This window comes from Polypterus senegalus, chromosome 8 (genome assembly GCF_016835505.1).
Source record: "Polypterus senegalus isolate Bchr_013 chromosome 8, ASM1683550v1, whole genome shotgun sequence".
Taxonomy (NCBI): Eukaryota; Metazoa; Chordata; class Cladistia; order Polypteriformes; family Polypteridae; genus Polypterus; species Polypterus senegalus.
The window spans coordinates 151,154,191-151,226,279 of NC_053161.1; the positions used below are offsets into that span (position 1 = coordinate 151,154,191).

The following is a 72,089-nucleotide window of genomic DNA, read 5'->3' on the forward strand; positions in this document are numbered from 1 at the left end:
TGTTGTAAAAGCACTCAGGTATGCTGGACAAAGGAGCAGGGTTCACATAGTTAGCAATCAGTCTGTAAAATATGATTGTGTGTTGCCTTTGTAAAATTAACATGTATTCAGTTACAGTTGGTGTAGTTCTAATGTATTCCTGTTTTCTTTTTTAGAGAGAAGCTTCTACCCTTCACATTAAGGATGTCACACAATACACTTTGTAGTTGCCCATAGGTCTGGGACAGAGCTGTGGATATTTAACAGGATTTTCCAAGTGAGTTTCAAGTGATGAGGCTATCCCACTGAAAATGGTCTCACTCAGAGATGATACCATGGAGCAAAGGGTGTCTTGCATCAAGAAAGAGGACTGTGAGTGTGATCCCATCCAGCTACTATCCGGGGTTCACTCCGTGAAGGTGATGGACTGTCCAGAGGTGATGTGTGATTTTAAAGAGGAGGAATCTGGCAAGAGTTTCATTCAAATGAAAACAGAGGATTCTGAGTGCATTTCAGGTGGCTTTGATGGGCAGAGCTATGAAACCTTAAACAGTTTCAAACAAGAAGTGTCTTCAGAGAGTGAGATTAATTCACAAGTGTGTCCATCATCATTAAATGTGAAGACTTACTTAGAATACAATGAGGGCATGCAGTGGTTTTCTCAAGGTCATTCTAGCACACAGTTTCCTGAGTCTGAACTTGCTGAAGAGATATATTACAGTCGAGAAATGGAAGAAAAGTCATGTCCAACACAGCATGAGACAAGTAAGGGATGCAGTTTTTAAAATGACCATAGTTTGAAACTCCTGAGGGTTAGTCGAGAGTAAAAACTTTGTGCATGATTTAAGACTGGTCAAAATATATTTTCACTTGAATATAGTTTTCTACTTGGCATCATTTCTTGTAAAACAAAACAGAATGATTGCAGTTTCCAAATTTTACTCCTATTTTATTTGCAAGATAGATTGGCTTTTTGAAGCTGAGCTACTTGTCTCAGATATTTCAGTATATCCTTTATCATTGTTGCTTTTTCTTTTTGTGACCATTTTTTAATTTGAATTCAGAAAGATAAGAGAACAATAAAAGATTGTTGTTGTAGATTTTCATAGAGAAACCTGAACGAGAATGTACATGCCAGCAATGTATAGAGGGTTAAGTAAAATTTGAATTTATAACCCACTAGCTATCCCCCGTGGCTCTGCCTGTGTAGCAGTGAAACTGGACAAACTTTAAAAATCCATAAACAAAAAGGTATCGCTAGCTAAGCAGAGGCAAGTTACGCTTCAAAACACAGAGGTAGGCCGACTCCCCACTCCTGACGTCACTCTTCGCCCCTCCCCTCGGCTTGCAGCCTCTCTCTCAGATTAGCGCGAATATATCACACCTGCAAGCGAATTATGATTCTTAGTGTGACGAGAGAAGTCGCAAAATCAACCGGAATGTTCAAACAAATTATAAAAAAAACCCGATCTAAATCCGCAAAGTAGTTCTCTCATTAGCTAGCTAAATGGAGGTAAGGAATACCCCAAGGCTGGCGCGTGAGTGAGGAGGGCCCCCGCCCCCCTCCCCTCGGCCTGCTGTGTGTCTCTCGGATTCACACAAGTAAATTGGTACCACAAACGAACTATGATACATAACGCAATGAGAGAAGTCGCAAAATCAGCTGGAATGTTCAAGCAAATTCTAGAAAAAAACCAGATCTAAATCCGTTATGTAGTTCTCTCATTCACTTGCTAAGCAGAGGTAAGATGCGCCCTGAGGCTGGTGCATGTGTGAGGAGGGTCTTGGCCCACTGCGTCTCTCTCGGAGTTGCACAAATAAATCGGTACCACAAGTGCACTTTGCTACTTAGGGGTTGCAAAATCAACCGGAATGTTCAAGGAAATTATAGAATAAAACCCAATCTAAATATGTTAAGTAGTTCTCTCATGAGAAGCGGACAGACATACAGACATACAGACGTTGGATTTTATATATAGAGAGATGTGGGTCACTGATAGGTCCCGGAGGCCCACATGCCATGCAGAAGAAAGGAAACTACTGAAATTATACCAGATTGTCGCAAGGGTTGACTGTCAACTACGACTTGATCAAGGAGACAGTGTTTTCCCATTTACTAATAGTACATGAAGGTACTCCATTGATCCATGTAGATGACAGTTCTAATAGAACAAGATTGTAAAAAGAAGATTTCCAGACAGAAAAAGAGACAGGTTCAGGATTCTTCCATTGAGAAGCTATGAGACTTTTGGTTGTTATTTTGGCTAGTAAAATAATATGCTGGTGATGAACAGAACGAGAAAGAGCAGAGAAATCTAGCAGATGTAGAGTAATAGGAGAGCATGGTAAAGAGATAGATGAGATGGAAGAAAGCGTGAAAGCAGCTGAAGCACATAGAACAGCAACAGTAGGACATTCCCAGAATGTGTAGAGAAAGGTGCTTTGTGCATTAAGAGGGAGCATTGGTGGCAGAATGGATCAGAAGCTAAACCCTTCAGGAAACACTTTCAAGGCTAATTGTAAGCTCTATGGACAATTTTATACTGCATATGTGGATGGTTAGAATTTCTGGAAGAATATTTTACTGCGGTGGGCTGGCACCCTGCCCGGGGTTTGTTTCCTGCCTTGTGCTCTGTGTTGGCTGGGTTTGGCTCCAGCAGACCCCCGTGACCCTATAGTTAGGATATAGCGGATTGGATAATGGATGGATGTATGGAAGAATGTTTTTGAAAAAGCATAATGGTGTTGTTCAGGATCAGATTGGTGTTCCATTTCTGAGTGGCTGGGAAAGGCATTGTTATGGCATCACAAAGGTGGGCGAACAAAAAAGGAAATGTGTTTAGTGGAAAACGAGGGTAAGAAAAAGTAGTCAGTTAATGGATGGTTGGGAAAAGGCGTGCGCAGAAGAACTTATTCCACACGTCCTGAGAATAAACTTAATCTGTCAGTAGAAAAAGAAAGAGGAGGAAGGTATAGTTTGTCTTTCAGTACCTGGAAGGAGGCGAGCCTGGTTTCATCAAACAAATGACACAGTGTGCTGATACCTTATGAATCCCAAATCGGATAGGAGACAGGGTTGCCCACCAATGTTTAGAGTGCTATTGCAGAAGAGTGGTGTGAGGGAGTACCAGTGCAGAATGGAGGCAAGGTGCTGTTCTACCTTGTGCCAAACACTCAGAATATAAGTTATGAGAGGATTATAATCATCTACTCCCTTTTTTGTCCTAGACTTAACAAATAGCATCTGGGGAGACAAGATTTTTTTCTATCAGTAGCCAGGACTGGGAGAGGAGGGATGGAGGGTTTAAACACAAGGAGATCAGATGCAGGACATATGAGGACGGGACCCAAAAATAAATGAGAATTATTTTCTGGAGACTGGAGGGGCGTTAGTTATGATGTTTTCAGCTAGGTGCATGTACTAGACTGCCCTCTGCATGATTTGGCCAAGTGGCATCCTTGAAGTGGTCAAGCGTTTGCACGATGCAGTGCAGAGAAAACGATTCAAATTGTAGCGATCAGGCGAGTGGCTTCTGCATCACAACAACTCTCCCGCAGCAGTTTCTCACGAAAAACAATATGACAATGGTTTCCCCCGCCACTCCCTGGACCTTGTACCCTGTGATTTTTTCTTATTTCCAAGAATAAAGAGGGACTTAAAGAAAAGCGTTTTCAGGATGTAGAGGAGGTCAAGAAGCAAATGACGGAGGGCTATCACTTTGCAAGAGTTTCAGAACAGTTTTGAACAGGTGTATTGCGACTTGGGTAGAGTATTTTGGGGGTGATTACATTTTGGAAATGTTCTGAGAAATATATGATTTTTTTTAAAAAAAGATTCTCGTTATTTTTGGGTCCCCCCTGGTATGCCCATAGGTACAATTCAAAATTGTACCTCCTGATCTCCTCCTCCTGATCTGGCTAGGATTAAGATGGAGTGTTTAATAGCCTTAATAGTCTTTTACTGCTCGATAAAAACAAGCTGACCTGACAGCAAAGGGAGGAAGGTGGGGAAAGAGGAAGCATTGAAGTAACAAAATTTACATGAGGAACAATATTCATTCTAATGATTGCCAAATGGGTCTGAAAGGAGAGAGAGAGACCATATTACAGGAGAATATTGACTCTTTAACTTCATTGAACAAGGTGTGGAAATTTGACAGTACAGTATTAGCAATGGAAGGTGTAATGGTGATTCCGGCGACCGAGCTGCAGGCTATGGCCGGTATATATGTACATAAGTAGGTTCCAGTTATGACTATTACACGTAGAATTTCGAAATGAAACCTGCCTAACTTTTGTAAGTAAGCTGTAAGGAATGAGCCTGGTAAATTTCAGCCTTCTACCTACACGGGAAGTTGGAGAGTGAGTGAGTGAGTGAGTGAGTAATGGATGGATGGATGGATGGATGGATGGATGGATGGATGGATGGATGGATGGATGTCTACAGGTGGAAATATGTGTGTCTGTCCGGCCCAGAAGTGAGAGGTGAAGTTGGTGTAAGGGCTCCGCCTCTGAGAAAACAGAAACTCGCTTAACTGCTAATAACACAAGCGAGGCGAGCACATCAACAAAAATGAAACCTCAGAAGAAAGATAAAGTCGCTTAGTCACTAACATCGGCAAACCGGTATCCCTTTTACTTTTCCCTCCTGCCGCTAATACACAAACGAGGTGAGCACGTCAACACAACGAAACCTAGCAGAGAGATTCTGACGATTTCAATAGTTTCTAGGATCCCAGGCTTTTTACAGCATGGGCTTATGCAGCTAGTATATATACAGTATATATATATATATATATATATATATATATATATATATATATATATACACCTATATATACCCCTGTATATACACACACACACAGATACAGACCCAGAGTGGCATATGTGCAAGTACAAATTCCAATACGTACAAGAAAGGACAAAATTAATGCAGACAATGTGGATAACCTGTATTGAACAATGTCCTGGAGAACAACTAAACAGTGCTGGAATAGTGTTCAACACAGTCAAAGTGACTGAGTACTAGTAGGCAAGAATGAGTCAAGGGTATTAAGAATTTGTTGAGGGTCAGTAAACCTTTGCTGTCCACCATGGAAGGAAATCCATAGTCTTTGCCAGATAAAGCAGGAAAGCGGAGAGACCAAGTTGTCAGACCTTCTTGATCTCCTGAGAAATGGTATTACGAGCTAAGTAATCACTGAAAAAATAAATCTCACAACATTCATAAGTTATGTTTTAAACTTTGCATGCCTCTTTCAGGATGGTAGCTCAGTCGGAATAATGCAGGAGCTTGACTATAATTGGACATGGCTGTGTACAGTATTCTATGGTTCTCACATCATTTCAGTCCTGAAATTGGGCATAGACGGAAACCACGCAGCCTGTTGTTTTTCCCAAAAAACCAAGGATATTCCCAGTCTCAACATTTTCCAGGACCCAAATAATTCTGATGTTGTCACTCCCAGCTCTGTCTTGTTCATTAAGTATCTCGTGGAGAAATTGGATTTCAGCACATAAGGCACAAATCTCAGCATCGTGTGGCCCCACCTGAGTACAGACCTGCATAAAAATTGTAGCGAGCTTTTGTTGTTCATTTCTAATTACAGCAACGTCGGCATGCGGTTCGGAAAAACTTATCTGTATTGTCCCATTTGTGGTCATACGGAGAACTTCATTTTGCTCTATCACAAAGGCCTTCAGTTGGTCAACAATTGAGACTGCTGCAGTGCTATCGGAACCTGTGCCAGCATTGACTAAAGTTCTCTGGGATTTCTTCACTGAGTTTGAATGTGGAGAAACTAGATGATTCTTTGAACTTAAATGATCTATATCAACCAGTGTATGCATTATGTAATTAATCATTTGAAAATTTGACTTGTTGATGCGCTCTTAGCCTGCACTCTTTGAAGAGTGCAATGCAATAAAAAAAATAAAAAAAAAACCTGAAAGTGACAAAGTTTCCAAATGTCACGTTTTTGTTTTGAACACCATCACGTCATTCAGCACCCAACATTTTACTCTCCATTTATGGACAAGTCAAGGATAATGGGGAATTGGACAGTGCAGGGAGCTTTGGAAGCCATAAACCAGTCCTCAAAATGGCTAAACTGGGGTCACTGGCTCCTTGACATCACCTTGCATGTCTGTGGCAATGAGAAGACATGGCTTTGTGACAATTACAGAGCCTGACACTCACACTGGAACATACAGAGAATAGACAACACAAGAACTAAACTATGGCAATAGCTTGGTTATCAAATCCCCTGAGATTGAAGTCCCTTTATAATGATGTTGGCATAAGACCTGGCACTCCGATAGACATCTGCCATTGATATTGTGTGTGCTGTAGAACGCAAAGTTATTATTCGTGAGTGCTTATTATTTCAGAATATTCAATATAATTTGCCCACTATGTCTTGAAAGAGTGAATCTTTAGAAACAAAATGCCGACTATAAAGAGGGTAGGAAATGGAGAAAAGAAATGCCATGTAGCCCAATCATTGAGGTTAGCAACCGGCCTTGAAAGTAGTTGCTCTAGTGCATGCACGGGGGGCACGGACAGAGAGCACCTACCAGCAAGTACTTAAGAGATACTTAACCACTGGTAAAGCTCTTTAGTCTGAATGTGTGGCTTCCAACCAGTCTCCTTCAGGTTCCTAAAGACCGGATTATACTTCATGCTCAGAACACGTATGTGCACACATCATGGCTGCCATGCTTTTCCAGCATTCATTGGATGCATCCTCTGAGCACATCCTCAGAAATTAATATGATGCATGCGCAAATTGCAATACGAGCAAAATATCGTGGGGTACAGTGTTTTCAGAGTGTGTGTTTACTATCAACATGTTACAGCAAGCCGCTTTGCAGATCCTACAGGATCGATGTGTGTGCTTCGATGTTTGATGAATGCATAGGCAGGACAAGCATTGCATATTCCCCATTGTAGTGATGCGATACATTTTACAGATCTCACATGCCATCTTCTGTGCTGTCTTTTCTTTTTTTTTTTTTTTTTGAACCTTCGCAGCAGCATCAGAATGTATTTGAGCAGTAGAGAAAAAATTAGGGAGATTAAAGTCGGATTTTCCACTTTAATCATTCAATCTCGTACTTTTTTTTGCCATTAAAATCGACTGTCGTAAACGTCATCTTAAAGATTTTAATCGCTACGTGCTTTTGGGCTTCCTTCTGCACTGACAGCAGCGGCAGGCAGCAATTGCCACAGAGAACACATTACATTTATGATATTCCAGCTCTCTGCACATTTAGAATCCTCAGATTTATACTTAATATCACTTTCATAATAAATTGTGTTAAAGCATATATGTTACATTTTACAGATAAATCGTTAGCTTCATTTAAATAATTAATACTGTCAATAATTATACATGGCAAAGTGGTAGCACTGCTGCTTCACAGTAGGAAGTCACATCCTTGATGTCCCCTGCCTGGAGTTTGCATGTTTTCCTGGTGGCGTTCCACAGTGTCCTCTGGTTTCCTTTCAGGGACATACAGGTTTGGAGATCTGGTGATGTTAAAGCGACGCTAGTGTATGTGTGTGCTTGTATTCACCTTGCGATGAATCCAGGGATTGTTTCTGTCTCGTGCCCGATGTTTGCTGAATGGGTGTGTCCCTGGATTTATGGATGTAATCACTAAACATCAATCCTTTTCAGACCCCAGGATGTCCTGGGTATGACGTTAACCTGCATCCAGCCTTGCATGTAGGCCCCCCAACCTGCAGGGAAAATCCTGGGGGTTGGCGGCAGAATTGGCACTCCAGCCACCATAAAAAACCTCACATTGGTTTAATTCCATCTGAACTAGTGTGGTGCTGAGGGGTCACCCATTGCATGGCTGCAATCAGGTCCTAATCTGAGATCCTGAGTTGGTTTGTCATGTAGTGGGTGTGGCAATGTGCTGTATCAGCGCGTGTTCCTAGCCTCTCTCCTCTTTTCAGAGATACTGTGGCAAGGTGTCCTGGGAATTTAGTGGAAGTTTCTGGCAATTCAAAACGCAATGAAGCCGAACGTTGTTTTCTCACCGTGATGATATCTCACACTGCCACCTGGTGGAATCCTCCAGATTTACATAAAGTACGCACGCAAGTATCAACAGAACTCTGCTTGCTTAGAAGTGGCATCTGTAGGCGCATGCATCATGTGAAGTATAAACCCGGCCTTAGGATCATGCCTTGGATTGGCAAACACAATTTGGGAAAATAAGGCATCTGTTGGCTCTGACCTCCAGGGAGGCCAGCAGTGTGAATGCGCAAGAAGTAAATGAGGCAGGGGAGAGAGTGTGGAGCTGTGTGGAAGGAACCATAGAACATCAGTTCAGTAGCAGTTTCAGCCACAGAATAAACAGTGCTCACCCCCTGGTCCTTGTGATATGTATCTATATGCCCCTCATGGTACATCATACCCTCCATAACAAGGAGATGGAAGGTCTGAAATACAGTGACTTCATTAACTGAGGTGCTACTGTATTCCCTCAACCATAAGCAGTTCATAAGACATTTTTTGGGTGGGTTGAGTCCGTCATAAAGATGCTCTACTTAATTTAATTTTTCTTTCACTTGTTTTCCTTTGTGGCCTGATAGCAAGATTCACTGCAAAAGATGTTGTTGATCAGTTATATCCAGAAGAGGACTTTCCAGAGGAGTTAGAAAGCTGTGAGGAAGAAGTGTCTGAGGAGGAGGATTACTACGTGGAGCCATCAAGTGAGCAGCACTCATTGGATGACAAGGAAGAAGAAGAGGAGGAAGATGAAGGAATGACTGAGATCTTTATGTCCTGGAATGGTGAAATGAGCTGGTCTCCAACACCTTATGCACGTGAGGGTGCAGGCGGGTGTGCTGTTGAAGACGTCCTGAGGAGGACTCCCGGGCCAACTAGATTAGCAGTGGCCAATACAGTCGACATTTTGTCAGCCTTCCTGCTTTTTTTTCCAGCTTCCATTGAAAAAATTGTCATTGAGATGAGCAATCTAGAGGGGATACAGCGGTATGGCGAACGATGGAGAGAAATTGATGAGTCTGAGCTACGTGCTTACCTTGGTCTTCTGGTGCTGGCTGGGGTGTACAGATCACAAGGTGAGGCTGCCTCTAGGCTGTGGCATCCAGAAACGGGAAGGCCAGTGTTCTGTGCAACTATGCCCCTCAAGAGGTTCTGTGCCCTTTCAGCAATTCTACAGTTTGATAACCGGGAGTCAAGAGCCGCACGGCGGGCTACGGACAACCTGGCGGCCTTCAGGGAGGTCTGGGACAGATGGGCCGAGAGGCTACCGCTGATGTACCACCCTGGGCCTGACGTCACGCTGGATGAGCGGCTTCTTACATTCAGAGGTAACTTCTACTTTAGCTCTTTTTTATTTAATGTAAGACTCTTTCAGTGTAGTAAATAAAAACTTAAGTGTAATTCTGTTTTTTTGTTCTAAGCTCTGAACCATTTTTAATTTCAAGGTATAGTTAATTTCAAAAATAAAGTGCAAGTTTTCACCCTCTTAGAGGTTTTCCCATTGTTTTCTTATAGGATGTTGAATCACATTGGATTTCATTTGGCTTTTTAGATACTGATTGACAAGAGCAAAACTCTTTAATGTCAAAGTGAACACTGATTTCTTGAAAGTGGTCTTTATTAATTACAAATGTAAAACACAATATGTACTGCTCAAAAAATTAATCCGAGTATAGCATCAAGTCAGTGAAACGTCTATGCTATTGATCTGGTCAGTTAAGTAGCAGAGGGGGTTGTTCATCAGTTTCAGCTTCTTTGGTGCACTAGAGGGGCAACAATGGGACAACCCCCAAAACATGAATGAATGGCTTAACAGCTGGAGGCCACTGAGAGTTTTTCCTCCTCATCTGTTATTTCACCAGTTTTTCATTTGGCTACGGTCAGTGTCACTACTGATAGCATGAGGCGATACCTGGGCCCTACAGAGGCTGCAGGCACATCAATACATGCCATCGCCAGAAGGTTTGCTGTGTCTCCCTGCACAGTCTCAAGGGCATGGAGGAGATTCTAGGAGACAAGCAGTTACTCTATGAGAGCTGGACAGGGCCCCTTGTAGAAGGTCCTTAACCCATCAGCAGGACTGACCACTATCTGCTCCTTTGGGCAAGGAGGAACAGGATGGGCACTGCCAGAACCTATAAAATGACCTCCAGCAGGCCGGCCACTGGTGTGAATGTCTCTGACCAAACAATCAGAAACAAACTTCGTGATGGTGGCCTGAGGGCCCGGCATCCTCTAGTGGTCCCTCTGCTCACTGCCCGCCTGGCACCATGGAGCTCAATTGTGATTTGCCATAGAATACCAGAATTGGCAGGTGCGCCACTGGCGGGCACCCTGTGATTTTCACAGATGAGAGCAGGTTCACCCTGAGCACATGTGACAGACGTGAAAGGGTCTGTAGAAGCCGTGGAGAACATTCTGCTGCCTGTAACACCGTTCAGCATGACCGGTTTGGTGGTGGGTCAGTGATGGTATATCTGGGGAGGCATATGCATGGAGGGACGCGCAGACCTCTTCAGGCTAGACAATGGCACCTTGTCTACCATTAGGTATCGGGATGAAATCCTTGGACACATTGTCAGACCCTATGCTGGTGCAGTGGGTCCTTGGTTCCTCCTGGTACACATCAATGCCCAGCCTCATGTGGCGAGAGGATGAAGGAATCAATACCATTGACTGTCCCCCATGCTCACTCGCCTGACCTCAATCCAATAGAACGCCTCTGGGTGTCACATTATGCTTTGCTCCATCTGACGTCTGCACCTCAGACTGTCCAGGAGCTCAGTGATGCTCTGGTCCAGATCTGGGAGGAGATCCCCCAGGTCACCATCCATCATCTCATTAGGACCATGCCCCCAATGCTGTCAGGAATGCATACAAGCACGTGGGGGCCGAACAAACTACTGAGTACTGAGCAATTAAATCTCGCCTGCCACATCATTTTTTCACTTTGATTTTTGGGGTGTCTTTGAATTCAGCCTTCTGTAGGTTGATGATTTTCATTTCCATCAAACAATGTGGCATCCTTTCGTTCCTAACACATTACCCAATACATATCAGTAGTGGTATCCAGCTGGATTTTTTTTCCCATTGAGATCTGATGTGTTTTCAAAGTGTTTTTTGAGTAGTTTGTGATTCAATATTGTATAACAAAAAATGTGAAATCTTCCAAGCAGTTTAATACTTCTTTAGGCACTGTATATCTTCACATCTATGTAGAAAATAGATAATTAGCTGCAAACCGAATATCATTTACTCTTCCTGTTTGCTACAGGTCGCTGCCCTTTTCGCCAGTACATGCCAAATAAGCCGGGCAAATGTGGAATTAAGTTATGGGTGGTGTGTGATGCACAATCTAGTTATGCCTGGGACATACAAGTCTGTACTGGAAGAGCAGAAGGAAAAGCATCAGCAGCAGCCTCAGAGAAAAAACAAAGCCAGCGCATCATCCTTGATATGACACGGGATCTCAGGGGTCATAATGTCACCTGTGACAATGTCTTTGTCTCATGCGAGCTTGGCCAGGAGCTCCTAAAAAAGCAGGTCACTTTGGTTGGCACCATGCGACGAAACAAGCAGGAACTGCCTGCTGCTTTAACCCTAACTAGACACAGAAAGGTTTTCTCTTCTGTGTTTGCTTTTACTCCCACTACCACTGTGGTTTCTTATATTCCAAAGAAACAGACAAATGTCGTACTGTTGAGCACCTTTCACAAAGATGCCCAAGTGAGTGACCGGGTAGACAAAAAGCCAGTGATGATCCTCGACCACAACAGAAACAAAGGTGGGGTGGACAATCTGGACAAAGTCACAGCCACGTACAGTTGCCAGAGGAAAACTGCACGCTGGCCCCTCGCCCTATTCTTCAAAATTATTGACATATCCACGTTCAATGCTTTTGTAATTTGGAGTGAACTCAACCCAAGCTGGAGGCCAAGCAAAAGGAACTGGAGGAGGCTCTTTTTGGAGGAGCTTGGTAAAGAACTGGTGACGCCTTTCATGCAGAGACGGCGGTGTCTTCCCCACACTCACCTATCGGCATCCCTTGTAAGGGCCGCACAAAATTCAGAGTCCGGCACTCATGATGTCTCACAAGAACCCAGAGCAAGGAGCAGGAAAAGGGGGAGATGCAATTTCTGTCCCAGTAAGAGTGACACTAAAACGAGCAGAACTTGTTGCCAATGTAAAAGATACATTTGCCAAAGCCATACATTGGAAATTCGTAGCTATTGCTTTGCTTGTAGAGAGTACTGCTCCAGATAGACGGATTCAATACGACTGATGTGTGGTTTTGCCCTGATGTTCGAATTGGCTTTGTCCCTTCTTTCAATGTGTGTTTTGTACAATGTTTGAAATTTGGCTTTACACTTCAGCAACAGGCTTTGCTGTGTTACATGCATTAAATAAACTGCTCAAAAAATGAAAGGAATACTTTGAAAACACATCAGATCTCACTGGAAAAACAATCCTGCTGGCTATCTCTACTGATATGGACTGATATGGTAATGTGTTAGGAACGAAAGGATGCCACATCATTTGATGGAAGTAAAAATTATCCACCTACAGAGGGCTGAATTCAAAGACACCCCGAAAATCAAAGTGAAAAAATGATGAAGCAGGCTAGTCTATTTTGCCAAAATTTCATTGCAGCAACACAAAATTGACTCAGTAGTTTGTATGGCCCCCACATGCTTGTATGCATGCCTGACAACGTTGGGGGGGGCATGGTCCTAATGAGATGACGGATGGTGTCCTGGGGGATCTCCTCCCAGATCTGGGCCAGGGCATCACTGAACTCCTGGACAGTCTGAGGTGCAACCTGGCAGCGTCAGATGGAGCGAAACATAATGTGACACCCATAGGTGTTCTATTGGATTGAGGTCAGGCGAGTGAGCGTGGGCGCCAGTCAATGGTATCAATTCCTTCATCCTCTCGCCACATGAGACCAGGTATTGTCGGGCACCAGCAGGAACCCAGGACCCACTGCACCAGCACTGGATCTGACAATAGGTCCAAGGATTTCATCCTGATACCTAATGGCAGTCAAGGTGCCATTGTCTAGCCTGTAGAGGTCTGTAAATCCCTCCAAGGATATGCATGTCCAGACCATCACTGACCCACCACCAAACTGGTCATGCTGAACGATGTTACAGGCAGCATAATGTTCTCCACAGCTTCTCCAGACCCTTTCACGTCTGTCACATGTGCTCAGGGTGAACCTGCTCTCATCTGTGAAAAGCACAGGGCACCAGTATTGGACTTGCCAATTGTGGTATTCTATGGCAAATCCCAGTCGAACCCCACAGTGCTAGGCAGTGAGCACAGGGCCCACTAGAGGATGTCAGGCCCTCAGGCCTCCCTCATGAAGTCTGTTTGATTGTTTGGTCAGAGACATTCACCAGTGGCCGGCCTGCTGAAGGTCATTTTGTAGGCTCTGGCAGTGCTCATTCTGTTCCAACTTGCACAATGGAGCAGATAGCGGTCAGTCCTGCTGATGGTAAGGACCTTCTACGAGGAGCCCTGTCCAGCTCTCCTAGAGTAACTGCCTGTCTCTGGAATCTCCTCCATATCCTTGAGACTGTGCTGGGAGTCACAGAAAACCTTCTGGAAATGGCACGTATTGATATACCTACCATCCTGGAGAAGTTGTGCAGCCTCTGTAGGGTCCAGGTATGGCCTCATGCTACCAGTAGTGACGCTGACCATAGTCAAATGCAAGATGAGTGACAAAACGGATGAGGAGGGAAAAATGTCAGTGGCCTCCACCTGTTAAACCACTCATTCCTGTTTTGGGGGTCGTCTCATTGTTGCCCCTCTAGTGCACCAAAGCAGCTGAAACTGATGAACTACCCCCTCTGCTACCTAACTGACCAGATCAATAGCCCAGAATTTTCATTGACTTGATGCTGTACTCTGATTAAAAAGTGTTACTTTAATTTGTTTGAGCAGTATAGTTGGATGCAATCCGACTGATGTGTGGTTTTGCCCTGATGTTCGAATTGCCTTTGCCGCTTCTTTCAATGTGTGTTTTGTACAATGTTTGGAATGTAGTTTTATACTTCATGCATTAAATATTTTAGATGGTTATGTGCTCATTGCAAATGCTGTGAATCATTTGTCGGTTGCTGTGTGTCCATTTCAAATTTAGGTTATTACTTAATTGTTTCCCTTTGTAAATTGAGCACAATAAGAGAGTTCTAAAGTTATTCTTGATGGCTATGTGCTTATGAACATTTCAACAAATCGTTCATGGTTTCTATGTGTGCATTTAAATATTCGTTAATTCCTCATGGTTTCCATGTGCTGGTCTTTAGAACGGCCATGCTATTCTAAATCTTGTGGAGACTTCAGTCTTACTTCAGTCTTAACTTTTAATCCTAATGCATCAAGTTTATTTCTGATAACCTCATTGAATCCATTATTGCCAATCACTAAAATTTCAGTTTTCTCTTTATTTAGCTTGAGAAAATTACTATTCATCCATTCAGAAATACCAGTAAGACATTGTGTTAGTGAGTCACTAAACACACCAAAGGCTACAATACAAAAGTCTTCAAGTGGAACCTTCTGTTCAAATGTTGGGTCCAGGCTGTTACATCATGGGCAGGAAGAATATCCTCCATGGTGCGTATCCATGAGCAAAATAAATGAAGATGGCTCTGTTGCTTAGTGTGGAATTGCAACATCACCACCCCTTTTTGAAGGTTATGTGCTTTAATAACACCTTCACTTAGTTAAGACTGCACATCTCTGTCGTTAACACAGATACGGTACCTTTGGATGGTTAGTTTAAATACACGTTAATTTATTTAATAATAGATTTGGTTTGTTTTCCACCTCATGAATACAGGTGGCTCAAATGAGTTCCATTCCTGTGAATAAGTCGGAACTTGCAGTGAAAAATATTCGGTCACCTCATTTACATTTACCCCCAGAAAAACAAGTCAAAAAACATTGAATATTTTTCAACAATAAAAATGAAATGTTATTGTGTGTAATATAAACATGTAAATATCAATATGTTAATATAAATATAGTAGGAAACGTTATGTCTAGTGTCCACTGCTGTAGTAATGCAGATTTATTACACGTCCATTTTGTGACGTCCATATATATATATATATGTTTATGTTGCTTGAGCATGAGAAGGTAAAATGTCAGTGCCTGATCTGAATGATCATCACACCCCTTTCTGTTATTTTGGGTACCACAGCGCAAGGTTTAGTGACTTTCACATTTCCCCTGACACGAACATTGACAGTGCATACGGGGGTCTTTCTGTTTTATTGCAATCATTTTGTCTTTTTCACCTGCATCTGCTTGCACCGCGATGAACCTTCAGGTGACCAAATTCAACAGGCATTTCATGGCGGTTCAGTTGTAGAGTGTCAGCGTCTGATCACCAATCCACATGGTCACCACTACATTTGTTCGATTCGAGCAATGGTTCGCATTCAGTTTGCTCTAAAATTGACTGTGCAGCGTCTCATTGACACGCAGTTGTGGTTTTGTTTGACTGGTTCTGCCCACTCACGAATATTGATGAGTTACCACACATTAGCAAAACACAGAAGTATTCAGGACTTTTTGGAGCATAATTTTATTTCATCCACTAGATGGCAGCAGAATACTGTCCAGAGAGCTATTCGGGCTCAACACTGTAAAGTGAATCATATCTACGTAAAGACTATATGCTGCTTTACAGATTGTCACATCGAGCACTGCCTGGAGGTTTTGTCTCGGGAAAGAAATGAGTTTCCATTAATTGCCTGGAAGTATACAGATTGATGGGAAAAATGGCAGATGTATCCATTTTAAATTATATGTACAACACAATAAAGTGTAAAAAAGGTGAGTATAAATACTTAATAAATCCAGTGTAGCTGCATGTGTCGCTTCTAAACATAAATAAATACAATAAATACCAATGGAGTGCAATATATGTAAACACAAGCAATCGCAAGAAACAAAAAATTAAAACTGAAAAACATTGGTCACCCAGGAAGAATAATTACAGCCACCAAATTAACTTATTTAAGAATGATTTTCTGAGCTTCATAGAGTTTGTACTTCACTGTAACACCTCAGTTCCCTGAGCTGATTCCTTTACATGTCCTGACCGATGTACAGTACATGACTATTTTTATTATTATTTTTTTTTAATCATTAGAATATAATAAATTCATTTTTCTGACAGTTAACAGCCTTGGTATGCAGCCACAAGAAGATTTTTGTTTTACCGCTGAACTTAATGTAGTGCTTAGGTCTGTGTATTTCAGATGAAAACTTGCAGACGTGGAAATGTTAAAGTATATACAGTATGGAATATTACAAGTGTTTACATATGGGGTGAAGAGGCTTAGGGGGCAGGGCCTCTCGGCGTTAATCATTGGTCAGGCCAACCTAGCTGTACTGAAAAGACCACAGAAAAAAAGTATGCGGTGCTAAGGCTTCAGCACAGCCAAGGCTTGAATAGCCAGGGCATAAGAAGAGTAAAGCAGCCCATCAGAAGAGAGCAAGAGCAGGCAATATGTACTATATGGAAGACCATAAAATAACAGAAATAGCGACTGAGTTTATGAAATATTATAAGAGAGAGACAGAGAGAGTATATAATGTTAGAGTTATCCTTGATAGCCATCAGAGCACAGCACAAGAAAGGCAAGTGAGGTCTCAGCAGGGACAGTATATCAAAGGTTAAATACAGAGTAAGTGATCCTTCAACTGCATAATTAATTAATAAATAAATAAATAAAATATGAAATGATAGCAAGTTCCTGACTCTATTCACTTTTACCAACAATTCAGTAATTGTACATATATATCACTTTATTGCCAAACGAACTCTCTAAAAAATATTCATCAACAACAACACTGTGTTTAGGTATACAGATTTTAGCGAATCTCTCTATAAGTGAATCGACAACGGCTTGATTTTCAAAAAAGAGTTTGTCGGGACTATGGGTTTGTCAGTGACATTTAGGTTATCAACAAAAAGTAAACCTCTGACAAGTAAGCTGAAATGCATTTCTTTATTCGTGATTTGCTGTCCACTAGGGTGTTTCACATAAGGGTTTTGTTGATGTGCACATCTCATCATCATACTTTTGAATTATGCTTTGACATCTAAGAAGTGTAAAGAAAACCAGCGTTGTACCCCAAATGATGGCACATGCACCCTCAATTGGGCTGTTAGATCAGGTGCCATGCATGTTTGCTGGGCTCAGTCACAGTTACTTCGAACACGCAGTCACTTTTGAACAGATTGAAATCCTAGAAGAGATCCTCAGTTGTACAGTAAAACTTTGAAAATTGCCATAAAACTCTTTTAATAACCATATGTATTCAGAAATGGCATCATAGTTTACCGGTTTATCAAAAAAACCATCACCTCTCTATGCTTCACTGTCATTTTCTGAAGAACTGTCGCACTTTCCTCTTCGTACACGTTCCATTCCAACAGCTCATACTCAGCACTCAATGCTCTTGCCGCAAGCACTTTCCCACCAGCCACTCTCTGTCACTTGCTGGAATTCACTTGGGAATAGCGTTGCACATTTAACTAGTGATGGCCACCACGGGGCGATGGCAAAGGAGATAAATAGGACTCAATTGGTTAGTCTAGTTGAAGGGACATTGCTGTTATAAACAAAGAACAACTATTTATTGGTATATTTTGATTAATTCTGGACCCCTTATGGCCTGTGGGACCCTGTCCTACAGCCAAGGTTAGCCTGTGTAGAAATCTGGCCATCGATGCATACTTGTACATAAGAGAACAGATATCCAAAATGGTATACTCATTTTTACCAAGTAACTACTTGTTCTAAGTTTGCTGTCTATAGCAACTTTAGTGTACTCTTTTCACTGCCTTTCTTAGATGACTAAATGCCATAGCTCCCTGTCCTTCCTATGCCTCCACATAACCAGTAGAGTCTGGTTTTAAGACAGCCAACTTGTTTTGGAAAGTGTTCCCGGCCTGAAATGCAGGAATGGATGGCTATTAACAAATTAAATGAAGCTGACCAGACAAAACATGAACTATCTTGGATTCAAACTGTCTGCAATGAAATAAAAGTCAAAGTCAATTTAAGAATCACTTTTTTGAATTTTGCATACTATCCTTACTTTTTCCGATTTGTTGTAGATCATATTAAAAGGGTTTAACATGAGGAGTGGACCAAATGCATTGTGGTATTGTATACATACATTGTAGGAATAATAGGATACATTATTGCAGTACAAATGACGGACTTCAAATAAGTTCAGCTCTAGCCATTTATCAATTCATCTGTGAAATTCATTTTCTCTATTATATAAAAGGGGCTCCCCATAAAGGTTTACAACACAGTCTTTATATCGCTATGATTTATCTAACAATCAGTATTTGTACCCTACATGATAAAGTGCAGTGTATGCACTTGGCTTATAGTTTTCATCCTCTTTCTCTGTACGTTTAGCATGTTTTTGCTCAGAGGTTGATGCACTTGCTGCTTCCCGAGCAGCTCTTCTTTTCTCCACCCTAGCAGCCCGCTGTTTCTCTTCTTTCGTCGGCATCTTTTCGCATTAAAACTGATTAAGTCAGTTTTTGCATTGTACTTACGTTTTTCTTAATTCTTTATTTAAGCTGGCACTTAAGTGTTCAATCTGCTTCAAGAATGATTTAAGATATGAAGAGGTTGAAGAAGTGACAGCGAAAGAGGTAGGGATGAGAATGGCGCACATACGCATGAGCCGCATGGCTGCCCTGCTGGCCGCTGCCAAGAGTTGATTCTACAATAAAATAAAATAAAAATAAAAAGAGGAATAAAAATCATCACCCAGAAAGTGGACAGTAAAGGTCGCGTAGTATATGTGTACCAACTTTCAGGTCAATAGGTCAAACGGTTTGCGAGCTACAGGTGCTTTAAAATCTTGGATAGACAAACAAACAGCCACGGTAGCGTTTTACATAAGAAGATACTTTGGATACATTTCATTTGCTCCACTCCTCATTTTTCTCCGCAACGTCAATCAACGGTGGCATCCACGAGTGGCTCTTCCTTTCTCATGGTAGTTTCGGCTCCGCACTTCCATTTTGTCCTTCACTGATCTCTTCATTACTACTTAACCATTTAACAAGGAGGGCATCCTTGAGGGCTCCAATGAGGTGCAATTCTAAGGGGTGTAGGGTGGGTTAAGAAGAACAGTCCATCCGAATTTAATGACTGCTCCAGTGTGGTAATCTCAGTGACATTTTTGAGAGATGAGACTCATTCAATACTGCTATGTTTTTGACACATGTATGATGCATGACACTCCCCATTAACAGTTCATTTTATTATGCTGAATACATGATCGTGCTCTACAGTACAATTATTCCATGGACACAACCACAAAGAGCACTCACGCTAGGCATCCTGCTGCTGGTAACTCCTGCTCAGAACTTCAACCAGCTGCCCAAGGACGGCTATAAAGTTGTTATTAAAGGCAGCTGTCTCTGCCGCCTGTGCTGCCCGCTCCTCTGCCTCTGCCGCCCGCGCCCTGGCCTCGTCCTCGCGGAGCAGCTGGATGTGCCTCTCTCGCTGCTCCAGCAGCTTCTCCACAATCTCCTGGTTCTTACGCTTCACTTCTCGCAGAACCTCACAGATCTCCCGTCTTCTTTTGCCTAATAATTGAAAAATGAATAACCAGACATTTATACATGCGCACCACAGAAATCCACAAACTAAGACGCACTTAGATGTGTACCCTGAAAGCATTGCCCAATCACACAATGCCACTGTCTGCTGAATTTGTTGTAGACATCGTCCTTAAGAGGCCCAATACTTGCCTAGAATTGATCGAGGCTTTTTCTGACCGTTTGCTGGAGTAGTTGCAGTCTTCTGCAGGGGTGGCTGAGAGATGTGCTTGCTGCTAGCTTTCAAACCACTGTGCTCTTTGTCGCCTGGGCATTGCTGAGATGAGCCTGGAAAGTAAGCAGAGTGCATTTAGGACTGGGCCATTTAATACAAGAACTTGTCTTGTGATACAGTCCTTTTAGTGGCTAAGGTGATAAAAAGAACTGTCATTAAATCCTGTGGTTTGGGCTCATAACTACTGAAGCAATTTAGGAGATTTTAGTCCCAACTGAGGTTCAAAACTGTGCTGATATTCAGAAACGATTGTGAACATAAAGGGAAGTATGAAAGACTGGAGAAAGGTGCCGAGTACGTAAACACCATAGGTAAGATGTTTCTGACCTGAAAAAGAGCAACAGCACATGACCACCAACGAAAAGCTCAAAAATGACCCCAAAAGCATATGGTGTTTTTATTTTTGAGGTTTCCTAATCTACTACATGGCAGCGCTAGGTTCCAATAGACCGGTGGTTCTCAACCTTTAAACACTGGGGCCCAGTTTTATTGTTTTTTGTTCAGTGATGACACTTTATTTGCAGTAATTTTAATGTACAGTAGACTAGACAACATTCCCCTCCCCCCAATAGGACACATTAACAAATAGTAGACAATGTGGCATACTGGTTAAGGTTTTGGACTGCAAATCCCAATACTGAGACTGTGTGATCAGGAGCAAGTCACGTCACCTGCTTGTGCTTAAACTGAAAAAAAAAATAATAATGATGTAACCAATTGTATCTTAAATGAGATTAGTTTTACACCAGGAGGTCATGCAGACTCTGTGATTTACTGGCACTGCTTTACTCTGGATCAGCACTTCCCTGTTCCCTTATATGCAACGTATTCATACTGTCAGCTCAGACTAGTTCTATATATATTAATAACTTTTATCAATAAGAACAAAATGCCCGTTTGCATGCCGTACCTAACCACTTTCCTATATAAAGTGTGAATATCAGCGTGCCGAGGTAATACAACACGCACTACACATCCCAGTTATTCAGCATTCACCACAAGGAGTACACTGGCAGCTCCAGATTTTGGCGAATCGTTTAAATGCAATTACTTATATCCATTTACACACTAATAATGGCAATTATTAAATAATAATCATTATTATTAAAGAATTCCTCCCATATAAGTAACATTTCTCGGACAGCTTTCTTCCATCTCCGAAACATTTCTAGACTTCGTCCTGTTCTTACGCAACACAGTACTGAAGTATCGGTTAATGCCCGAGTCACCTAACATATAGATTACTGTAATGCTATTCTATCTGGCATCCCACAAAAACGTATCCATCGCTTACAACTTCTTCAAAATTCTGCTGCCAGGATAATAATCTGCTGTTCTAAATCCACTGAACATATTACACCGATTCTATCTCAACTTCACTGGCTCCCTGTTAACTACAGAATACAATACAAAATACTGCTCTGAACATTTAAAGCTCGCCACAACCTCACTGATCTCCTCCAGACTTAACACTCATCTCGCTCACTCAGATCCTCATCTGCAGCTCTACTTTATGTACCACACATCAGACTCAGTGCTATGGGAGCTCAAGCGTCCCTCTCATATACGTCCGCTCGATTCAATAACACATTTTAAAACTGCCCTCAAATTGCTAATTATTGCTTTTTGATTTATCATTCTCTTGTTTTAATTTTGCTAATGTTGTTTAATTCTATTGTAAGGTGACCTTGAGTGCTAAGATTATAAAACGGGATTTTCTAATGGCCAAATATAACGAAAACAATTGTTCAGCCTTACCTATGAAATGTATTCACCCGGGATCTGGTTTGGAGCGTACAGCGGTTTGTACAATCCCAAGCAGCACGTTATTCATTACTTCACTCCGCAGCAGTGCCACTCGCAATATGGCGGCGACGTTGACGTACGATGCTGCTGGTCATGCGGAGTCTAGTAATTCTATGTCTATGTGCTGACCACTCACCCCTCACTAATGACACTGAGGCCCTCATAAGGATTTCCTACCCAGTCGCTTAAAGGCAATGGGCTTCTACCATTCACATACAGGGGGAGGAACACCACCTTAATCATACTTTATTCCTACATATATACCATCTTACATACATCTCACACATCCCGGGGATTACACCAGAATTTTTCAACAACAATACGACATAATATGCATGAATAAATGGAATAAAACTATTACCATACCCGTACTGAGATTACTTTCCCCCTTTCCCATTTCGTTCTTCCTGACTATTGCGAAATCAGCTGCTTGCCGGCTTTTAGCAGACCCACGCACGTAGAATTAACACTACCCGTCAACTGACCAGGCTAGTCCGCTTAAGAAGAGGACTCTGCCAAGCCGGTAAGTTACGCCAATATCTAAGATAAAAAAAAATATCTGATATTTATCGGAATGATGTGCCAACATTAAGTGTCTTAGAGGGAATCTTCACTTTACGAACCTTTCAGCACTAAACCTGTCAACTCTTTACTGTACTTTAAGAATAAATAGCGGCTGCTGCCGGTTCTTCCGGCACCCTCACCAACAAAAGACCCGGTGACACCTTTACTACCGTCACAGTCGATTCGCACTGGATTAGTTTACAATACAGAATTCTCATCTTGCCACATAAGAACCTTACCAAAGCCCAAAGAACCAATTTTATATAATGTGATATGGACGCTATATAGCACCTGACCCGACACAGTCTCACAATGAGGCATGTGTAAAACACGAAGAACTTTTATTTTTCTTCACCTGTGGGGCATGTCCTCCCAAAAGCACTTTAAGGCAACACAAAACACTTTTCTGGCACCTCCCGACTCTGGCCATTGAGTAGTGGCTGCAGGCTCTTTTTGTAGCCCTCCCGGAAGTGCTCCAGGTGGCTTGTTAAGCTGTGCAGCTCCTCCGGGTGGTGGCCACGGAGCCCAACAGGTCTGAGTCCTGAAGTCCCACACCTGTGGCCCCGATGTAACCCAGGAGGGCTGCCACTATGCGTTCCGGGGGACGTAAAGTGCATCCCATGGCTGCCTCCCCGGATCCAGTGTTTAAGGGGCATCCCGGCCAGTCATGGGAATGAAATGGGTCTTTCCGCTTCTATGAAGAGATCTTTAATGCATGGTAGGCTGCCTAGCAGGACACCAAGAGATTAAGAAAATTTGAATTTAGCCTGTGTTATTGTATGCAGCAAGAATACCTTTTAAAATCAAAACCCTGTATTATTTCACAGATCTGTTACTATCTGCTCATTGTTATTTGCTGAAATAGAGCCTGTTAGGGGTCTAAATAAACAAAGCTTCTTTCTGGAACCTTCATGTGGAGGGGTCTTTTTGGAACCAAAATGGTTCCCCTATGGCATCACTCTGAATTGCCACTCCAGCACCTTTAATGTTAAGGCTCCAGTTGGTGGGGTGAAGTCATTTTTAATGGAGGACTTCAGTATTTTCAGTCCTAACTTTTCACAGACTGCATGTTCATCTTCTGTAGAAAAGTCCAAAGAAATAACCCCAGGTTCGATGTGTAAGGAGACAATGCCTGGTGAGTCTTCTGAATTGTTGCAAAAACATTCTAGAAGGTTTCTGGTCAAGCCTGAAGATTTTATTTTTCTTCATTTAAATGTGCCGAATAATTAACTTCGACAATTTCCAAATGTCTTTAAAGTTTGGAAGACTCCATGCTTTTTGTCTTTTACAGTGGGATGCAAAAGTTTGGGCAACCTTGTTAATAGTCATTATTTTCCTGTATAAATCGTTGGTTGTTACGATAAAAAAATGTCAGTTAAATATATCATATAGGAGACACACACAGTGATATTTGATAAGTAAAATGAGGTTTATTGGATTTACAGAAAGTGTGCAATAATTGTTCAAACAAAATCAGGCAGAGCTGTTTAGAGGCTGTAATTTCTGCAAAAGGCGGATCTACTAAATATTGATTTCATTTCTTTTTTGTGGTGCCCAAATTTATGCACCTGCCTGATTTTGTTTGAACAATTTTTGCACACTTTCTGTAAATCCAATAAACCTCATTTTACTTATCAAATATCACTGTGTGTGTCTCCTATATGATATATTTAACTGACATTTTTTATCGTAACAACCAATGGTTTATACAGGACAATAATGACTATTAACAAGGTTGCCCAAACTTTTGCATCCCACTGTAGTACCACACAGCAGATAACACTTGAACAGCTGGTGCTCTCTACTCTTCACGGTAAAAGTGAACCTATAACCTCAGAACATCTGGGTTGTATGGTCTTTTTTAACATTCTTGTTTGTTTCTGGGTTGATGAGATGAATCTTGTGAGGTTTATAAGGAACTGGAAGGCGCCAGAGAAGATGATTCTACAGGACATTTGAGGAACTTGTGCATGATGGCTTCCTTATATTGAGAAAAGAATGTTAAGGATAGAGCTGCCAGGCAAGAGGAAAACAGGAAGGCCTAAGAGAAGGTTTATGGATGTGGTGATAGAGAACATGAAGGTGATGGGTATGACAGAGAAAGATGGACAGGACAGGAAGATATGGAAGAAGCTGATCCACTGTGGCAATCCCTAACAGGAGAAGCTGAATAAAAATGAAGAAGTACACAATGGCTTCCTTAATCAAGTGTGTGGTGTATAACAGGTTGTCATCTGCTGGTAACTGGACTTGCAGCAGCCATTTCATTTCCCCAATGCAGGAGTAAATTGTCCCTTTCAATGGGTTCAGAGCTGAAATTTGCAATCAGTATCCCCCTAAACTATTAAAACAATGATCATTTGTTATTATTGTTATTATTAATAAACTGAAACTGACAACCCATCTGTACTCTCAAAATTGCTGGTTCTTTAATGGCATGTTATGGTTCCTTACTGGGTTGTGTGGTTCCTCATGGAGCCATTACTTGACAAAGCACTATTTCATTCTGGATTTTTTTTTTTTTTTTGCAAGTGAATTTGGTTGTTTGTGCTTTGAAAAACTTCCTAATATGGAGAAAAAAACATAATGAAGATTATTATGACTAATAACAATGAATATATGCAATGATATTAAAATGTTAACTGTAGAAATGAACATTATTCCAAACCTTAGCAGTAATATACAGGGTGATTCAAAAAGATGCATCCAGTTTCAAAATTATTTATTTCATATGTAAATCATTACAGAACAAGAACAGTAAATTGTAAATGATTTAGGTGAGCATAAGGTTTATTATGTAATTTTACAAGTACTCAATATGACCTCCTCCAGCTGTACGGACAACGTCAATGCGATAGTCAAACTCATCCCATACTTGACTGAGCATGTCGGGTGTCACTGTACTCCTCCGATGCAATTTCGGAGATCATCCAGTGTTACTGGGAGTGGTGGCACATAAGCAGAATCCTTAACGTACCCTCACAAAACAAATGCCACACGGCATAAGATTTGATGATCTTGGGGGTCAGAAGTGGAGTGCCAAATCATGGAGAATATAAAAATGGAGAACACAGAATGCTTTCTGCTCAGGGGTCGCCATGTCCCTGTAGACTGAAGGGAGCCATCTTCCGGTGACAGTCAGAAACTCTATGACCCCCTCTTTCAGTTGGTATGTAATTGGTTCCTAGGCACCTCATGGTTGTAAAAATATGGCACTTTAAAATCAGATGAATCTTTTTGAATCACCCTGTATTAATATAAATGCTATGACCACATACTCATGGACACACAATCATTTCAGTTTGCAATCAATCTGAAAATGTAGCATCCTATAGAGCAGTGCTTCCCAAACTCAATTCTGGGGACCCACTGTGGCTGCAGGTTTTTGTTCCAACCAGCTTCTGTTTTTCACTGGACTTTTAGCCTAATTAACTGAGTCATTACCTCCCAGTTTTTGTGTTTTGGAGTTTATGTAGAAATTGCAAACTAAGTTTGGTAGATTTTTATTAAAATGTAATAAGCAGTGATATGGGGAATTTTTTTTTAAGTCATGAACTGTATTTTCAACCTAATTTTCATTCAGCTTTTCCCGGTGTTCTGGTTATTGAATTGAATATTTACTAATTAGCGAGTCTAACACTGAAGTTGTTGCTGCTTCCAGGGTGTCTGCTCTGCTTGTTGTTAATTTTCGCTATTAGGGTTAAATGAAGGGAGCAAACTACACAGGAAAAAGGGAAAAATAATAGGAAAAAATGAAAGAAGAGTTAAGCATTTATAGCTTTAGAAAAAAAAAAAAATTTAAATGTCTTATAATAAATGTAAAAAACATTCTGTTGTGTTTTTATGAATGCACAATAAGAGAAGAGGGAAAAGACCAGCTAATTAAATGAGCTCAGTTGTTATCTATTATAATCACCAAACGGGACTGCAGCCACAGTGGGTCCCCAGGACCGAGTTTGGGAACCCCTGCTGTAGACCAATAAACTTGAAAGAAAAAAACAGCCACAGTTAACTGTAATTCCAGTCAAAGGAAACGTCCAATTAAATCAGAAAGAGTTATAATCCTACCAGTGAGACACTGAAATAAGTTCACTAATTCTCTGGTAAAAAAAATCACTGAACAAAGTTTGGCAAAGTGACAGTTCTAAAAGGAAGAGGGATTGTGAGAAGCAGGTTGTGACCTGTGGAGGACACTCACAATGACAGCACACAAAAAGGTCTGCGAACAAGCGGCTTAAAGTCTTAGCCTTGTACAAGCTGGGATGTCTGCAGGGGTTGATGGCGATACATGTATCCAAAGAAATTTAGGGCTGCCTTTCTAAGCTTTTTATTGCACCCACGCTACAAACACAGACTCCGCGCTACAAACACAGACTCCGCGTGGTTGTGGAGGGGAGATTTGCTTGCATATTTGCAGAGGGCAGCATTGTGCCCATAAAACTCTGCCTTATGTGAAAACATACAATAATACTTCAAGCACATTTATAGCAGCAAGACACTGGTAATAAAGAGGCAGAAAATTGATAAATCTTAATTGCATATATTGCTAACTGCATAAATAATGTGTGATATTGTTATAACAATGCCTTTCCCGTGGTTTCTTCCATTTTTTCCCTACTGGGTTTTTTTTGGGAGTTGTTCCTTGTCTTCTTAGAGAGTCAAGGCTGGGAGGCTGTCAAGAGGCAGGGCCTGTTAAAGCCCATTGCGGCACTTCTTGTGTGATTCTGGGCTATACAAAAATAAATTGTATTGTATTATATTTATATACACACACACACACACACACACGCACACTGGTGGAATCCCATTGTACTGAAATTCATGGGAGTATAAAAAAATATTTCGTTATAACGAATTCAGGGAAAATATGTATACTATTTTGACCGGGGTCACTGGTGATTCACCATCTCTAACAACAGTGGCACAAGGTTAACAGTAAACCAAGGGCAAAGCATTTGGTTGTCCTCTGAAGGATCAGGGCTACCACGTAAAAGGCTTGTTGCATAATGTTTAGAACATTTATCATCGGTCTTTGGCCTTGCTCTTTTCTGGTCTGCCACAGCGATGATTCCAAGCCACTGATGTTCTTCTAATCTGAAGATGGGAGATAAAGCAGGATGCTTGGCGGTGTCGCAGCAGCCATCTTGTGTGCTTGAGTATTGAAGTAAAAACTCCTGTTTTGAATGAAGTCTTGAGACTGTATCTGTCTTCTCTAGTAATAAAGTATCTGTATTTTCCATTTATAACTGTTTTATTCATCACAAAGAAAACTTTGAGAAGTGCTATGACACTCAAACAGGACAGTATCCGCACATGACACTACTACTCATGCAGTCGCTCGGCGTAGCAATGACTCAGAATTTGGCTATGGATATGATGTCGCACTTACACTTATTCAGAGCCTTGCAGAGACTGGACATTTCATAACAGACTGTTTCTTTCTTTTAGTCTAACAAGGAAAAGGCAACCTGTTGCCGGGTTTCCAAGACTCTGCCAAAGTATAGGCATGGTATTAAGTATTTTTGCATTGCATTATTATCTGACAGTGGCCATTTTTGGTCGAAAAAACATTATACTGAAATTTACATTTTGTTAAAATGAAATCCATTAAACATGATGTGTATGAACGTTTGCCTGGGCCAACAAAAAGTGTTTGTTATTCTGAAAATGTTATTACTTTAGTATTCGCTATAACAGGATTTGACCTGTGAGTGTGTGGATATCATTGGTTAACACTTGTGTCAAACATGTAATGGTTATTAAAAGATATTAAACTATAAAGCAAATTTAATGTGATGAAATCACATTCATATGTCTTAAAATATAATAAAAAGATTCTAAATGCATTACAAGATGTATACTCGGTAAAAAGGGGGACAGATGTCATTTACTTCACAACACATGAAGGATTTTTGTTAATTAAGTAGTATTACTGACACATCAGTAGTATTCAGTGTTTAAACAGGTAATCATCTTCAGTTTAGCACACTCACCGAAACCTGTCAATCCACAATTGTACAGGAAGAATATGTAGACCCCATACAGGCCCTGGCGCTGAGAGGCAGGAACAACAGCTCTGCACTCTGCCAAAGTTCAAAAATCTGTACTAAACTTATTAAATTTATACCTGAGTAAAACTGAAAATATACCTATAATGCCTGCTCAGTTTTTGTCACTTGATTGCATGGTAGACGGCTGGCTAATCTCTCCATCATTAGCTGTTACTAGATGGTGGGTGCACAATGTTACCCACAGCAGAAGGCAATACCTTCGTGAAATAACAAAATAGTTTTTTTTTGGTTGAGTGGTGAGAAAAAAGCATCCATAGACAGCATCACACAGGTGTAACTTAAATAAAAGAAAAAAGAATGTGAATGTATTTGGAAATCAACAACAATCTACCCTGCAGCTAAATCATGGGATTATTTTTTACGCTAACTCTTACCTTCTCCAGAATGACTTTGAGACAATGTCTTCTCAGTCCTCTTTGAGTCAAAGAGTTCACATTTCACAAGGACTGCTTGCTTCTGAAAAGAACGGCCCGCATCTTGAGTGGCAGCTAACCGAGTAATCTCTCCGTGGTGAGCAACCGGCTCCGATTTAAGAGTTTCATTTTTGACACTGTTTACATTTTCATGTCCTCTCGTGTCAGTGCACATGGAATGATGCTCATGATCCTCTTTAATTTTCACAGCCTCCCATTCACAATCCTCCTCCTTAATGCAGACACTCTCCTGTCCATGGTGGATCGACTCCCAGACACTGTCCTCTTCCTTAATTTGAACACTATCTTTCTCCATGTTGCACATGAAATGGGGGGCCATGTCCACTGAGAAAGACTCCCTTTCCTCGTTACTGTCTTCTGAGACTCCCTCCTCCAATTTATAGCTCTTCTCTAGAGGCCCATGGAGCTTCTGCAACATCTCCATGTTCAGTGTTACTCGAATAGGTCGATTCCTCTTTTTCTCTGTCAAAGAAACAGCATAATCAAAACACACATAAAAAGAGAAGTAAACAAATATAATTTTTATTTTTTGTCAAACCCCCAATCATAACAGTTTCAGGAACGACATTTCTCATTAAAAAAACTAAAGTGACATTGAAAACTTAGAATGTAGCATTATAAGAACAATCACAAGATGTAGAAGCTCAACTTAACATGCATCAGTTTCGTGTTTCTTTCACAATTACAGATCCTGGCCTGGTCCACATCTTCCTTTGCCCCATTCCCAGATTCCCCCACTGCACTTGCAAATTGGCTTACGCTGACAAAAGGTTAAGAGGGGGATCAGGGCTGGACCTTGATGATCAGCCTATCAGAAGTGACCCAGTATTGACCACTATGGGATTAAACAGACGCAGAAGTGCACAAAGACATCAAACATGCTGACTCTGAAGACAATCTGTGCAGTGCAAGTACAGCAGCAATAGTATAATGCGACAACAAGGAGGTAAAACAATAGCATTAAAACAGCAAAGGTTCCACCCATTGACCTTGATTGACAAGTGATGACACCAACCCGGAACGAGGCATTCTTAAATAAAAAGTGCAGGCATTAAAAGAGCCATTTAGAAATGTGCTGTTCAGAAAAGTCACATTGTGAAGTAAAAATGATCTTTAAAAATAAGACCATTTTGAAACAAAATTCATAATCATAATAAAACAGCATTTTTGAATTTCATAATAAATAGAAATACTTTTATTTAATTATGCATTTTGTTTTCCATAGTTTATTGAGCCATGTGTATATATTTTTGTACTTTTGCAGTTTTATATTGCCATAAATGGTATTCCATACTAATGACTTGTATATGTGGAATTAATAAATTATTTCAGGGGCATACATTAACTTTAAAGTGTCACTCCATTCTGTAAAATTCTCAGATATTCTTTGTACTATATTTACATTGATGGGCTGCATGATGGTGCAGTGGTTAGGGTTCAGATCTTAGCCAGCCCCCCGTTTGTGTAAAGTTTGCCTGTTATCCCCATGCCTGGAAGGGTTTTGTCCCATGAATACTGGTTCTGTAATGACACTTTACTGGGTTGTGCATGTCCTTGTAGAATCATTTCTTGACAAAGAGCCGTTTCATTCTGTAAATGGTCCTTTGCCTATGAAGTTGGTCCCTTGTGCTTTGCAAAGTTTCCTAATATGCAGACACAACAGAAATATTCACTGCATAGTATGCTACCTAGCAAAAAAGCTCAGGAAAACCTGAACATGACCTGTGTTACTGAATGCAGCAAGAATTGTTTTTTTTTAATTCAGGAAGCCACTGGTATTTCACAAATATGTGGCCACCTGTACATGGTTATTTATGGAACCCGTTGGTTCTAAATAAATAAATAAAGATTCTTATTGAAACCTTTTTAGTTTTTTGGAACCATGAACAGTTCCCCAAAGATGTTGAATTTTTAAGAGTGTATCTTGTCTCCCATATCCAATAATGCTGGTGTTTGCGTTTGTGTACTCTGTCCAGGAGAAGTTGCGACGACGGGCACATGGAGTGAAGGTGCTAACTCCACAAATCGGGGTAGCAGTGCTACGTACTGCGCCACCACGCTGCTCCAACATTCTAATTTTTTGAGTTAATCAGTTAGATCAGTGGTTCCCAAACTCGGTCCTGGGGACCCACTGTGGCTGCTGGTTTTTGTTCCAACCAACATCCGTTTTTCATTGGACTCTTAGCCTAATTAAGTGTGTCGTTATTTCCCAGTTTCTGTGTTTTGGAATCCATGTAGAAATTACAAAACTAAGGTTGGTAGATTTTTTTATTAAAATGGACTAAGCGGTTTTATGGGGAATATGTAATTTTTTAAAGTTGTTAACAGTATTTTCAACCTAATTTTCATTCCGCTTTTCCAGGTGCTCTGGTTATTTAATTGATTATTTACTAATTAGTGGGTCATTGCAGCTTTCATCATCCCAGGTGTCTGCTATGCTGGTTGTTAATTGTCACCATTAGGGTTAAAAGAAGGGAACAAACTACACAGGAAAATGGGAAAAAATAGGAAAACAACAATAGAGAGTTAAGCATTTATAGCTTTAGAAAAAAATAGGAATATTTCTAAGTGTCTTATAAATGTAAAAACCATACTGTTGTGTTTTTCTGAATTCAGAATAAGAGAAGAATAAAAAAAAGACCAGCTAATTAAATGAGATCAGTTGTAATCGATAATTATCACTGATTATGAATCTGGTGGGAACAAAAACCTGCAGCCACAGTGGGTCCCCAGGACCGAGTTTGGGAACCACTGAGTTAGACTTTAAACCCAGGTCACGCGCGGAGAATGAACTCGCGGAAAATCGGTGCCCGTTACTATGAACCGTCACGAGCTTAATATACCCGCCTGGACTGGGGGAATGCACACTCGGTAACAAACATTCCAGATAGACGTCTGGATACGACTTAAACTTAAAACGGGACTGGCCGTGGCGAAAAAAAAAAACCGAGCCGTCATCTCAGAATCCATATAGCGGCACGAACACATAGGACCCGAGGGACGCTCCATCGCGCAGCCAGAATGAGACTTAGTTTCTCATACCTGTCGGTTTGGAATCATTATAGACAGTGCAGCCATGCTGTAAACCTGATAATTATTCTATAAGAAAATGTACATTCTCAAAATGTGCAAATCAAATGCCGATCACATACCTGTCCTTTTCTCTTGCTCTATTTAGGGGATGCGTCACCCCCTACAGACGCACGCCCATCTCAAAAGGCAGGCCTCAACGCATAGTCCATAACAGCTGAGGCATGCCAATTGACCAGCTCGACCCAGTTCGCCACTCGATTCCTTCTTGATTTGTGCCTTGACTTCAAGTTTAACGTTCATGCAGACGATTCAAGTTTCCGTCGCTCTTCGTGACGTCACACCCCTTGAAGTGGAGGGGTTGGGACCAAGCGGGATAAGATACGGCACTTTAATTCTGTTCTGTTCTTTCCATTAGTTTGCTATCCTGATTATTTAATTGTACGGCTGCACTGATCCCAATCCGGATGGTTCGTCGTGTAGTGGGTGCGGAAACGTGTTGTAGTCAGCGCATGCTCCCAACCTCTCTCTCTTATTCAATTTCGCTTATAACAGCCTCGTGAACAAGGCAGGAATCAGAGCCTTGTATCCAGTGGCGTAGCTAGGAGGTGGCGGCAGATTTTTGGGGGAGCCATTATTGGCCAAAAGGCTCAGCAGAATTCGTGTGTAAGCAGCAAGGGTCGAAAAAAAATATCACTCATGGATGAAAAAAAAAGTCACATTTTCTGATTTTTATCCATAAATGCTTCAAAAATAATTTTCAGACTGTCCTTCTGTGACGGCATCAGACACAGCAGCTGAAATTTATGAGGCAATGACAAAAATGAACAAAAACATTACACCGATCATAAGTTCTAGGAAGGTAAACAACTAATTTATAATTTCGTTCCGTTATCAATTCGAATGCGTTCTTACTCTGTGCAGAAAACATCCCCACCTATCACTTGTAAACTCCACTGGTTCTGGTTTTCGCAGCGTAATTATATTAAATTAATAATTAGAACACGGCTTATTAGTGCGTCTGTACTATATTCTTGTCTAGGTGATGCTTATAAATAATATGTGAAAATTTACAGTATTGCTATTTCTCTATATATGAATAAATTTATACAAAATGTATCTTAATTTTTCTCTATTTTCTATTTAAATAGGTTAAACAGGGGTCAGGAACCTATGGCTCGCGAGCCAGATGTGGCTCTTTTGATGGCTGCATCTGGCTCGCAGACAAATCTTTAATAAAAAAATAATAACGTTAAAAATATAAAACACTCTCATGTATTTCAATCCATTCATTTCCTACCGCTCATGTTCATGGTTGCAGGTGGCTGGAGCCGATCACAGCTGTCCTCCGGGACAACACCAAATTTTTATTGGATAATGCGTACCGTGCACGGGTTGTTGTGAGGTCAGGAAGTAAACTTCCCTCCTTTTAATGAAGTAGTCAGCTAACTAATTGTAGAAACCCTTTTATCGAAGAAGATGGCTAAAAGAAAAAAAGATGAGGAGTATCGTACTTTCCAGCAGGAATGGACAGAGGAATTCACCTTTGTGGAGAGAGCAGGTTCTGCAGTGTGTCTAATATGCAATGATAAAATTGTATGTCTGAGCGAAATCCGGACTTTTCTTGAAATTAAAAACGTCGTGCATCCTGAGTTAGCTAACACTGAGTGGCTCCTGAAGTTCTGCTATCTCGTGGACATGACTGAACATCTGAACCAGCTCAATGTGAAAATGCAAGGCGTTGGAAATACAGTCTTATCCCTTCAACAAGCAGTGTTTGCATTTGAAAACAAGCTAGAACTCTTCATCGCCGACATTGAAACAGGTCGTTTACTACACTTTGAAAAACTGGGAGAGTTTTTAAAGATGCATGCACAGCAAGTGACCCTGCTCAACATCTTGATCTTCAGCAGCTAGCGGGCTTCACATCTAATCTCCTGAAGTCATTCAAAGGCGCTTTGGAGAATTTCGTGAGCGCACTCGTCTTTTTAAGTTCATCACCTATCCACACGAGTGTGCTGTGGACAGCGCTGACCTGAGTTACAGGCCTCAGACATGTGGGTGAATAAGTTCAAGTCACCGAATAAAGATTTGGAAAGACTTGCACGACAGCAAGCAGAGTTGGCGAGCAAACACAAGTGGGGAGAAATTAAAAAACTTCAACCCGTGGACCAGCTGATTGTCAAAACTTGGAACGCGCTTCCCGTCACATAACACCCACTGCAGCGAGTGAGTATTGCTGTACTGACAATGTTTGGCTCTACGTGTGCATGTGAACAGACTTTCTCACATCTAAAAAACATTAAGACCAACCTACGATCACGTTTAACGGATGGAAGTTTCAACGCCTGCATGATGCTTAACCTCACCACGTATCAAGCAGACTACAACGCCATCAGCAAAACCATGCAGCACTAGAAGCCGCATTAATGGTAAGAAGTACTTTTTTCATCATTGGTTAGCAACAGCATAACAACGTTATTAAAAAGAATTCAGAGACTTATTGTACTTTAAAAGTGTTGGTCTTACATAAAATGCACACATTTACTTGTATTTAGTTTTAAAAATATGGTATGGCTCTCACGGAATTACATTTTAAAATATGTGGCGTTCATGGCTCTCTCAGCCAAAAAGGTTCCCGACCCCTGAGTTAACATATTAACATATATTGAAGCAGCGCCCCGCCCCGAGCGGTACAAACTCGTGCTACGCCACTGCTTGTATCTGTTAGGAAATGCCCTTTGTGTTATATCCGTTTTTGCCAAAAGTAAATACATTTAACCGCATAATATACAAATTGTGACACTATGTTAATATATCGCACAGAATTTAATATATAAAACAATAAGCCCGTAAAGAACTGCACTAATACACTGTAGTTGTGTATTTTTTTAAAGTATGCTTAATTTAGGTTTGATAAAAGTATTGTAGCGATCCGGCTATATAAGTACAGTCATCAGGGTCTATTCGTGTTTATTTTGCTTAACTCGGTCCTGTACAATCGAAGCACTATCGTTGGCTCCGCTATTTTGAGTTACGGAACAAACCTATATACAAAACTTTCAGCGCTTGTCAAAGCACTATAGCTTTTCCCGTCACACTGCTTTACGTATCCCGTCCAGTTCACTTGTCACTACCATCTGTCCACTTTTGGCTCCTCCCTCCTAATTCTCTCACCTTGCACTTCTGCCCCCACTTAGAAGGTGTGTCCGCCCCTACTTAGGTGTGTCCGCCCCTTACAATTAGAAACCTCACCTCCCAGTCCTCCCATTCAGGTTAGAAAGTGACTGCCTGCACGTCACAGTATTTAGATATCTGGGAGAGACAGCAATCGGAGACTGTGTTTAAGTAATTGAACTAGGAAAGAAAATCTGTGCGCTGAACAGTTCTTTTGGTGACTGGTAACGTTTCCAGTAAAAACCGAAGGAGATGGTTGTCTGGGTGAGTGTAGTCTTTCCTTATTTTCCCAGTTCTTTTTCTGACCCGTGATGCATACAGGACTTCAGTGGAGTCCAGTTTAAAGCCTACAATCTTTTCTGCTGTCTGCATAACACGCTGCATTTTATATTTTGAATGAGCTGATGCTTTGCATGCCAGACTGTTATGGGGAAAGAGAGGATGCTTTCTTTCAATGACTGCTCTGTAACACTGGACTAGCACTGATTGGGACATGCTAATCTTTTTAAGTTGATGAAGAAAAATCATCTGCTGCTTAGCTTTTTGATAAGACCTGTTACCCTTTCATCTCAGTTCAGACTGTGAGTGATAGTTGTGCCAAGAAATAATTCCACCCTGTTACTATAGTGACATAATTTAAACTAAATATGAGGAGTTTCTCCTAAAGTCCAGCATAATTTTTACTGTTTTCAGGGAATTCAAGTTAAAATTGTTGAGGGTGCACCAACTGGCCAACCATCCCCATCTGTGATTAGGCCAACCAGGATGGTGTCATTACTAAATTTCAATAGGTCAATGGAGATGCGGTCATTGGTGTAGACAGAAGAGTACACTAAACACAGTCCTCAGGTCAGAGACCCTAACTGAAATTCTCTCATCTTTAGTGTCTAAAATGTATTACTTAAAAAGTCAGAGATCCAGAGACCTATGGCATAGTCAAGGCTCAGACTGGGAGGTTTTCTATGAAAAAGCTCCAATTGTGTTAAATGAACTGAAATCCACAAACATGATCCTCATAAAATTAACTGGGGAGTCTATGTGCTGCAAGATGTAGTGGAGGGCTATGTTCTTCCTTAACTGGCCTGTTGGCACAGTAAGCAAACTGTCAACTGGATGTTCAAGAATTCAATATTCAGATGTCTTCATTATTATCAAGGTCAGCGCCACTGGCCTGTAATCATTAAGATAGGACATGATTTGTTTCTTTTGCATGGGCATGACGATTCTTTGAAACAGACAGGGACTTTGCTTTGAGTCAAAGAATGAGCCACCATGTCTTTAAACACAGGTACTATGAGCAGTACATGTTTCAGTAAGGAGGATTATAGGAGATTGAGGTTGTCTGGACCAGGAGCTTTATGATATTTCTGTCTCTGGACAGGGCGCACACATGTAAACAGTCACTTTAAATCATTCCCGGTCTTTATAGTTCGTAAGTTCTCCCTTTGTTAAAGTAGGTGCTTCAGCATCTTTTGACATCCAAAAGATGTGCATGGTAGGGTGATGAGCGAACTTGAATGCGCGTGTGCGTGACGGCACTGCATTCTATATGGCTTCGGATCATTGATCATGAAATGAACTTGTGGATTTGAGAATGGAAGAATTAATATATTAAAAATGCTTCAAATGTAGACCTGGGTTCTCTTCCCCGGTCCTCCCTGTGTCTGCGTGGGTTTCATCCGGGTGCTCCACTTTCCTCCCACAGTCCAAAGACATGCAGGTTAGGTACATTGGCGATCCTAAATTGTCCCTAGTGTGTGTGTGTGTGTATGCCCCGCAATGGGCTGGCGCCTTGCCCGGGGCTTGTTCCTGCCTTGTGCCCTGTGTTGGCTGGGATTAGCTCCAGCAGACCCCCGTGACACTGTGTTAGGATATAGCGGGTTGGATAATGGATGGATGTTTCAAATGTGCAATACTATTTAAAATTATGAAATTAAGTGTTTTTTTTCTTCATAATAACACAAATAACATATCACAGATTTGACCGATGACAAAATCGACGGTCTCAATTCAGACTCGTTTTCCAGTTATTATTCCATCTAGCCATGATCGAACCCTGTTTACCAGCTTACAGTACTGAACTTCAGACTCGCATGCAGCTCCAGAGCCATCTCTTTTTTTTTTACTGTTGTTTGTTATATTTCAAAATGGTTATCATTTAATAAAGTGCGTGAGAATTCATAAAACAATATTATAAAAAAATCTGCTGTTAGAACTTTTCTTCTATTGGCTGTCATTTGAGTCGATTCAACACCGTCATAGTAAATTGAAGTCTCGCGTTTCTAAGAGACAAAACGGCCGGACACTGAACTTCATTTCCCAGCAGCAACGTGCGCACATTTAATATATGATTGGCTGAAGTCGAAAATGATATTAACGCCCATTTTACAGCAATATCTACTTGATCCACTTTGACTGGCGTTTGTTTATCTATTTATTTATTTTTATTAATTTTAGGGATATTGGTATACTACATATTGAATTTCTACATTGATAATCACTTGTCTTTTACTGTTTTGTACTTTGTCAGTTTGCACTTATTGTTCTTTGTTGATCATCATACATCTACCATACAGACTTAAAAATAAAGATGCCAGAGTGGTTCTTCAGAACGATGCCAAAAGGGAACAATTTTTGGATTCCAAAAGACCCATCTACAAGAAGGTACCAGATAAGATTATATATGATACTGTACATATACATTATATATAAAACAAAACTACTATATAGTTAATACAGTTATCTGTCTGCCTATTATATAGTGCCTTTCCTGTTAATATCTGTTGTACAGTGCCTTCTCTGTCTGTCTATATAGTGTATTTCAAATCTATCTGTACTCTCACTGCCTGCTTGTCTTGTCTGTCTGCTATTATACAGTGAATTCCCTGTCTGCGCATTATATAAGTGCCTTCCCTATCTATTCATTTATCTAGTGCCTTTCACATGTGAATGTACTCTTACTGCCTGCTTGCCTTTCTGCAGCATCAGTCATATAGTGCCTTTCACATCTATCTAGCTATTTATTATATAGTGCCTTTCACGTCTATTTATCTGTATGTCTGTCTATTTTTTTCTCCTGACAGTTTTATATCTTCTGTTACACAGTGCCTTCCCAGTTTATCTGTCTACTGACTTCTCTGTCTGTGTATTATTCAGTGCTGCCTGACAGTGAATGTCTTACATAACTTAAAAATAAGAACAGTTATAAGGGCACTTGTTCATGTTAATTGTAGTCACAATTTTTAAATATTTTAAAAAGAGCATCCCACATTTATTATACATCTGCATGTACTCTCACTATCTGCTTGCCTTCCTAAAAATATCTGTTGATTAATAAAAATTCTGTACTATTTTTCAGTTAGTAGTGCTTTCTCTGTCTGTCTTTTATACAGTGAACTCCCTGTATATCTATATAGTAATAGTAATTTTATTATTATATAGCAGCTTCCCTATCTGCCAATCATATAGTGCCTGTCCTTCCTATCTATTTATCTATCCCCTTAGCTGTTTTTTATATCTATTATACAGTGCCTTCCCTGTTTATTTATATATCTATTGACTTCCCTATCTGTCTGTCTATTATGCAGTGCTCTGTCTGTCTATGTCTTATGGATTTTAAAAATAACAGTTATAAACACACCTGTTCATGTTAATTGCAGTCTCAATTGTTAAAAATATTTTAAAAGGAGCATCCCACATGAAAATACAACGATCTGACTGACAGTGCATACCACTTTATATGGTTAAAAAGAAAAAAAAAATAACTCGGGTCTCTGAGGAGCAACAGGCCTGCTGTGCACTGATTGGCTGAGCAGTCTGTGTCAACTATCCGCGATTGGCCCCCACGCGGTAAAGTTAAAAGTTAAAGTTAACCTGAAATAATAAACTGACTGCAGCTCTGTGAGAAAAGGTTTATGTAGTTGTTAGTGACCTGGTGAACTGATGACTGGAGATGGTACTAAAGTGAAAATTCTTTACACTATAATGAAATATTTTGGTGCTGTATAAATGTAAAATTTGATTTTGTCTCTGTTAGACATTACATTTCTGATAGTTTGTTTTATTGCACTGATTTTGTTCAGTGTTTATTAGAACGCTGGGGGGTGCCGGCAGGTGTGTTTGCCCAGGGCACCAGACAGGCTAGGACCGCTCCTGGCTACATGGATAGGTTTAGAAAGCTTTGTTGGACTGAGTGGCCTGTTCTTGTCTAAATTTTTGTAATGTTTTCTAAATTTCTAAAAATCAAGGTATTGGTCATAAAACCTCAGGAATCAGAAGGTCTATACTGACATCTGTAATGGAGAAGATGCTGTGGAGAGGTTGAGCAGCTTTTTATTTCTTCAGTAAGCACAATGGGCACAATATGGTTCATTTTTTGTCAAGATGGCTCACCAACACTTCAACTTCCGCAGACATCTGAAAACAGCTTGCATTTCTAGATCTTTTATTCTGAAAGCCTTCAGGTGCACAAAGTAGTCTACCTTCAGAGCTCAACTCCAGAATGTAAAGCACTGTAGAGGGTGGTGAATGTGGTGCAGAATTTGACCAGCACCCAGCCGCTTTCTGTTCAGGACATACACAACACTCACTGTCTTAGAAAGGCAAGCAAAATTATTAAGGACCTCAGCCATCCTGCACAGTCCCCTTTACCTCTTCTCTAAGGACCACTGGCACACTAGCAGATTCAAGGACAGTTTCTAAGGTCATTGAACATCCAGCCATAATGACACAATACTGTATGTATAGTTGTATATAATGTAAAAGAGATAAGAGGAGACAGCATAAAGGTTTGGGGTTCGCCAGCCCCGTATATTGTGCAGAAATCAGATATTTTAAATGGGTCAAAATCATAAACAAAACAGTTCATAACGCGACGCCGAACCATGGCGTCCGCGGCCATTTTACTGGGGAGGAGCCGGAAGTGGAGGAATGCTGCGAAGGACCGTGAGGGAGGATGGGATTGGTGATGTCAGGGCAAGATGGCGGAGGAAGGGCGGAAGTGCCGCACTGCGGTCAAAACCCGGCTTATGACGGAGGAAGGTCCTTTTTCCTATGAGAAAGCAGAGGGAGAAAGTTAGTACCCCACCATTCCCTGCCGGCGAATATGTTCCCAGGTGCGTTCGAATCCGTCCGCGGCCTCCTACTCGCGCGTGCGTGACAATAGTTATAATTTGTTGCACTATATGTATAATGCTTTGTATTTGTTTTCCTACTGAATTTCAGCTACTGTTTTGAGGAGACATGGAAGTGAAAATTTCACTTTACTATGTATACACGATAAGTCTGAACTTGTAACAGTGCTGGGAACATGGACTTAAAGTGCATTCTCGGACAAGAAAAGAAAGTCAACCCTAGGCAGAGTAAATTCTTGCCATCTTACAAGTCAATAGATGCTTCCTGTCTGAGATGCAGAGAAGCTCCCATCTTCCTTAACTACATGACCTCTAGTTATGTTCTGCCTGTCCACAATTTCCAGGCAGTGCCTAGATCACTCTAAAAAGCCTTTTAATGCTCATTTTTGGAATGGCACACTAGAAATAATCAATCTATTAAGGATGTGAAAGCTGTCACTTACTCTGTATCATTTTGCTCATTTTGAAAAATGCAAAACCACCTACACTTGGAAAAGGAGGGTGAATTAAAGTGACGTTAGGAGGGTTAATTGAAAACATTGGAGTTCCCTTAGTGGCATTCTTAATTCGGATAGCCTGTGGTAATCAGTGAAGATGGATTATTAAGATGGTGTGGTGGATCTGAGGCTAAGGATCTGCGCTGATGTCTGGAAGGTTGCCAGTTCAAATCTCATTACTACTAAAAAGGATTCTACTCTGCTGGGCCCTTGAGCATGGCCCTTAACCTGCACTTGCTCCGGAGGTGCCCTACAATGGCTGATCCTATGCTCTGATCCCAAGGGGTATGCAAAAAATATCAAATTCCTAATACAAGAAATAACTTCTATAACCTAAATTGTTACAGTTCAAGCTTGGTCTATTCATTTATAAATTAAATCCATTCTTCTTGTTTTAATTTGCGCGAAAAGATTAATAATTTTCTCCTTGATCTCTAGATGACAACTGAGGAAATTTTTCTCCATTGAAAGCACTGCAAGTGCATTTAGTCTTTCCAAATTCATAGTGCTTCTTAGAAAAGTTTTTATTCTTTTCAATGTTGAAAAGCAGCATTCTGCCTCAGAAAAAGAAAAAAGAATCAAATAGAATAGCTGGAAGCAGGATAATAATCTAATTCTACACTTTTATCACATTCAAGAATATGGTACACGGTTTTTAAGCACAACACACGCGGAGTAAATAAAAAAACACTACCTTCCAACAGCACGCCAGGGTCGGCACTGCAGGAGCAACAGTGCTCTCTCTCCCTCGCAGCCTGGCATGCAGCTTCCTATGTGCGCATGCGCCCAACAGCCAAACACCACACCACTGGAACTGTGGAAGCGCACAGTTCCATACAAAGATTTTTGTGTTTTTTTTCATAAACTGGTTGATGGCCACTGACATTAAGCTTAAGGATTATATATTGTACAAGTATAAAGAAAGAATTAAAGAAAAAAGGAATCATTATATTAAATGTTATCGATAATATCAAGTGTAAATAGGGTGTGCTGCAGTTCCACAGTGCCTATACACGAGCCGCCACTGAGTGTAGGGCATCTACTGTTAAATTCTGCGCCATACTTGTACATTTTTTATTTTTATACTGTATTGAGGATTTGTTCTGTTCTGTGTATGATATTGACCCCCTTCTTTTTGACACCCACTGCACGCCCAACCTACCTGGAAAGGGGTCTCTCTTTGAACTGCCTTTCCCAAGGTTTCTTCCATTTTTTTCCCTTCAAGGGTTTTTTTGGAAGTTTTTTCTTGTCTTCTTAGAGAGTCAAGGCTGGTGGGCTATCAAGAGGCAGGCCATGTTAAAGCCCATTCTTGTGTGATTTTGGGCTATACAAAAATAAACTGAATTGTAATAAATTGTATATAAATAACAAAAAAAATGTTAATCTGTAACCAAGGACACAGTCGTAAATGTTTTAGGGGTAAATTTCACAAAATTATTAGGACGTTTTTCTTTACAAGGAGAATCATAGAGGAATGGAATACGTTAACAAGTAGTATGGTAGACAGTAGGACTTTAGAAACCTTCTACTAACTTTACTACCTCAGTTTATAGTACATTCTCTTCCATTGTTGCTGTTCTTCATAATGAATGAAGTTGTTACATAAACAAGGGCACTAGAAGGATGTTGTGTGGAAGGTAGGGTCTCATTACCCTGGTTGCACTTTGGAGATGCCCAATCAGTCAATGAAACCGGCAGGAGAAAGCTGGATCAGTTGTTCTTTATTCCGCATCTTGCAAGACGTAACACACCCACAGAGACACAAACGCTGGTGGGTGTGGAAGATGAATGTTCTCTTCATTCCCTTGTACTAATTCATGTCTGAGAAGTAAGCTTTGCGAAACCATACATTATGTAAAAGCATGCTTTGCTGAGCAAACAGAAAAATATTTGTCCAAAGGACCCAAGGTCTAAGCATTTCACACATGAGTCTGCCTTATCACGTTTTCCCTTAGCTTACATCTGAACGCCATAACAAAGGGGCCAAGAAATCAAGTTGCACAAGGGGCTTTGAAGGGGCTCAAGGATTGTGTATAATAAAAGTGTCGACTGTTACATTTCATAATGATATTAAATCACACATTCTAGGGGTATAAAAACTTTGCCCCACCTAACAGATGGGGTTCAGAAGAGCCCTGACGCTGTCATGTATTTAATTGTCTGCTTTTCTGAAACTCTTCTCACCGTGACGCTGCAAAATAAAGCTGCTATATAACTGTTTTATCTTGGTAGAGTAATATATATATTTCTCTACTTTCCCTTATTGTATTATTAATATGTAGCCTTAGAATGCCTAATCTCACAGATTTACCAATGTATACACTGTAACTTAACTCCTGCTTGTCTTTTTACTATATCTAATTGCCTGAGGTTATAGATCTAGAAGGGAAGGTGGGGATAAGTTACACATAAAATATTGTATTACTGATAATATAAATAAATAATAACAAAATGCAAAGTACATTTGAATATTGGCAACCATACAACCTGATTAAATGGTGATGTGTAATTCAGGTGGCACACAGACTGCATCATTGGTGCTCAGCTTTTAGCCACATGTCTGTTCAAAATGGCTGAAGCTGTACTCTTCATTGTACTGTCATCAGTTCATGGTGTGATGGTCTTCATCAGGTGTTAACAAGAGAAAGATACTTCTACATCATCACAGGTTAGCAAGAGAAAGGTACTTCTTCATCATATGTTAGAGAGAGAGAATGTGGTTGAGCAAGCAAATTTATAGGTTTTCTGTCCAACTCCCTACAGCCAATAAGATATCGTGGTACTTGAAGGCCTCTGAGACAAGCCAAATCCAAACAGCCATACCTCAGACCAATGGGTGAAATAGAACATCTTATCTCCTGCCCCCCCAAGACCATATATTACGCTAACCTGGCTTTGTGTGGGGGATGGGAGAAAAGACTTTAGCAAAGAAATACTCATCAAACTGGTTTTAGACACATCCCCCCCAAATCCATCCATCCATCCATCCATTTTCTAACCCGCTGAATCCAAATACAGGGTCACGGGGGTCTGCTCGAGCCAATCCCAGCCAACACAGGGCACAAGGCAGGAACCAATCCTGGGCAGGGTGCCAACCCACTGCAGGACACACACAAACACACCCACACACCAAGCACACACTAGGGCCAATTTAGAATCGCCAATCCACCTAACCTGGATGTCTTTGGATTGTGGGAGGAAACCCACACAGACATGGGGAGAACATGCAAACTCCACTCAGGGAGGACCCGGGAAGCGAACCCAGGTCTCCTAACTGTGAGGCAGCAGCGCTACCACTGCGCCACCGTGCCGCCCCTCCCCCCAAATCCTGTCATAAAATTACAAACAAAAGTTGTAAATGGTTTGGGGGGGGCAAACACGAATGCCTCTCACCAAAGTAACACTAAATTACATTGCTTCACCTAAATTACAAATAAAGACATACAAAACATTTATCAAGTTATATGCAAAATCTTACATCACAACAATAACCACACCTGCTGTCTTGTCTGAAGTCTTCGTCCACAGTTTTCTGGCACCCAAACGTGGGGCAGTAGACTCCTCAAGCAGGATCGTCCAAAGGACCGTAGTGGTGGACCGATTCTGGCCGGATCGGGGAGGACCAGCACCGGTAAAAGTTAGGACTGGGCTGCCTTGGGCGTTTCCTGCGTGGGGAGTCCCTGACCTCCTCCTAGCCGATATGAGGCACGACTTGATGGGCATTTCCAGGCAGGTGGACGGAGTCACGGTGAGTAGATCGGGGGAATTCTGCTGGTTTGACTGGTGTGCCGGAAATAATAGAAGTTTAAAAAGAGTAAAGAGCATACTGTATCATTACTGTAGGGGTGTTCTCGGGACTCGCGGAACACAGTTCTTGGGACCCTCCGGAAAATAGGCACAAGTTTGAATGTTAGTGAGTCATCCCTTGTGAAGTGGAATAGAAAGGGGCGAGTGGCACGCCCCTATAAATAAATAGAGGAATAGGGGTGAATGTGGTATAGCCGGAAAATGTGTGTCTAAATATAAAGGGGGAGGTCGTGTTTTTCATTTGGCATCTAGTCATAATCTTCTTCCGACGGGTTGCTCAGGTGATGGAGGCTATACCTAAGCAATTTGACGCATACAAGGCATTTGATGAAGGGATCGAGGTAAAAACCTCCATATCTCGGACTCCACACTGAGTATTGATGTAGGATTCTGCTGAACCCAATAAACGGACACAAAGTCACCTGAGCTGAAATCCGGGAGCAGGACGACAAGTGAGACGAGGAGGAAAAAAAAGGGGGCTGAGCTGTTTTCTGTGACATCCTGCCACACAAGTCAGCAAACCGGTCAAACCTATCCCCCTATGACACCAAAAGCCTCTGTTGGAGGGATTATTTTCAGAGAATCACCAGGCTCCTAGTACACCGTCAGGATCGAAAGGTAGGTCCCCTAGAAAGTTAATAGAGAAGAAGACTGGGTTAGATTTTAAAAAGGCATGTAGGAAGTGGAATAAGCACAGTGGTAGGAACCGGAGATATGAGTGAGATACAGGAAATTAGAAAAATACTGTGCAGAAATACACAGGGTTGTTGTAATTGAGGTCCTTATCGGATGGATATGTACGTATGACAGATGGGAATTGGTTATTAAAGACCGTACGTTGGAAGCAGCACAGAAACGGAATGAGCTTTTAGCTGCCGAAGTTAAGACTAGAAAGGAAAAGGAAGAGCTGCTTATAGCTTTACAGAAAGTGCAGGCTGACTCGGGACCCCAGTCTGAATGAAGGAGGAAGAGGAGTGATAAAAAAGACCCTTTATATCCCGTGCTCTCTTCCCCAACACTTTACCGCAACCCCTTCCACCGCCTCTTTCACCCCTTGACCCAATGGCTCCTATGGTAACCGATGCCCCAGCTACTGATGATTTCTTTGATGAGCAATATCATTATGACCCCTCCTCACATACGGATCCAGATGATGAGATTGACGGCCACTTGTTAGAGCCATGGGAGGCTCTTCTAACTCACACAAAAAGCCCTCCATTTCACAACGTACTAGAAGCAAGACCCTCCGAAATAAGTCCCCTGAAAACTTTACCCCGCTTAAGTCCCCAAAACCTTTACCACCCACATTTAAATACCCTTTAATTGAGGTCCCTAATCCCTGACACGATCCCACACAACCTCCAGGAAATGATAACCCCACTACTGTAATGATACACCGTAACTGGGATATTCAAGAGCTGAAAGACGTAGTGTCCGAATTGCCTGATACTAAGGTAATCGGTGGGTTGAAGTTTGTGGAACAATTGCAGCAACTGGACGACATGTACAAACCCAGTGCGGCCGAGTGGACCCAGGTGCTATGCAGAAAGTTGGGCACCACTTGGGCTACTGTCAACCATGGGCAGCATAATGGAGTACAGTGGCTGTGGAATGAGGCATTGACTCGTGGACAAAATAATGAGGGTCCTTTCCTTGCCCAATGGGAACCCGTGAAAACTGCAATAGCTGCAAAATATAAAATGAGCACTGACTGGTCCCTTATTTCGGCTGCCAAACAAAAGAAAGATGAGACGGTAGATGAATGGGCACACCGAATTTAGGACTTGATGACAAACCATTCTGGCTTAGACAACCCAGATGACCGTGCCAAGGTAGCAGTTCCTCCTTTTGTGTCAGGACTCAGAAGTGATATCCAAAATAAGGTATGCACTTCCTGTATTGGATGGGAAAGTGCCACTTTTGATGAAGTTAAACGACATACGGAACATGCTGAACGACAGACTAAACAAAAAGAGTCAGATACTCAGACCAAGTTAATCGCGGCACAAATGAATTATTATGCAGGTGGAGCCGCCTCAGGCAGGGGTCGAGGACGTGGAGGATGTGGATTTTTCCCACGGGCGAGGCCAGGGGAGAGGTCGCGGATTTTTGCTTCCTAATCCGAATTGTTTGTCTGCTCAGCTGCCTCTCCCCTCAGATCAAGCACCTACATCTTATGTCTGTTACGGGTGCGGTGAGATGGGACACTTTCGCCGCAATTGCCCACATAAGCTTCCTCCCCTGCCTCCTTTACCTGAACCTGAGGATATTGCTTGGTCCTAGGAATTCGCAGGGACCCCCAGCCACTCTCTTCAGTTGCCTTTGCTCACTCACCATGCGGACACAGATCCTTTATTGACTTTGCTGGTGAATGGCACTGAAACTGTTTTCTTGTTGACACAGGAGCTACTCGTTCCACTTTTTCGCTGACAGAGGTCCCTACCTCAAAAGATACACTGACTGTGCTTACTGCTTCTGGACAACCACATGTTTTGCTGGTGTCTAAACCTCTTTGGGTTCAGCTTCATTCATGTGGTTCCACTATGACGCACTGTTTTTTGTTAAATCAGCTCTGCCCTGTTAATCTGTTAGGAAGGGATCTGATGACTAAGCTCTCTCTCTCTCTATTTCTCTAACCGAACGAGGATTTTACTGTTCTATTCCTAAACTCCTGTGCCAAACCTCCCCCCACACTAAGCCCTCTTTTGCAGCCTGGACCCTGAACATCTCCTCACACACCATTCTCCTTAAAGCCCTAGACTCTTTTCCTTCATGTCTTTTTCCCCACTTGCAAGCCCCCAACACCCTCCACTGTACTGCCCAGTACTTCCCTGCTGAAGTGGACATACCTTGGTTAGAATCTTTTCTCTCTTCAGGTACTAGCCCAGAGACCCTCCATATCCCTTGCCTTTTTTTCTCATCCACCAAAGCCGCTGCTTCAGTTCACCTCACATATTCACAAAGAGTTTTCTATTTAGCAGTTTTGGTTTTTCATGTTTCCTTAGCCAAATCTAGCACCGTTCGCTGGGTCCAAATTGGGGAATGGGTGGAACAATGTCTCAATAGGACGGACTGACTGCACGTTGCTCCGGGTATTTTAATACTTCAGATCATTTGATAACTAAGGTTTTACTTCGAGATGACCTTCCAGTTATCCGTTCATTATGCCATCCCACCCTCTCCACATTTTCATTACAGACTTCATATCCCTCTTGGCTTTCCTCACTTCCCGATGCACTGTGGTCCTAGGGGAAAAATGATTATGGAAGGATAGCACACTGTGAGCCACTGGTGATTTACCCCAAATCCTCCTTTCACCCGTACATTCCGATCTCGTAAAACGGGGAGCAATTATCCCAATTAAATACTCTCCAGTGAACTCTCCCATTTTACCTGTTAAAAAGGCTGATGGTTCATGGGGATTTGTCCAAGATCTTCAACAAGTTAATTCTGCAATTTTTCCTAGGGCACCTATTGTTCCTAATCCTTTCACTATTCTTTCTATGATACCCCCGTCTGCCCGTTATTTCTCTGTTATTGACCTTGCTAACGCTTTCTTTTCTATTCCTGTGCACCCCGACTCTCAATTCTGGTTTGCCTTTACTTTCCAAAACCTCTGTTGGACATGGACCGTTATGCCTCAGGGATATACAGAGGCTCCTTGCGTGTATGGTCAAGCACTTGCTCAAAATCTAGAAGGATTCTGGCCAGATCAAGATAGTATATTGATACAGTATGTGGATGATATAATGGTGTCTAGTAATACTGAAGAAGCTTGTGCACATGATACTCAGAAATTGTTATTGTTTTTAGTGGAAAATGGCCATAAAGTGTCGAAAACAAAACTGCAGTTAGTCCAAACTACCGTTAAATATTTAGGTCATGACATTTCTTGCAGAACAAGAGCTCTCTCTAGCGACCGTATAAACACCATTCAAAATCTTCCTAGACCTGTTACAAAGCAACAGGTTATGTCTGTATTAGGCATTCTAGGATACTGCCGGCAATGGATTTTAAACTTCACTGAAAGAACACAGCCTTTGCAAACTTTAGCGAACACCCCTGATCTTCCCCTTTCTGTTCAGGTGGAATGGAATGAACAAGCTGAGAAGGATGCAATGGTTCAAGAGGTTGAGAGACATTGGGAAGCAGTAGGCTTCTCTAGATACGCAGAGCAATTCTGTAAACACTGTGCAGTATGTCAGAAATTTAATGTAGGAAAGGGTACCGTATATCTTCCAGTAGTAGCCCCGGCGTTTATTCAAAAAATTATTCGGACGGCCCGGCATTTAAAAGAGACCGGCGGTTGTTGGAGACCGGCTATTATTCGTCTCGCAGACGGAATGATGATGGGTAAACGGGATTCATTTGGCAGTAAAATACGGTATGGTACCGTATTTACGGTCACAAAATGTAGGCAACAACACCGGATGAACATTTCAGGATTTAATGAAATTATCAGTACAGCAGTACGGTCTTATTAAAGCAGTATACAGTACGGTACTACCGTAAGCATGAAAAACAGGTACTGCACCAGTCCGAAATTTCGCACGAAAGCGCTCATCAGCCCGACAAGTCCCCTGCAGAACATAAGGAAATGCAATAAGGTCCAAACTCACGCATATACATATACATTGAGATACTGGACACATGAGACTGGATAAGATACAATAAAGTACAGTACTTATCATCTACTCGTTGTCTGAATAGGTAATGATTGCTTCGTTATTTGCAAGTTCTTCTTCATCTTCCTCTTCTTGTGATGGCAATACAGGTAGTCCCATTGCTTGTTGTCACGCAGTAATCAGTTTTATCAGGATTAACGTGTCGAAGATGGCATTTTCATGTTCTTCAAGCCACCTCTGCCCTCCCTGTGGGGTTATGATTGACGTGGAGACGAAAGGGCAAAATGTACACAAAGAAATTTCTTTTTGACTTTCTCGCTTCTTCAATAGCATCCGACGACAAAACATTTTTGACACGAAAAGGTACTTACCGTATGATTCACTGCAGGAGGGCGGTAGCCCAGGTGGTACGAAAAGAGGATTAGCATACGAAGAAGGCAGTGGGTCATTGGAGATCGGTGTTTACTACAGAACGGCGCTTAAATGAGACCAGCTACTATTAGAGACCGGCGTCTATTTGTCGCGACATCTCTTGAAACAGGCGTCAATAAGAAGCTGGCCACTACTAGAAGATATACGGTATTCAGGTAAGTCCCGCCATTACACCTAACCCAATGGGTCCATTCGAACACCTTCAAATGGACATCATTGAATTAACACCATCAAAGGGGCACCAATACTGTTTAGTAATTGTTGATGTGTTCACCCGATGGGTGGAAGCTTTCCCTTCCAAACATTCAGATACCAAAACTGTGGCAAAAGGTTTGATAAAGGAAATCATTCCAAGATGGGGAATACCACAGAAATTGCAGACTGATAATCGTAGTCATTTTGTGAATTCTGCAATTAATGAATTGACTACTTGGCTCCAGATAAATGTACATCATTATTGCAAATACCATCCTCAAAGTGGGGGTATAGTAGAGAGATGCAATGGTACCTTGAAATCTAAATTGGCTAAAATCTGTGAACAAACAAATTTAACTTGGCCTAATGCTCTACCCTTGGCCTTGATGGGATTAAGGAGAAGAACACATCGGCAGTTAGGGCTGTCACCATTCGAAATTCTGACCGGATGGCCCATGCCAGTCGGCATGGTCATAGGTAATGTTACACTGCATACTGTGGACAATGATATTCTTTCCAGTCTTATAGGTCTTCAAGCTTCTCTGAAGGAAGTCCATGAGCAGGTTAATCAGGCCTGGAAAACTAGTCCTCCATCAAAGGACTCCCTGATTCCGTTTGGAACCTGGATTCTGGTTAGAGATACTTGAAGGAAACATTGGCATCACCCTCGGTGGAGAGGACCGTTCCCACTTCTGCTGTCAACACCACACACTGTTAAAGTTGAGGGACTGCCTGCATGGATTCACATCTCACATTGCAAAAGATGGCACCCTTGATTGTGGTACTACTATGTCTTTCCTTTCCCTTGTCGACTGCCCTGGTCACCTTGACTTTCCCTTTTGGAATCACCACATCAGTTCAGGTTGATTTCTGTTCTATTATCGACTGTAGGACTGGTCGACAAGTCCAGTGGACCTGGCCTGACAAATATGTGTGTGTAACTGTTACAAACTCTGGATTTGGAAGTTACTGTGATGAGTGGGAATGGGTTTTTGCTAATACTGGAACTGATGACTGGGGTTATCAACCCTATAAGGCCCAGAAGTATGGTCTGAAATATCGGTTTTCTATTATGATAGGACATGCCCCTCATGAATGTGCCTAAAACCATTGTAAACCCTTGATTATTACTCTGAAGAACCCCTCTTTACGTGATTCAGGAACCTATATCTCAGGGGGGTATGTATCTGGAACAGATCCTCTAGGGAGATTTCAAATTAAGGTTGAAAATCCTGTTACTAACACCTCCCATTTCCCCACACACACACACCCATCTCCCCTACCTCTGGTCCAGACCCGCCCCCTGTCAAGGTCAAGAATATTTCCACCCTTTCTTCCACTTTTTCGATTGAAACTGGGTATGGTGATCAGAACCGTTGGCTGCAATGGGTATTATATTCAGCTAGATAAGTGAATCAATCTGATTGCTACTGCTAGGCCACATTTGGCCACTGTCCCTTTTCCTCTTTCTAACATATCTGATCCTACTGACCTTCCTAGCCTACTTGCCCTTTTTATCTCTTCCTCTATTCCAACCGACTCTAATTGCATTACACTTTCCCTTCTCTTTCCCCCCACTCTTCATATGACTCCCCCGATGTTCCAGCCTCATGAAGGTAATTATACCTGTTTTTTAGAAACCTCACTTCCTCCCGTGGCACTAATGTTGGTAATATCCCGTCCTCGTTCTGTTTCCAAACTTTTCCGGTTAATTCTTCCTCTTTAACTTCCAAATTATCTTTTTTTCTGATTACTCGGAATACTCCACGAGCTGATATTTGGTGGATGTACCGTAGGTCTAAATTGCTTGACATTCTTCCGCCTGACTGGACTGGCACTTGTGCTTTAATACAACTTGTTATGCCTTTCCGACTTCTCCCTTTAACTGCCTCCTGTGTGTCGACCAATTCTGGCTGACATTGTCGACCCCGTTCTGTGGACCCTTCCCAGTTTTCCCTACATGGCCCTGGAGTGTATTTTGATTCCACTGGAGTCCCTCATGGAGTCCCTGATAAGTTCAAGGCAAGGGACCAAGTTGCTGCCAGATATGCGTCTATTTTTCCTCCGGTTACTATAGACAAAAATGTAGATTGGATTAATTACCTCTATTACAATCAATAACGATTCTTAAATTTTACTAAAGAAGCTGTTGAAGGTATCCATGAGCAACTTGATAAAACATCCCTTATGACCTGGCAAAATCGATTGGCTTTAGATATGCTCCTGGCTGAGAAAGGAAGCGTTTGTGCTATGTTTGGTGATGCATGCTGTACCTATATCCCTAATAATACAGCTCCCGATGGAACAATCACCCGTGCTTTAGCAGATTTGACTACTCTCTCTAATGAACTAGGAAATAATTCTGGCATTTCTAATCCTTGGGACAAATGGTTTATGTCCACTTTTGGGTCCTGGGGCCAACAGCTTAAGTCAGTTTTCATCTCTCTTACAGTTGCTTTTATCATTCTCCTGCTTGTAGCTTGCTGTATTGTTCCCTTGATAAGATACATTGTATCCAAGTATTTTACTGCCTCTATAGCAAAGGCTTACTTTTTACACAAAGAAAAAATGCTTCAGATCAGCACAGCCACCCCACACTCCTCCGCCCACTCCACTCCATCCCCTTCTCCTACCCTTTCCCACTCAACTCTCCCCTGATCAAGTATTTTTTGTTTGCTTAAAAGGGGCTGTGAACGCTGGCCCGGACACACACAGACGGACAACATAGTTCCACCTGTGGACGAAGGTTCAAACAAATAGCAGGCAGACACCAATTCTAATAAGCAGAATCTTTTATTTCTGACTTCTTGGTGAGCAGAGTGGCTTTTCCTTACAGAGAGAAAATGCAAGTAAGGCCCCCGACAAGGGGGTTTCAGCTGCATTTATAACAAAATCTTCAAAGAGAATGGTTAGAAAAAAAATAAATCAGTTTTACTCCAAGGCCACAGAGCATCCTTTAGAAACATTTGTTGATTACAACGGAAAACATAAATTCTAGGCTTATATTTGGAATGAAGCTTATCAGAAAACCTGTCATAGCCACTGCTGAAACAGCTGGGAAGAGTCAAAAACTGCATTCCACACCAGCAGCTCTACCCTAATAAGCACACTTATTTTTATCTGTTATAATAATACCAAGGCATACAGAGAACATGCAGATTTTCATACAGAAGCTAGCAATAGATTTTAACTTCCATTCCACATTCCCCCCTTTTTAAACTTAAAAGTTTAAATAATAAAGAGAGTTAAGCTAAACAGTCCAGGTCGAAAGAAGACTGGGAAGAGAATTGGGCCTGGGAAAGAAGATGCATGCGTTCTGTGAGAAAATAAGCTTTAGTTATTGAGGCAGTGAAGAACTTCTGGATAAAATAACGGATTAACGGAATAAGACAACAGCAAATCAAAAGAATAACAGTTAAAGCAACTAAAAGGGAAACAAAAATGGATTAGAACCATTGGCCCAAAGAGCCAAAAGTGGATATAAACCATTCATAGAAAACCTTTGTTTTTAAATTATGTTCCTGGGCTTCCCACGGATTATACACCCAGTCCTGGTCGCCAGTGTTTACAAACACATCACTCCAGCTTGAACATTCAGATAGACTGGAGGAGATTTAAATCAGTCCATTTGTCTTGTCCACTGGACCCACAGGGAGCAATGGAACAAAAGTCAATCTGGAACGAGGCAGTTTTCCCTATTTGGAAAGTTAACGTGGGAAAATCCCATGTATTTGCTTCAATTGGTGAGTCCGATGGTCACCACCTGTTTGTCCTTGTCCTAAAGTCAGATGGATAAAAAAGATTAGGACTAGCAAAGCTATGAATGCCATTTTTTGCAATGCGACACGTGAATCCAGGCGGAAAGTCCTTCGACTTTAACGGCGTGAGGTGTGGATAGCAGCACTTGGAATGGTCCCTTCCAGCGAGGTTGATGCCAGTGCTTCCTTCGGGTGTCTCTGACCAGTATCCAGGTTCCCAAGGGAATCTGTGACTCCGTTGGTGGAGGACTAGTTCGCCAAGCCTGGTTAACCTGCTCGTGGACCTCCTTCAGGGATGCTCAGAGACCTGTAAGACTGGAAAGAAGATCATTGTCCACAGTATGCAGATTGACATTGCCAATGACCATGCCAACAGGCATGGGCCGTCCGGTCAGAATTTCAAAAGGCGGTGTGTCCTCCCTCTCAATCCCATTAAGGCCAGAGGTAAAGTGTCAGGCCAGGTTAAATTCGTCTGCTCACAGATCTTAGCCAATTTAGATTTCAGGGTGCCATTGCACCTTTCTACTATACCTCCGCTTTGAGGGTGGTACTTGCAATAGTGATGCACATTTATCTGGAGCCAAGTGGTCAATTCATTTATTACAGAGTTCACAAAATGGGTACCATTATCAGTCTGCAATTTTTGTGGTATTCCCCATCTTGGAATGATTTCTTTTATCAAGGCTTTTGCCACAGTTTTTGCATCTGCATGTTTGGAAGGGAAAGCTGCCACCCATCGGGAGAACACATCGACAATTACCAAGCAGTATCGGTACCCTTTAGATGATGTTAGTTCAATGAAGTCCATTTGAAGATGTTCGAATGGACCCATTGGGTTAGGTGTGACGGCAGGACTTACCTGAGTACCTTTACCTACGTTAAATTTTTGACATAGTGCACAGCGTCTGCAGAATTGCTCTGCATACGTAGAGAAGCCTACTCGACATCTTGAATCATGGCATCCTTTCCGGCGTGGTCCAGGCCATGTGCGATTTTTGCCATACCTGGAAAAGAAGCTTTTGGAAGGAAAGGTTTGTTATTTTGCTTGTGAGTCCAGACCCCATTAGAGAGGGATCCTTCTTCGGACCATTTTCTCTTTTCTCTGTCCGTGGCTGCACTCTGTAAAGAGATTATTTGATTATCAGTGTCTTTGTCATCTTTCTGTTGAAATAAAAAAATTGGTGTTTTATTGTAGGCAGCCTGTTTAGCAAAGTAATCAGCCAGGTCGTTTCCTTTGCTGACAGGATCTTGTTTCCCAGTGTGGGCCTGGCATTTAACTATTGCCAGTCTTGATGGTTTTATTATAGCTTCGAGGAGGGATTCGACTAATTTCTGATGTTGGATGGGCTTACCAGTACTGGTTTTAAATCCCCTTAATTTCCACAATGCTCCATGATCATGGCAGACTCCAAAAGCATACCTGGAATCTGTATAAATGGTTCAATTGTGACATTAGACAAAGTACAGAGTACGTTTTGATAGTGTATTGCCCTAGCAGTAGTGAGATGTGAAGTTTTGGCCTGTACTAAAATGGAGTGTACAGCGTGAGGCACCTTTACTGTTAGGGGGCTCATGAGCACTATATCTGTACTGGCTAGCACGGCTTCTGTTGTGGCTGCTACTGCTCTGAGACAGGTTGGAAGTCCCTTAGCCACTGGATCCAATTTTTTTCGAAAAATAGGCTATTGGCCTTTGTTTTTCTCCATGGAGCTGTGTTAGTACTGAACTCATATATTTCCCCTTTTCGTCCACGAACAAAGTGAATGGACGAGATTAGTCAAGGAGCTCTAACGCTGGCGCAGAGAATAGTGCACTTTTTAAATCACACAGAGCCTTCTCAGCCTGCTCATTCCACTGTATGCAGCCAGAAAGAGGAAGGTCAGCAGTGTTAGCTAGACTTTGCAAAGGCTGTGCTCTTTCAGAAAAATTTAAAATCCATTGTCGACAGTAACCTAAAATGCCCAATACAGACATAACCTGTTGTTTTGTGACCGGTCTGGGCAGGTTTTGAATAGTGGTTATGCGGTCTTTTGACAGAGCTCTGGTACCACAAGTGATGTCATGCCCCAAATATTTGACAGTGGTTTGAACTAGCTGCAGCTTGGCCTTAGAAACCTTGTGCCCATTTTCTGCAAGATACTTGAGCAATAATTCCATATCTTGTGTGCATGCCTTCTCTGTTTCGCTACAGAGTAATAAATCGTCGACGTACTGTATCAATGCACTTCCCCTGTCAGGCCAGAAGCCTTCCAGGTTTTGAGCAAGCGTTTGGCTGTATACACAAGGAGCCTCTGTATAACCTTGTGGCATAACAGTCCATGTCCAACGGCGGTTTTGAAAAGTAAAAGCAAACCAAAACTGAGAATCAGAATGTACAGGAATAGAAAAGAAAGCATTTGCTAAGTCAATAACTGAGAAATAACATGCAGATGGAGGGATTGTAGACAGAATAGTGGAAGGATTAGGCACGATCGGTGCTCTAGGAAAGATAGCAGAATTGACTTGTCTGAGGTCTTGGACAAAGCGCCAAGAGCCATCAGCTTTCTTTACTGGCAAGATAGGAGAGTTTACAGGAGAATATTTAATAGGAATTATAGCCCCCCTTTTAACGAGATCTTTATGTACAGCAGCAATTCCGAGTTCAGCCTCGGGAGAGAGGATATTGCGCACGGCGAGGACGGAAGGAGGATTTTGGAAAGATTACTAGAGGTTCACAATTTGCTATTCTGCCAAAATCATTTTTCCCTTGAGACCACAGTGTGTCAGGAATCGAAGAGAGCCATGGAATGCTATCAGTTTGCAATGAACATAAAGAGAGAGACGGGTGACACAGGGAACGAACAACTGGCAGATCAATCTGAATTAGTACTTTAGTAACTAGATGGTCTGAGGTGTCAAAAATACCTGGTGCAACGTACAGCCAATCAGTTCTATTTAGACATTTTTTAACCCAGTCCCCAATTTCAACCCAGTGAACGGTGTCAGATTTAGATAGAGAGACATGGGGCACTGAACCACCTAGATAGAAAATACTTTGTGAATATGTGAGTTGAACTGACGCAGCAGCTTTAGTAGATAAACAAAAATACATGGAATGTGCAAAGTTTCAGGGCATGTGCTGGAGGAAAGAAAAGATTCTAACCAAGGAGTGTCTACTTCAGCCGGAAATATTGGGCAGTACAATGCAGGGTGTCCGGGACTTGTAAGTGGGGAAATAGGCATGAGGGGAAAGAATGAAGGGCTTTCAAGAGGAGGGTGTGTGGTGAGATGTCAAGGGTCCATGCAGCAAAAGAGGGCTTGGGGTGTGTAGTTTGGCATAGGAGCTTAGGAATGGAGCAGTAAAATCCTTGTTTAGTTAAAGAAATTGAGACTGACAATTTAGTCATAAGATCCCTTCCCAGCAAGTTCACAGGGCACAAATGATTTAACAGGAAGCAATGAGTTAATGGAGAGCTGTAGGTGCTGAGTTGCACTTGCAGAGGCTTTGAAATTAGTAGCGTGTGTGGTTGTCCTGAAGCAGTGAGAACCTTCACAGTGTCTTTTCGAGGCAGGGACCTCCAACAGCGATAAAGTGGAGCGCGTGGCTCCTGTGTCCACAAGAAAGACAGTTTCTTTGCCGTTTACTATTAAAGTCAATAAAGGATCAGTATCGGCATGACGAGTAAGCAAAATAAACTGGAAAAAGTGGCTGGTGGTCCCTGCTAATTCCTAGGACCAAGGAATGTCATTGGGCTCAGGGAGAGGGGGTGGCGGAGGGCGCTTGTGTGGGCAGTTGCGTCTGAAATGTCCAAGTTCACCGCTGCCGTAACAGGCATATGACGCTGGCGTCTGCTCCGAAGGGTCAGGCATCTGAGCGATAGGATTATTAGGGCTTGATAATTGGAACCCTCGTCCTCTCCCGCGCCCTCGCCTTCCAAAGAAATTTCTGCGTCCTCTCCCCCTAGCCGGATCAGTTCCACCAGTATAGTAATTTATTTGTGCAGCCAACAGTTTGGTCTGTGTGTCTGACTCTTTTAATTTAGTCTGTCTCTCAGCATGCTCTGCATGACGCTTGACTTTCTCGAACGTAGCGCTTTCCCAGCCTATGCAAGACATGCGAACTTTGCTCTGAATATCACTTCTCAGTCCCGAGACAAAAGGTGGCACTGCAGCACGAGTTCTATCGTTTTCATTGTCTAGCCCAGAGTGATTAGCCATCAGATCTTGCATCCGGTGAGCCCATTCATCCACTGTCTCGTCTTTTTTCTGCTTAGCGGCTGAAATTAGTGACCAGTCTGTGCCCTTTTTATATTTTTCTGCTAGGGCTCCTTTCAAAGGCTCCCACTGGCCGAGGAAAGGACCTTCATTCCCGGGGCCTCGGGGAAGAGCTTCATTTCAACGCCAAGGGGCACCGTTAAGATCACCGTGATTTATAGTTGCCCACGTGCTGCCCAGCATTTGGCGGAGCACCTGTGTCCACTCTGCAGCATTTGGTTTATTCATATCATCAAGCTGCTGTAACTGTTGCACAAATTTCAGTCCACCGACCGTTTTGGGGTCGGGCAGTTCAGACACCACATCCTTTAATTCTTGAATATCCCAATTGCGGTGAATCATTACGGTAGTGGGATTATTATTGCCTGGGGGTTGTGCGGGATCATGTCAGGGGTTGGGGACTTCAATGAGGGGGCAAGAGAATGTTGGGGCAGAAGGTTTAGGGGAGCCGAAAGGGGAAGTAAAACCGCCCATATAGGTTTAGAGCCTAGGGTCTGACTTCTCGTGCGCTGGGAGACAGATGACTCTTCTGGTTTCTGCCATTGCAACCCAGTAGCACCTTGTGAATGATCTGAATCATCTTCCTCAGGGTCAATATGTGAGGAACAGTCATAATGATATTGTTCATCGTAAAAACTTGCTCCAGACGGTTCGTCTGTTAACAGGGGTGCAGTTGGAGGAGGGGGTGCAGTAGGTGGAATCGGGGAGTTTGGTAAGGAGGGGGTGGACAGATTATGGGGTATAGGGGGTCTTTCTTTTCGTTCTTCTTTCTTTTACATAATATTTTCCTTATTTCTTGTATTTCTGATATGTCCCCAGTCCCGTCTATCGGCCATCTGCCACCACTCTGTTTATTCCATTTTTTACATGCTTTCTTAAAGTCTAATCCGGTTTTCTTTTCTATTAATTTCCTAGGTGAACCCCCTTTCGGACCCGAGTGAAAGCTCGTGTCCGAGACACTTTCCAAAAATAATCCTTCTAACAGAGACTTTTGATTTCCCAAAGGGAGTCTCTTTGACCGGTTTACTATTTTGCTTTCCCATAATGAATGGCACTGGACCACAGTAGAACAATTCAGCCCCCGCGGCTTTCTGCTCCCAGTCCTGTCCCACTCCCGGATTAGTACTCAAATGGTTTCGTGTCCGTTGTTTAGCAGAATCGTACAACAATATTCAGCGTGGAGTCCGGAATACAAGATGTGCTTAACACCAATTCCTTCGTCAGACGCCTCCTATGTGCCAAACTGCTAGTGCATGTCTCCACCACAGAGCAACCCGTAGAAGCAGGATTATGACCAGACGTTAGGAACAGAAAACTCGTCCACCCACTCAGTGTTATTCCCAGACACTCAATTCATATACTATGCTTTTCTTACTCCCATTCCTCTATTTAATAGGAGTGTGCCACTCACCCCTTTCTATCCCGCTCCCAGGGAGTAACTTACTAACGTACTTGTAGTATCTTACACTGTCCCCCGAGGGACCCAAGTATTATTCCCTATTTTCCAGTTAACATCCACTACGTTAGTGGTACAGTATTTATTTTTCTTTAACTTCCCGTAAACCGGTCAAATCCCTGAGCTACTTCATTCACTCAATCGGACTCCCTCGGTCTACTCACCAAGAAATTCGTGACCTGCTAGGGAAATCCCAGTTGGTTCGACCTTCGTATTCGGTCAGAGGAGGCCAGGGACTTCTCACGCAGGATACGCCCGAGGCAGGCCAGTCCTAACTTTTGCCGGAGCTGGTCCTTCCGACCCGGCCGGAGTCGGTCCTTTTACCGGTCCTCTGGACGATCCCGCTCGAGAAGTCACCTGTCCGTCTCCGCCCCACGTTCGGGCGCCAGAAAACTGTGGACGAAGGTTCAAACAAATAGCAGGCAGACACCAATTCTAATAAGCAGAATCTTTTATTTCTGACTTCTTGGTGAGCAGAGTGGCTTTTCCTTACAGAGAGAAAATGCAAGTAAGGCCCCCGACAAGGGGGTTTCAGCTGCATTTATAACAAAATCTTCAAAGAGTATGGTTAGAAAAAAAATAAATCAGTTTTACTCCAAGGCCACAGAGCATCCTTTAGAAACATTTGTTGATTACAACGGAAAACATAAATTCTAGTCTTATATTTGGAATGAAGCTTATCAGAAAACCTGTCATAGCCACTGCTGAAACAGCTGGGAAGAGTCAAAAACTGCATTCCACACCAGCAGCTCTACCCTAATAAGCACACTTATTTTTATCTGTTATAATAATACCAAGGCATACAGAGAACATGCAGATTTTCATACAGAAGCTAGCAATAGATTTTAACTTCCATTCCACACACCCAACACACGTTTATTTTCACAATATTTACAATTAGTGCACTCACAAACCCCAGTGCCTCCAGCACCAATCCCCCCAATCTCCAGGCCACACAGTCCTGTGCCTCTCTTTCTCCTGGCCGCCTCCAGTCCTCACTCCAGCTCCGTCCTCTTCCACCCGACTTCTGCTAATGACTGGAGGGAGGCGGCCCCTTTTATAGGAACCCGGATGGGCTCCAGCTGCTTCCCGGCAATCTCCCGCGGACACCAGCATGTGGCGGAAGTGCCGCCTGCGCACCCGGAAGCCATCCAGGTGTCCCCTGTCGTCTCCCCCCCAGCACTTCCTGGTGTGGCGGAAGTGCCGGGCTCCCGGGATAATCAGGCACTGGGGGAGGCCATGGGTCCCTACAGGGCTGGGCTTCCAAGCCCTTTACCCGAGGCCCCCAACACAACCAGGACGGACGCCCCCTCGCGGTCTGGAGGAGGCACAAGCCCTCCTCTGGTCCTCCTGGGCGTCGACCACAGGGGGAATGTGGAAGATGAATGTTCTCTTCGTTCCCTTGTACTAATTCATGTCTGAGAAGTAAGCTTTACAAAACCATGTAACAGCATGCTTTGTTTTAGCAAACAGAAAAATATTTGTGCAAAGGACTCAAGGTCTGAGCATTCCACACATGAGTCTACCTTATCACATTTTCCCTTAGTTTACATCTGAATGCCATAACAAAGGGGCCAAGAAATCAAGTTGCATAAGGGACATTGAAGGGGCTCAAGGATTGTGTATAATAAAAGTGTCGACTGTTACATTTCATAATATTAAATCACGCATTCTAGGGGTATAAAAACTTTGCCCCACCCAACAGACGGGGTTCAGAAGAGCCCTGACGCCGTCATGTATATTGATTGTCTGCTTTTCTGAAACTCTTCTCACTGTGACGCTGCAAAATAAAGCTTCTTTATAACCGCACCTGCTGTCTTGACTGAAGTCTTTATCCACATGGGCAGTGGGTAAATATTACAATGAAGTGCCAGGTACGTGGTCCTTTAACACACTCTAAAGGTTACACAGCAGTTCCAAAGAAGTGGTTACATACAGTGCCCTCCACAATTATTGGTACCCCTGGTTAAGATGTGTTCTTAGGATTCTAATAAATTGTTTTTTTTCCCAAAAAAATACAGGCTCAACACAAAAAAGAGCATTTATTCATTTAGGAACAAAATCCCACATTAAGAAATATATTTTTTACATGAAATCATGTGTGCCACAATTATTGGCACCCCTAACAATTCCTATAAAATACAGTGGTGTGAAAAACTATTTGCCCCCTTCCTGATTCCTTATTCTTTTGCATGTTTGTCACACAAAATGTTTCTGATCATCAAACACATTTAACCATTAGTCAAATATAACACAGGTAAACACAAAATGTAGTTTTTAAATGATGGTTTTTACTATTTAGGGAGAAAAAAAATCCAAACCTACATGGTCCTGTGTGTAAAAGTAATTGCCCCCTTGTTAAAAAATAACCTAACTGTGGTGTATCACACCTGAGTTCAATTTCCGTAGCCACCCCCAGGCCTGATTACTGCCACACCTGTTTCAATCAAGAAATCACTTAAATAGGAGCTGCCTGACACAGAGAAGTAGACCAAAAGCACCTCAAAAGCTAGACATCATGCCAAGATCCAAAGAAATTCAGGAACAAATGAGAACAGAAGTAATTGAGATCTATCAGTCTGGTAAAGGTTATAAAGCCATTTCTAAAGCTTTGGGACTCCAGTGAACCACAGTGAGAGCCATTATCCACAAATGGCAAAAACATGGAACAGTGGTGAACCTTCCCAGGAGTGGCCGGCCGGCCAAAATTACCCAAGAGCGCAGAGACGACTCATCCGAGAGGTCACAAAGACCCCAGGACAACGTCTAAAGAACTGCAGGCCTCACTTGCCTCAATTAAGGTCAGTGTTCACGACTTCACCATAAGAAAGAGACTGGGCAAAAACGGCCTGCATGGCAGATTTCCAAGACGCAAACCACTGTTAAGCAAAAAGAACATTTGGGCTCGTCTCAATTTTGCTAAGATACATCTCAATGATTGCCAAGACTTTTGGGAAAATACCTTGTGGACTGATGAGACAAAAGTTGAACTTTTTGGAAGGCAAATGTCCCGTTACATCTGGCGTAAAAGGAACACAGCATTTCAGAAAAAGAACATCATACCAACAGTAAAATATAGTGGTGGTAGTGTGATGGTCTGGGGTTGTTTAGCTGCTTCAGGACCTGGAAGGCTTGTTGTGATAGATGGAACCATGAATCTACTGTCTACCAAAAAATCCTGAAGGAGAATGTCCGGCCATCTGTTCGTCAACTCAAGCTGAAGCGATCTTGGGTGCTGCAACAGGACAATGACCCAAAACACACCAGCAAATCCACCTCTGAATGACTGAAGAAAAACAAAATGAAGACTTTGGAGTGGCCTAGTCAAAGTCCTGACCTGAATCCAATTGAGATGCTATGGCATGACCTTAAAAAGGCGGTTCATGCTAGAAAACCCTCAAATAAAGCTGAATTACAACAATTCTGCAAAGATGAGTGGGCCAAAATTCCTCCAGAGCGCTGTAAAAGACTCATTGCAAGTTATCACAAACGCTTGATTGCAGTTATTGCTGCTAAGGGTGGCCCAACCAGTTATTAGGTTCAGGGCGCAATTACTTTTTCACACAGGGCCATGTAGGTTTGGATTTTATTTTCTCCCTAAATAATAAAAACCATCATTTAAAAACTGCATTTTGTGTTTACTTGTGTTATATTTGACTAATGGTTAAATGTGTTTGATGATCAGAAACATTTTGTGTGACAAACATGCAAAAGAATAAGAAATCAGGAAGGGGGCAAATAGTTTTTCACACCACTGTAAATGTAATTGAAGCATTTTTGCAATTTCTAGTTTAGTTTTTAAAGTTGATCAGATTAAATTGGAACTTTTAATTAGTAACTAATGACTCCCTGTGTTCCTGGGGTATAAATATGACGTGACACAGAGTCCTATTGCTCTTAGCCACTCTTCAACATGGGAAAGACAAGAGAACATGCCGTTCAAGTAAGGCAGATGTGTGTCGACCTTCATAAGTCAGGTAATGGCTGCAAGAAAATAGCTACTTGCCTAAACCTGCCTGTGTCTACAGTCAGAGGAATAATAAAGAAGAGTAAAACAACAGGAACAGTGACAAACAAGGCTGGACGAGGACCCAAGTTTATCTTGCCACCACACACAGTAAGGAGGATGGTAAGAGAAGTAAAACATTCTCCAAAGCTCACCGTTAGAGAACTGCACCAAAGAGTGGTATCTTGGGGTCACAATGTCTCCATGACAACCATAAGATGCTATCTCCATACCAACAAGCTGTTTGGGAGACATGGAAAAAGCCTTTTCTCACCTCCAGTCACAAACGTAAACGTCTGGAGTTTGCTAAGCAGTACTGGGGCTTTAACTGGGACCGTGTGCTTTGGTCAGATGAAACTAAAATTGAGCTTTTTGGCAACAAACATTCTTAGTGGGTCTGGCGTGAATCCAAGAATGAGTATGTGGAAAAGCACCTCATGCCCACTGTAAAGTATGGTAAAGGATCTGTGATTTTGTGGGGCTGTTTCTCTTCCAAAGGACCTGGGAACCTTGTTAGGGTGCATGGCATCATGAACTCCTTGAAATACCAGGACATTTTAAATCAAAATCTGGTGGCCTCTGCCAGAAAGCTGAAGATGGGTTGTCATTGGGTGTTCCAGCAGGATAATGACCCTAAACATATGGCAAAATCTACACAAAAATAGCTCAGAAAACACAAAACCAAGCTCCTTCCATGGCCATCTCAGTCCCCAGACCTCAACTCCATTGAAAACCTGTGGGGTGAGCTGAAGAGGAGAGTGCAGAAGAGAGGACCCAGAACTCTGGACGATTTAGAAAGTCTGTGCAAAGAGGAATAGTCAAAAATCCCTGCCTCTGTATTCTCCAACCTTGTGAAATATTATAGGAGAAGATTAAGTGCCGTCTTGTTGGCAAAAGGGGGTTGTACGAAATATTAACAACAAGGGTGCCAATAAATGTGGCACACATAATTTCATGTAAAAAATGTATTTCTTAATGTGGATTTATTTTCCCCAATGAATAAACGTACTTCAATTAAAGGATGGATTTTTCTCTTTTTTGTGTTGTGAGCCTTTATTTTTTGGGAAAAAAAAACAATTTATTAGAAGCCTAAGAACACAACTTAACCAGGGGTGCCAATAATTGTGGAGGGCACTGTATTCTTAGAACACACTTGTTGCTAGCAGGATATGGCAGAATGGATGTTGCTAATATTGTCTATGGTGACCAGGTTCACTCTGTTTACCGGCAGTCCCACTGGGACCGGACCATAATGCTTTGTGACCTTCTTCACATTTTCCTATATGACTTGTTCCTCTATTCTAAATAGCTTGCTAGGTGACTTAGACTGAAAGAAGCTCTTAACTACGCATTTCATCTTTTGTTACAGCAAAAACCCGTCAGAGGAAGCTGCTGCACCCTTCAGTGAGCAATGAAGTTACAGAATGCCTTTTGCTTCAAGAAAACGTTTATTTAAAACAATCCACATTTAAAATTATTTTATGGCATCAGCAGAACATACCTTAATGCTAGTTGTAATTTCATAGTTGCAAAACCATCTGGAAGCACAGTAGGGTTGAATAATGGCACAGGTCTGTGGCCATTTATCACTATATTGTCTTAACACCAAAGAATGCACATACTCAAGCTGTGAAAATAAAATAATAAATTACAAATACAGTAACATATGCACTTTTCTGATGTTAACACATTGACTGCCAAAGTGGAAATAGGTACATTTGCTCCTGACACCAATTTAGAATCAGGATGTTATTTTAATATAATAAACAAATTTTGCTATTGAGTAAAACTTACAATAAAAATTTATTTTTTCTAAATAAAATGTATTTGAGTGGCACGTGGGACAGAAAATTGTTTGCACATGCCAGCTATACTATATAAAAGTCAGTTGGCTCTAACAGATCATATCTCACAGTTTCTATTTGAACTTCATAGTGGTAAGATGCTGATCATTAAGAGATATTCAAAGGTTGGGGTTCTAAATAAGCAGATTATTTTTGTGCAAAATAAGTGTTATTCAAAATTTGGCTAACAAGTAAAACTCACTGAAAGTAAAATATTCTGTCCTGTGATGCTACACTAATTTGTTTTCATATTTCAGAAACCCACTGTACTCTATCTACATGTGTTACCCAGAAATACAGTCAGATCCATTAGGCATTTGAACAGTGACACAATTTTCAAATTGTGTCTCTTTATGCCACCACAATGGATTTGAAATGAAGAAATAACTACATGATTGAAGGGTAGGCTTTCAGCAGTAATTCAAAGGGTTTAACAGAAATGGTGTATGAGCCATTTAGGAATGACAGCCATTTTTATACATGGTCTCCCATTTCCAGGGGTTCAAAAGTATTGGGACATTCGACTGACAAGCTGTTCCATAGGCAGCTGTGTGCAGGTCCCTCATCATTTCATTTACTATTAAGCAGGTAGAAGGTCTGCAGTTGATTTCAAGTGTGGAATTTGCATTAAGAAGCTGTCACTGTGAACTCTCAATATATGCGGTCCAAAGAGCTGTCCATGTAAATAAAAACAGGCCACCATTAGGCTGAGCAAGTAAAACAAACCCTTTAGAGAGACAGCAGAAACACCAGGAGTGGTCAAATCAACCATTTGGTATATTCTTAAAAGGAAGTCTGGACAGCCATGGATAATCACACAATTCTACTTTTGGTGAAGAAGAACCCCTTCAAAACATTTATCTAAACCAAGAACACTCTCTGAGAGGTAGGCCTATCAAAGTCTACAATCAAGAGAAGACTTCATGAAAGTAAAGACAGAGGGTTTACAACAACATCCAAACCATCGATAAACCAAGGACAGGTTAGAAAATATTTTTAAAAATAACAGTCCAGTTTTGGAACAGTTCTATATGTACACATGAAATTAAGATCAATATCTACCAGAATGATGGACAGAGAAGAGAAGGAACGGCTCATGTTCTGTAAAATACCACATCATCTGTGAAACATGGTGGAGGCCGTGTTATGGCCTGATCATGCATGGCTGCCAATGGAAGTCACTCACTGGTGTTTATTGATGTTATGACTACTGACAAAAGATGCAGGATGATTTGAAGTGTACAGAGCAATACTGTCTGATCAGATTCAGATAAATGTTGAAAAACCGATAGGTCAATGCTTCACAGTACAAATGGACAATGAGACAAAACATACTGGGCAAGTTAACCAAGTATTTTTCACGGAAAAAAAGTGGAATATTCTTCAATGGCCAAGTCAATTAGCTGATCTCAACCCAACTGGACATGCATATTACTTGCTGAAGACAAAAGTGATGGCAGAAAGTCCAACAAACAAACAGCACCTGAAGACAGCAGCAGTGAAGGCCTGGCAATGCATCACAAGGGTGGAAACCCAGCACTTGGAGAAGGTCATGGGTTCAGAATTCAGGCAGTCATTGACTGGAGAGGACTTTCAAACACATATTGAAAATGAGTGTTATATTTATGATTATGTTAGTTTGTCCAAATACTTTTGAGCCCCTGAAAATGGGGATCATGTATAAAAATGTTTGTCTTCTCTAAATGGCACATACAATGTTCAATCACATTTTGATTGCTTCATTTCAAATCCATTGTGGTGGTGAACAAAGCCAAAATTATGAAAATTGTATCAGTGTTCAAATACTTATGGCCCCGACTGTATGCTTGTTATTGGCACTACAGACCTGAAAATGGCACACACGATAACTAGTAGTTGGCGTCCATCTTTAGATTGACCTTTTACGGATTAACTCGTATTTAGCAGTCAACATGTTAAACAACCTGACATGTTTCAGTATGGAGGAACATTTACATCTCCCAAGTGTGCATTTTCAGTACATTGTAAAGCTTCATTTCTGTGTTTCCTTTGACATTCAATTGCCACCATTAACCCATTTCACAAAAGTTCAATAAAAAGCTATATCTAAAATGAAGGATTTTTTTTTACTTGTGCATAGAAAGATATATCAAAGAAAGTAATACATAAATAAAAAATCTAAAGTATGTGCCTAAAAAGGCAAACAAATTCTGTCTGGAGTTCAATTCTTAAGTCACAAAAACAAAGCAAAAGCATCAGAAAACCAAACACATGACTCACTCTAATGATCTTCAATCCACTAACTCAATGCCGTTCTAGGAGGCCCGACTCTCAGCATAAAGCCAAATAGGCAGAGGGTGGTCCCCCCGCAGTTCAAATTGGTGGCCTCAACCTCTGATATTCTGTTTAAAGGGGCCAGTGCAACATAGCTAAATATGAATACATTAACACAAAAATAATCATAATACACACATAACAAATAATTAAGGAACAAAAATATAAAAAAAAAAAAACCAAAAACCACACAAGAAGACCAAACACATTAGCAATAACAAAACATACATAATTATATTTAAAAAATAGCAAAAATATTAAAATTAAGGAAATATTTACTTAAGAAAGGGACAAATCCCTGACTAAATCTTAACACTGGGAAGCTCTGGCTGCAAGGACAATGGCAGACTTGAAACACGGACGATGGTTTTGTACTGGAAAACATACTGTACAAATATAATCTTTGGGAAGGTGCATATAGTAAAACATATGTTATTTCGATCATCAATAATATATTAACTTGAAAATTTTCAAATGCTTATTTCAAAATGTTGCTTATTTCAACGTGCATTTCTTTGTATTCTGTGTTTGGTAGACAGAAATTTCTTTGGAAATCGCTTGATAGCCTCTTTTTTTCTTTTAATTACTAATTTGTCGTTAATTTACAGTAACAGCCTGGCATAACACCTGCATTGTCTCCAGTAAATTCTCATTCTGTAGCTCATAGAGAAAGAGGTCAGAATTATATATTAGAAATCCTAATAATCATAATCGTCTACATGCTCTTGGGTGTTTCTTGATAGGTTCTATGGGTCTAAAACAACTACAACAAGTTGTCAGCTTCTGTGTGTAACTTGTTTTAAAGCTGAATCTGTTATTTTTTTCCCTAACTTTTGTCTCTCCAGTTACATGGTAGAGTAGTCACTTAGGACTGAAGCTGCAATTATGTGAGCTATGTACAAACATTTGGCTTTGATGGCTAAATCTAGTTTTATGACTACACTATGATTTTTGATTCTTTGATCTATCTTGTGTTAGCCGAGCTCTCTCTCAGTTCAATTCTTGTGAGTCAGGTCAACCTAAGGTTCACATGGGGCTCAGCAAGGGGTCAAAGTGTTTATCGCCATATGTATGGTCTTGTCAATTTTTTTTACGTTGGTCTGAACTCCCATTTTTACCCTTCTCTCCTGTGTGACTTCTTGTGTGGATATGAAGAGAGCCTATGCGCGAGAATCGTTTGTCACATTCAGAACAGCGATATGGCTTCTCTCCTGTGTGAATCCTTAAATGCTGCCGCAGTGTGCTGCTGTCAGAGAATCTTTTCCCACATTTAGAACAGCAATATGGCTTTTCTCCTGTATGAATTACTGAGTGTTTTTGAAGGCTGCTTGTGTCTAAGAATTGTTTACCACATTCAGAACAACAATGAGGTCTTTCTCCTGTGTGAAGTTTTGAGTGTCGTTGAAGACTATTCAGGTGTGAAAATCGTTTACCACATTCTGAACAGCAATACGGTTGCTCTCCAGTGTGAATTCTTTTGTGAATCTGAAGACGACTTATTTGGAAGAATCTTTTTCCACATTCGGAACACTGATGAGGTCGGTCTCCAGTATGAATTCTTTTGTGCTTTCGAAGGCCGTTTCTACCAGAGCATTGTTTGCCACAATATGGACAGCAATATGGCCTCTTTCCGGTATGAATTAACAGATGGTCTTCATAATCATATTTGCATTTAAAGCTTTTCCCACACTCTTGGCAGACATGCAAAGCTACTGATTTTTTTTTCTTCACCTGATAATTATCTATAGCATCTATTCTTATCAATTTTACAATAGGAATATGTTTATTTTGCAAGGCGGCTAGTTTTAAACTCTCTGTTGTAAATGTTGATTCCTTCATGCTTTCATCACACTGCTCCTTTTGGGAACTGCATTGAAGATGGGTCTCAGAAAATAACTGGGAAGAACTGCCCCTGTCTTTAAAACCTGCATTAAGACAAATACATACAGTTTAGGTGATATAACAAATTTAAATACAATAAAATAAAATAAAAATTTCTAAACATATTTGACATAAACAACAACAAAAACACTGATTTCCATAGTGGATTTTCAAACACAAGATGTAGCTCAAAGTTGCTTTACAGGAGTTCAGAGAAACTGTTTCAAGAAAAGAAAAGGAAATTAAAATTAGACAAGAATCATAATGAGTAACTAACATACAAAAAATAAATATACAATTAACACATATATATGGAAAGGAAAAAGGAGAACTATACAAAATCTGCAGGGGTACCAAGGCCCAAAAACCACTCAGCTCCCATTGGGTATTCTACCAAACATAAACATGCTTAAGTAATTCATAATTTAAAAGGCTTGTCGAAGGAAAAAACAGCATATTCCTGTAAGGGATCAGTTTGATTAATATAACAGATCTCAAATACAATTTTGTTTTGAACCAGGCTGTGGGAATTGGTAATGGTGGCCCTGAAGAATGTCTGGACGAGGGGAAAGGACAATGTGACATCTAACATGTTGGTGGGGTGTACATTGGTGGAGGTATTTTTGACCATGAAACCATTTAGATCCGGTGTGTCCAACGATTCTGGAGGGCTGCAGAGGCTGTTGATTTTCTTTCCTGTCACTTTCTTCATCAGGGACCAATTTCTGCTGTCCTTTGACTTCTACTCCCTTTGTTTTAATTGTCATGTTTTTACAGATGCCATCATCTGAATTGATTTTTTTTCCCATTAAATTGCAGCCAAACAAAAATGAGATGTGAAGTTAGCCAAAAGATGACCAGCTAATTTCAATCTATTTCTCTCCAACCAGTTTCCTAATTAGAAACCGATTCTTGTTATGAATTAAACCTGTTATTTAGCTCCATGGCTTGCTGCTGCTCTCACTCTGCCATAAGAGACATTTCCAAAATGATTTATTTTCTTTTTTCTAAGGGAACCATCAAAATGTTTTATGGACCTAAACAGATCAACATTACTGAGACCTTCACCGTTCTTTATTTTGAGATATTGTATGATGGACAGACTGTCTCACTTTTGTGCCTCATTATTGTCTGACTGCTAATTACAGAAAATAGAATCAATTCAGGTGTATGCATCTTAAATAGCAAGTTAATTACAAATCAGGCAAAAGAAGTTAATTAACAGCAGAAACTGGTCACTAATCAAGAAAATGGTTAGAATGAAAGCCTGCAGCCATTGTGGCCCTACAGGATCGGAGTTGGACGCCCCTGATTAAGATAATCTGCTTTGCTCAACTTAACATAAACGTCGTTAGGGTTGGACTATGCTGGCAATCTATTCATTTTTATAGACAATACAAAATAATGCTACATTGGAAGTATTATCCATCCATCCATCCATTTTCTAACTGCTGGAGCCAATCCCAGCCAACACAGGGCACAGGGATCAATCCTGGGCAGGGTGCCAACCCACCGCAGGACACACACAAACACCAAGCACACACTAGGGCCAATTTAGAATCGCCAATCCACCTAACCTGCATGTCTTTGGATTGTGGGAGGAAACCGAGCGCCCGGAGGAAACCCACGAGACACGGGAGAACATGCAAACTCCACGCAGGGAGGACCCGGGAAGTGAACCCGGGTCTCCTAACTGCGAGGCAGCAGCGCTACCACTGCGCCACCGTGCCGCCCTGGAAGTATTATGCTCTACGTATTGCATTTTAATAGATTAAATGTTTTAAAACCTAGCAGGATTTAATCAATAATATTTTAGAATAAGCACTGTCAGGGATGCCAGGGTTGACGACCCGGCCGGGACGCCTTGAGGGACCAGAAGAGGGCGTGCGCCCACTTGGGATCACGTGGGAGCCGCCACCCTGATTGTTTTGGGGGCCACGGGTTAAGGGCTTGGAAGCCCAACCCTCTAGGGGCCTGTGGTCACCGCCAGGGGTGGTGATAATTGGTGTGTCGGAAGTGCTGAGGGGGAAGAGAAGCAGGGACACCCAGAGTGCTTCCGGGAGGACAGCCGGCACTTCCGCCACACTGGGGCGTGTCGGCGGGTGATTGCCGGGGAGCACCTGGAGCACATCCGGGTGTGGATAAAAGGGGCCGCCTCCCTTCATTTGAGGCTGGAGTCGGGTGGAAGTAGGACGAAGCAGGAGACGAGAGTGGAGGCGGCCCGAAGAGTGAAGGCATTGTGTGGCCAGGACTTTGAGGACTTTTGGGGTTTTGTGTGTGCACTTGAAACTTGTATATAGTTGTAAATAAACGTGTGGTGGTGGAAAAACAACATGTCTGCCTGTCTGTGCCCGGGTAACGTTCACAGCACTTACACTGGAAAGAAAGACTCCTTTATCTCTTTACTACCCTTAAAGGTTTTGCTCTGGCTGTTGGCCTTTCTCTCTTTCTCATGGGTGGGGGTTGAATTGAATTTAGTTTTGTTAAGTTTGACTTGATTGTATGGAATGTTACATGCTTTTAATAAAATTAAATTTAAAAAATGCTTTTTGATAACTTGATAAAGGTAACAGGTTAACAACATAGAGATTCAATAAAGCTGCTGGGAAAATGATAGAGGAGAAAGACATTCTGGTTGCTAAAAGAAACCTACACTCATTGATAGACAGGATGGATTTCAGATGTAGAACAGAGTGTGATATTTTATAAACTGTACTCACTTAAAAAAAAAAAAGTAGTACAATAAATCTGTTGCATCATGTCACACATTAACCTGTGTATTATGCAGAATGCCCCTCGGTTCTCCGAGTGCTGTGAACATGGCCACTCTCCCTGCATAAGCTAACCTAGCAGATGCTCTCTATCAAGGAGTACAGTCATGGGCAGAGTTAAAGTTTATGACCTGAGTAA

General features: G+C 41.6%; 3 protein-coding genes across 3 annotated transcripts in view; 1 reads left to right on the top strand and 2 right to left on the bottom strand.

Annotated features, from left to right (window-relative positions):
• Positions 1-218: 218 nt before the first annotated feature.
• LOC120534612 (piggyBac transposable element-derived protein 4-like) lies at positions 219-12,667 on the top strand. Its single transcript, XM_039762202.1, has 4 exons — positions 219-744; positions 8,588-9,331; positions 11,278-12,147; positions 12,654-12,667. The coding sequence occupies exons 1-4, from the start codon at positions 291-293 to the stop codon at positions 12,665-12,667; spliced, it is 2,082 nt and encodes a 693-aa protein (XP_039618136.1). The 5' UTR covers positions 219-290.
• A 6,636-nt stretch (positions 12,668-19,303) lies between these two features.
• LOC120534385 lies at positions 19,304-32,435 on the bottom strand. The gene is made up of 4 exons (XM_039761933.1): positions 31,925-32,435; positions 28,713-29,234; positions 19,816-19,950; positions 19,304-19,650 (listed from the first exon to the last, which is right to left on the bottom strand). The coding sequence occupies exons 2-4, from the start codon at positions 29,194-29,196 to the stop codon at positions 19,394-19,396; spliced, it is 876 nt and encodes a 291-aa protein (XP_039617867.1). The 5' UTR covers positions 29,197-29,234; positions 31,925-32,435; the 3' UTR covers positions 19,304-19,393.
• A 35,117-nt stretch (positions 32,436-67,552) lies between these two features.
• LOC120534613 (zinc finger protein 585A-like) overlaps positions 67,553-72,089 on the bottom strand; it is a 73,591-nt gene continuing 69,054 nt past the window's right edge. The window contains 1 exon segment of the mRNA XM_039762203.1: positions 67,553-69,223. Coding sequence (XP_039618137.1) covers positions 68,379-69,223 — 845 coding nt within the window. The 3' untranslated portion in view covers positions 67,553-68,378.

Excerpts from the sequence above, each read along its gene's own strand:
- LOC120534612 (XM_039762202.1), top strand. The coding sequence starts at position 291 with ATGGTCTCACTCAGAGATGATACCATGGAGCAAAGGGTGTCTTGCATC. Across the intron at positions 745-8,587 it reads TCCAACACAGCATGAGACAA|CAAGATTCACTGCAAAAGAT; the intron begins GTAAGGGATGCA and ends GTGGCCTGATAG. Across the intron at positions 9,332-11,277 it reads GCGGCTTCTTACATTCAGAG|GTCGCTGCCCTTTTCGCCAG; the intron begins GTAACTTCTACT and ends TGTTTGCTACAG.
- LOC120534385 (XM_039761933.1), bottom strand. The coding sequence starts at position 29,196 with ATGGAGATGTTGCAGAAGCTCCATGGGCCTCTAGAGAAGAGCTATAAA. Across the intron at positions 19,951-28,712 it reads TCAAAGTCATTCTGGAGAAG|GCTCATCTCAGCAATGCCCA; the intron begins GTAAGAGTTAGC and ends CTTACTTTCCAG. Across the intron at positions 19,651-19,815 it reads AAAGCCTCGATCAATTCTAG|GCAAAAGAAGACGGGAGATC; the intron begins GCAAGTATTGGG and ends TTCAATTATTAG.